This window comes from Gouania willdenowi, chromosome 10 (assembly GCF_900634775.1).
Source record: "Gouania willdenowi chromosome 10, fGouWil2.1, whole genome shotgun sequence".
Classification (NCBI taxonomy): domain Eukaryota; kingdom Metazoa; phylum Chordata; class Actinopteri; order Blenniiformes; family Gobiesocidae; genus Gouania; species Gouania willdenowi.
Window position 1 is genome coordinate 6,798,174 of NC_041053.1, and position 72,089 is coordinate 6,870,262.

The following is a 72,089-nucleotide window of genomic DNA, read 5'->3' on the forward strand; positions in this document are numbered from 1 at the left end:
TAACACAGGCTCAGTAATTGTGATTAATTGTATTGAACTTAAGTAATTGAGAATGTAATTGTAATTGACTTTCTGAGGATGCAAAATAATTGTAATTTATTTTTATTTGGGAAAAATGCTGGTCACTGTAATCATAAATGAATTGTAATTGAACATGGGTAATTGAAGATGTAATTGTAAAAAGAGTGTTTAAAAAGAGACAAAGGAAAAGGAGATATAGAGGAGGCCGGTGGGTGGGGTCCTCCTCAATTGTGGTGCAATTGAACACAGGTAAAATTGAAAACGTAATTGTAATAGAAAATTGTAATTCAACCCCAACCCTGACAGCTGCCTCCTTTGCTCATTGGATAATACACGAAAGGAGGGCGTGGCCTCTCAACTGTGTTTTTTTTCCTCAACACACCAAGCATTGCATTGAATATACTGGTCCATCATGGTTTATAACACCTGTCTGCTTCACATTAGCATAGCCTAACGTTAGCATGTCAGATATCTGACCAGTTCTTTAAGAGTCTCGTCAGGTGAAATTCAGCCCAATAAAGTAGAGCAGAAACACACGTGAGAACAAGTTTCAGTTCTAAAACTAACACATCCAGTGTTTCTCCTGCTGGTAGTAAAACCACCATCATCATCATCCTCATCACAGGGGGAGGAGCTCCTACTTGTCTTCTCCTTCGTTACTGATCTTGTACTTCCCCAGAAACTCAGCGTGTTTCTGCCGCAGGATTTCTGTCTGCTTCCTGAAGCCGTTGAGCCTGAGGAGGAGATGGAATCAGACTCGGCTTGTGTTGGTAAACAAATTCCCCATCAGTAGGAGAAGAAACACTCACCTGGCCCTTTCTTTGGCTTCGTTGTATATTTCTGTGATTGCTCGATCTTTTTCATCCATGAAGTTATTGTGAACCTCCTCCAGTTTCCTAAGACAGTGAAAGAAAATGCTGACTCAGGAAAAAAGAATCTCCCTGGTTAGTGGATGTGTCACTTTCAAACAAATTGAATGAAATATTAGTGATTGTTCTCTTTGATTGTGTTGAAACTTAATTATGTTTCTATTAATCATAATGCAACAACGTATCTTTATTAAATGGTAAATGGACTTGATTTTATATAGCGCTTTATCCCCACACTGAAACAGTCTCAAAGCGCTTTACATATCAGCTCATTCACCCAATCACTCTCACATTCACACACCAGTGGGACAGGACTGCCATGCAAGGCGCTAGTCGACCACTGGGAGCAACTTAGGGTTCAGTGTCTTGCCCAAGAACACTTCGACACAGTCAGGTACTGGGATCGAACCCCCAACCTCTCGATCAGAAGACGACCCACTACCACCTGAGTCACAGTCGCCCCAAATCATTCAAATGTGTTCATAAAAATAAAAATACTCCCATCTTGCAGTTTTTCTTTACTATAACAGACAATGGCCCTCATTTATCAACCGTTCATACGTTCAGATATGAGCGTATGACGTGCGTTCGACTATATTTACGCAAGATTCGGTATTTGTCAATTTTGACCAGAGCGTACGTTACGATCAGATCTTACGTCAGGTTTGAGTTCATGTAAATCTGAGTGTGTGGATTAGTGGTGCAGCAGCAAAACCTGACTGACACTGAAAATAGAGCTTTAAAGTTAATATCTGGAGTTTCTGAGAAATCTATGTTTATGTATGATTCTTTTGAAATTCATAAAAATACCTAGTCTTTTACTATGGTCTACTGCTGGTGGGCATTCATATACATGAATGTATATACATTCATGTATATGAATGACCTATAGACCCCTATACAAATGGAAGCGATCGGCGAGTGCGCCCAGCCAATAGGCTTTGACTTCCTGTTTATGAGACTGTCAATCAAAGTGAATGAGGAACTGTGCACGTAAACAAGGCCACGCATCACAACAGCAAACAGGTAAATATGATTATGGCTCTTACCTGACCCATAGACATATATCAATGTGACCCAATGAAACCTTGTTATGTTCCGCCATGCGCATGCAGAAAAGTAGAGGCGTGGCTTCTGGTAGATTGGCAGAGGCAGGGGGAGGAAGTGGACTGTTTAGGGCGGGACATCGAGACGTTTCTCAGAAACTCCAGATATCAGCTAAACAAGCCTCAGCTGTCATTTAAGCATAATAGACACACATTAAGAACAGATCTAATTGGATGATTAAAACAAATTAAACAAATAAAAATCAATTTATATAATTATTATTATTACATTTTTGGTTTTCCTTTTACGGAATATCGTATAACCTCGCTAATAATCATTTAGTCATTTTTAAGGCTTTTTTTCTGTTTCGATCATTTATTTCTTTTAATGTGATATTTATTGCCTAAAGTGTGCAGACTGAAGCTGATATAAACGGATTGTGTCTCTCCAGGAACTCTGTTGTGAATTTGGGCTTGCAGCAACCGAAGGGTTGGAGGTTCGAATCCCGCTCTATCCAAATCATTGTCGTTGTGTCCTTGGGCAAGGCCCTTTACCCACATTGCCTCGTATGAATGAGTATGAATTGTGCATGAATGTTGGTGGTGGTCAGAGGGGCCGTAGGAGCTAACTGGCAGCCACGCTTCTGTCAGTATGCCCCAAGGCAGCTGTAGCTACATTGTAGCTTACCACCGCTGGTATGACTGATGTGAGTGACTTGTGTGAATGAATAATGGTTTCTGTAACACGCTTTGAGTCTCCTCGAAAAAAGCGCTCTATAAATCCAAGCCATTATTATTATTATTATTATTATTATTATTATTATTATTATTATTATTATTTTTCCACAGAGAGTTTAAATTAGCTTCTTTAATTCTAGTTTTCACATGTTCAAAAAGCAAATATTTGTTTTGCTCCACCTCTGATGTGAGGATGCCGAAGTTCATCTTAAAATGTTTGTTTTCTTGTTTGACCTTAGTGGGCGGGGCCTCCGAAACAGGAGGGCTTGACATGTTAAAGATGGTCAAATTCAGCCGCCGCATTTATCAACACCCGATCATTTGTACACTGGGATTGGTCAGATACGATTGTCTCATGTTGGTCCTGTTTTTACTCCAGGTTGATAAATGAGGACCAATGAGAGTGAGAGACCCCAATGCCCGACACTGTTGAACCCATGTCAAATAGGATGTCTCTCACCTAAAGAATATAAAGTGCGCTCCAACGCTGAGCACCATGGCAACCACACAGTATGCCACCAGCCTGAAGTTCCTCCTGCTCCTCCTCTGCTGCTCCTCCAACGTCATCTCCTGAGACTGGGACTGCCTAAACTGCTCCCAGTAGCGGATGTGTTCCTGGGCTTCTTGGCTGTTGAGAGAAAGAACAACAATGGCGACGGACGATTACTGGAATCACAGTGATGGAAACAAATGAGCTCTGTGGGACAATCGGCCAGGGGTGGATGTTCATCTAAAGATAAGATGTGAAAGTCAGGCAGATATACGGTATACTGTAGTTACCAGTGATTCTCAACAGGACCCAAAAGTAGGTCTCGGACAGCTGGTAAAAAAATAAACAAATACTTAAAGAGTAACTAAACCCCTAACCCACTTTTCTACTGAATACATATGTATTTGGGTATTAAGTAGTGCTGTTTATTAATCCTAGTCCCCCAAGTACTTTATCAATGTAGAGTGACTGCCCTCTATGGGTTGAACACCGGCTATTATAACTGAATTTTGCTATTGGCTGAGAGAGATTAGGGTTAGGGTCACTAACTTTCACTGTTGGTCCCGCCTAAAAAAACTGAGAGGAGGGAGGAGGGTTTCCTCCAATCACAGTCCTCTGTGAGCACTGACAGCTCCAATGTGGAACTTTGTTCTTCAACGGTGATGTTTTTGACTCTGAAAAGAGCTGATTATGCACTAATCAGAGTGTTCATTAAGTGTTATGTGTGTATGTACAGACACATCATGTGTGCATTCCAATCTGTCTCTGTGTGTGCGCGGACGTGCATCTTATCGCTGTGTGCGTGCCATGAGGTGGTGGGAGAGCAGGGCTCTAGGGCTGTGTGTGAGCTTCACGTCGTGATTGTGTGTGCCTGTGATTGTAGTGACACATCGCAGCTGTGAACTCGCCGTGTGTGTGTGTGCGTGTGTGTACAGACACATCATGTGTGTATTCCCAGCTCTCTCTGCACTGACCGGCTTCCTGACTGGGCGTGTCTTACTGCTACAGCAGTAACGCCTATAACAGAGTTAATTTTTGGTACTCTATAAAATCTCTTTTACTTTTCTCGATTAGAACGACTGGAGCAGCCGTAAACTCCACAAAACATGGGCATTTTGATTATTTCAGACAGCAGATTCTCAAGTTTCCTGCTCTCCATCTGAATTTTTCGCCCTTGCTTTGTCGCGATGCAGTAATGTGAGTGACGTCACGTGAATCAACAGAGCAGGCCATAGATATATATACACATTCTATTGGCTGATCCTAACAACAGCTCTAGGGTGCGTTCATTAGCACAAATGTAAAACAATTACACCACGGTATATTATATCTATGGAGCAGACTCCCGTCCGCTGTCAGTGAATGGACACAGTCAGTTGCGATAGCCAATCAGATTTCTTTGATTAACAAAAAGCTCCCCCTGTATTGGGAAAAGTGTGTGTATATGTGGGGGGCACAGTAGGTCAGCTGTGGGGGGCACTGCCTGCAAGTGCCCCCCCATGACGCTGACACTGGCCCATAATCAAGGCATTTTTTGATTTTCCCCCTAGTGGCAGGTCAGCAGGGGTTTAGTTACTCTTAAATGTCTCATGTTGTACTTGTCTTTTATGTCGAAAGAAACTTTTCTTTTGACAGGCATGCTGTGAAATGCATGTTGCACAGGAAAATATATAGATTTACATATTAAAAAAAAAAATACTATACACTGTATGTGTGTTTTCAACAGCTACTTTTGAAAAACTAAATTTGTTGCTGGAATTCTTAAAAAAAGTGGGTCATGATTTAATGACAGTGGAACAATGTGAGTCCCAGGGTGAAACCAGCTCTGCTTTAGTTTCTGCAGTGGTGTAAATACCTCCACAGTAACTAAACACGACGGAGTGTGAACATGCTTTTATTGCAGGTAATATGTGTACAAATGTATTACTAAAACATGTGTGGGGGGCACACGGGGGTGTAGTGGTTAGCACGTCCTGGATGAAGGTCCTGGGTACAAGCCCTGTGGTGGACACTTCTGTCCTTTCTGTGTGGAGTTTGCATGTTCTCCCTGTGCTGCATGGGTTTTCTCCGGGTACTCCAGCTTCCGCCCACAATCCAAAAACATGACCACAGAGTAGACTAGATCTAGATTGTAGACGATCACCCAACTTATGAACTGCTACGTAGAAAGAATATTTCACCATTTAGTCTATTTATTTAATGCCATGGATATTCTAACTATTTTGCACTGTTCAGTTTCCACTTCTCTGGAATGTTCTGTACTAAGTGTTGTTTTTACTATAATACATAAAAACACATTTGTTTTAGATAGTTTACAAAAATCTAAGTTTATAATCATAATATTCTTTTTGTTGCACATTATGTTAGCACTGAGTGATGAAAATATCACTATTTTTCTTGTTGAAGCTAATTTAGTGTTTTCATTGATTCAGTTATATACAAAAATCCATTTAAATTGAAAAATGTTGCTTCTCATTCACAATTATTTGAGATTAATTAATTACACAGTATCTATATAATTATAGAGGTAGATTTGTGTCTTTATTGTTCAATCAAAAAAAGAGCTTCAAAACTTATTTGATTTCAATCAAACAATTTTTTGGGGCTTAATTTTTTCACTTTTTTCACGTTTCACGAAAATATTTTTTTGATTGAATTTTTTTCTTCAATTAAAATGTTTATTTTATGATTGAATAAAAAATACACAAATGTACTACCCACAATATGGCCCAAATACAAAAAGATGACTTCAATTAAAAAAAAAAAAAAAAAAAAAAAACCTTTTCAATAAAAAATTGCAATTATTTAGGCCTCAAACATGTTTTTGCAATTCAACACTTTTTTCTTTGATTGAAAATATTGATTTTTTATTGAAGTAAACTTGTTTTTGATTGAAATGTTTTTTGTTTGTTTGATTGAAGTGATTTTTTTTTTTTTGTATTTCATTGAAAAGTGTTTTTTGATTGAATTATAAAAACTCAAATGTACTACGGCCTAAATACTAAAAGATGACTTCAATCAAAAATAGAAATAAAAACATCAAAAATAAAAAATCTAATTTATTTATTATTCAATCAAAAAATTAAAAAAATAACGAAAAAATTATTCAAATGCAATTATTTGGGTCTCAAATATTTTTTTGCATTTGAACACTTTTTTTTTCTTTGATTGAAAATGTTTTTTTTTGACTGAACAATATAGACAAAAATGTACCTCCATAATTAATTACATTTTTAATTTTTTAATCGAGTCCCACCACTAGTTAAAACACACGTTTATTACTTGTGATGAGTGCCTTGAGCGCACTATGTTGCATCTGGTGCTATACAAGTAAAGTTGATGAAGTTGACGTGAATATCTCACCTGGGCTGGTACGTGCTGTGGCTGGAGGCAGACCTGTAGACCTGGCTCCCACTGTACGGATGGTGGATTTTGAAGTCATAAGCTTTCCTGCTCGGATCTTTGCTCAGAACTCTGTACGCCTCGTTCAGCTCCACAAACTGGCTGTGCAGTGTTGGGTTGGAAGGGTCACTGTCTGGGTGCAGCTGTAGGAAAGAGGTTCAGAGTCAGAGCTCAAAGTGCAGCGTGAGGCCACAGATGCTCGTGTTAGTGGTCAACATCTCCACAAACACGCATGTAACAATTATATTCATAAATAATGAATACCTTTTTAGATTTATCAAAAAAAGCATTTTTAATCTCGTCCAACGAGGCGTCTGACTTCACGCCCAGCAGGTCGTAGTAGTTCACAGCTTTTCTGTAATGACAAAGTAAAACTCACACGTCAACATCTACAAACCACAGACACACACTCACTGGCCCTCATTTATCATCCGTTCATACGTTCAGATCTGAGAGTGCAATGTGCGTTCTACCAAATTCACGCAAACGTCAGTATTTATCAACTGTGAGGTGAGCGTACGCTACGATCAGGTCTCACGTCAGGTCTGAGCTCGTGTAGGCAAACCTGTGAGACCGAAAATAAAGTATTAAACATAAGCAGACACACATTCAGAACAGATCAAAACAGATAATTAAAATGAAATAAAATGAATTTAAAAAGCCTGACAACTGCACTTTTTTGGTTTTTGTTGTATGGTGTGTATTAATCATTCATTCATTATTCTGCAAAAGAAATGCTTATTTAACCATTACAGCTATTCGCCTGTTCTGACATGTCACACCTGTTTACTGCTTTCTGTAAAGACACAGCTGCAAAGTAAATGTTGTTAAGTGATACCTAAAACAACACCTGTTTTCCACAGAAGGTGCTAAAACTATCACCTCGAGGTGTGAGCAGTCACACTTTAGGTGTAAGAAGTCACACTTTACTTAACAGGAAGACAAAGCCTTGTTATGTATCAAGTGTTAACCACGAACAACAACAACTAGTGTGGAAACCACCCTTTGTGAACACCTGTTACGCCAGCTGGGCCATGACATCTGTGTGAACCTTTGTCCTATTTTTCTATTCGCTTAGGTGGTCAGATCATGTATTATGACATATTATCACGCCATGCTTCAGACTATATATACCACTGATTATTGTGTTCGGGGGCTTCTCTTACACGGACATTCTAGCTGTTTATGAAACCCCCTTCTTTCTCTATCGGCAGATAGTTTAAGACTTTGATACTTTGAAACTTTTTTTTTTGGGTCCTAATATCAATCCCACAAAATTATAGCGAGACTACTCATAAACCAAAAATATGATAGACTTCCAATAGGAGGAAGTACACTTAGTCCTATTCTTTATTAGATAACAATAATAGAGAATAGGCAGCCAGCTTCGGAGACAAGGTAGAGGGGGAATTCTTGTTTGAGTAAGACAGTTTTAGATCCCCTGCCGTCATAAAGTCCCACGGGCTAAAGACAGTTTTCCATGTCATGCTATTGTTCACCATCTCCATTTGTTCTAAGAACCTTAAAAACATAGTATTTGAGGTTTATTTTCCCAAACTCGTCTGTTTTCCAGAGTTTTAGCCTCTGAAAAGTCTCTTTCTGAGCAACTCTACAAACAGGCCGATTTGCATCCTGCTTATGCATATTCATGAGTGGGCGTGTCTATAGGCGGGAGACTGACTTCCTCCTCTCCGCCCTCCTCCCACTCACTCAGTAGCCGCGCTCATGCTGCTGACAGAGCGTGGGGGCGAGGCGTTCACCGGTACATACATAGACTGTAGAAAATACATACACAGCACTGCGCGAAGGATGCTGAAATGCTCACCTTTGTGGGCGTGTCTGTTTACATGTTATAACAGCAGAGAGCTTCCTGGAGGCGTGGCTTCTCCAGCTCAGTGCCACATCAAATTCATCATCAAAGTGGGAACGCGTCATCAAATTGGAGCGAGGTGTTTGGGCTCACCCTGCAGTAAGAAAGGAGCAAATCACCCTCTGACTAATGATTGAAGGAATCAAGGTAAAAAACACTTTGGACATGTGTATGAAGCCCATATAACACTTTTATCATGTTTAAAGCACAGAAAAGTTGATTTAGCGTAACATGGGTCCTTTAATAAACCCACGGATCAGGGTTGGGGTCAATTACATTTTTCAGTTACAATTACGTCTTCATTTTTGTTCTTTGCCACATACAACACAAAGACAGAGACAATTACACTAAAAATGTCATTGACCAAAGTCAATATTTGCAAATCTGATACATTATAATACAGTAAGTGCGTGTCTGATAATATAACAATTATACTTTTGGTATTGTGCTATTAGAGGGTGAGGGGAGGAGACAATAACAAGTTAATAATAGTCAAATATGTGGGGGAAAGGAACAATATATAAATATTTATATATACTGTATATATATATATATATACACACATACATATACAGTACATACACACAAATACAAAATAAAATTGAGATAAGAGAGGGAAAAAGAAGAGGAAAAAAGAGAATTAAATGACAATAAAAAAAAGTTCACTCTAAGGAAGGAGGATGAATGATAGTTTTAACCTGGAGCGTGGCACCCAGGCAAACTGAGGGGGCCAGGCCAGAACCCAGCGGACATGGGGAGGGGCCTGAGGCGGACCCCACCCACCGGCCTCCTCTATATCTCCTTTTCCTTCATCTCTTTTTGAACACTTTTTACATTTACGTCTTCAATTATCCATGTTCAATTACAATTCACTTATGATTACAGTGACCAGCATTTTTTACAATTACAATTAAATGACAATTACATTTTATCCTCAGAAAGCCAATTACAATTACGTTCTCAATTACTAGTGTTCAATTACAATTAATCACAATTACTGAGCCTGAAATAAATAACCTAATAAAAGTTAACCTTCCTCTTGTGTTAGCTTTCTGTTATGATAACAGGTCCTAAATCAGCTGTAAAAAACATTAAAAACAAATATCTATCATCTAATGTATTTCCTATCTATTGGTTACATTGATAGGCTTCCTAATCAATGAAAATATAGGTTTAATGGTAAAATGTAGGAAAGCTTGATATGAAACATGTTTTAATAATAATTAACTACATATGTGTAGAAATGTACATAGAACTGTAACATGGTTCCCCAGTTTTGCATTAAATTATAATTGACAACTTTTATGGAATTTTCATAGCAATTACAATTACAAAATCAATTATCTAAACTCAATTACAATTTATTTACAATTACGACAGCAACAGATTTTGCGTGGGAACGCTGCTGTGTAACCCAGTGTGTGACATCATTTGAACCTGTTTTGCTCAACAATATGAAGGTGAATGAAGTGATGTTTCTGTGCAGCGCAATGAGCCAAAGCTGAACCAGTGCAGCTCAGCCTCCACTGAGGATTTTTAAGGAATGTCTTCATTTCTTTTAATGTGTTATTTATTGAGACTTCCAGCGTGCGGACCACTGAGGCCAATAAATGACATATTTTTGGGTGTCTCTTCAGGATCTCTGCCCTGATATGAGGTTTGATCACTGCGCAGGTGTGGGGTGGGCACGGGCTTGGGTTTGCCAGCATGACTTGTCTAAATGTAAAGAATTGTCCTGATCAAATAGCAGGGATTCACATATTTAGGCTGTTGAACATTTCATTTAAACCATCATTTTCAGTTATTGGTCATTTCATTCAAACCTCAGCCTGATTCAGTTCCAATATGGAAACCCTGTTCACTGCCTCCGTTATTCTCTTTTAAATGAGCTCCTTAAATTCCAGTTTCCACACTACTGAAAAGCACATCTTTGTTTTTCTTCACCTCAGCTGTGAGAATGCTAGTTTTCATCTCGGAAACGTTTATTTCCTTGCAATAGTTTGTTTGACCTCAGTAGGCGGGGCCTTCGGACCAGGAATATTTGAGGGAGAATCATGTTAATGGCCACGTTTACATGGAAACTTTAATTCCTCTTTAAAGTGGAATAAAAGTGAATTTCTCTTTAACCTGACCTTGTAAACACTTCATTCCTAATGCTCATTTATTTCCGAATTAAGCTTAATTCCGAATTAGGTGACTCGTTTCTTCTGTTTTTTAATTCTGAATTAAATAATTCCTCTTTGATGTAAACAGTTAACAACACTTAAAGCCGCTTTAAGTTAATTCCAGTTATTTTGCGCATGTGCGACTTGTGGCAATGACGCGCTGGGTGACGCTATAATCCAACATGGCGGCCTGGAATAGAGCCAACACTATTTAATAAGAGCCTTAAAAGACACGGATATAATGAAAAAGGGGATGGACGGAGGCATAAACATGCAGACATTAACACGGACACATGAACTTATCACACACATGGAGATCAGCAAACGGAAGAGCTTCATCGGACGGGTGAAGCCTGTTCACCCTAAGACGGAGTAAAGGCGTCCCCATACTGCTGCACAGGTTATAATATCACCAAGTCATTGTAACGGTTGTTAGAGCTACTATCTTTACCAGGGAGCAACTATTTATTCCTGGTTATTGTTTTCTGAAGTTTTACTGGGCTTTATTTACTGGTGATTAGCTCATATCTCTCTTCCGCTATGTGGACCAAAGTGTGTTATTGTTGAGCTACTGCTTCAAAACTACAATCAAAATAAAAGTAAAAACAGTTCTCATGTGTGGTGTTCTGTGATACAGCAAACAATAAAAGGTTTGTTGTGTGTTTCTCCAAATAGACGTGATACATCATGTTCGCCCCTTTCCAAACCCCCAGACCTAAAGTGGAATTAACTAAAGCTGAATAAAACGGTTTTACATGTAAACCTCAGTTCTGGAATTTCTACTTCCATGTAAACACAAAGCAGAACACTTTAATTCTGAATGATTTAATTTGGAATAACTAATTCCAAATGAAAAAACATCATGTAACCATGGCCAATGATGATCAAATTCAGCCGCTGCATCTATCAACACCTGATCATTGGTGAGCTGAGATTGGTCAGATACAAATGATTCATGTTGGTCCCGTCGTACAGCACAATGTGCACTCAGATTTACAACCGTTTTTACGCAAGGTTGAAAAATGAGGTCACTGAGCGTAAGCGGTGACGCACGCACGCACGCACGCACGCACGCACACACACACGCACACACACACGCACGCACGCACACACGCACACACGCACACACACACACACACACACTTCACCTGTGTGAGTAACTCTGGGAGAGCAGCCGTAGTCCATTCTTACAGCACCAAAAACAGCTCTGACAAAGACGCAGCTGAGCCTCCAGCTGCATTATGGGAGATTTCCTTGGGAAGACCTGATGACAGATGTTAACATCAGCTCATGTTCTTATCATGACAGAACGGCTTCACACACCAAAGAATAAAGGGTGAAACATTGCAACTAACAAAGAGAATGACTATATGTGCAGTGATGTGCGCACAAAGGTCACATGATCAAATAATTGTGATATTGGTGGTGAACCAGAGTCATCTCCAGCATTATCATTATCTCTAAATCAGCGATTTGCTACTTGTGGGTCGGGTCCCAAAAGTGGATCATGGACCTGTACTGGGTGGGTCACAGACAGCTGGTCAAAAATAAACTTAAAGTACTTTATATCGCTCCTGTTGGACTTGTCTTTTATTTTGAAAGAAACTTTTCTTTTGACAGGCATGGGGTGAAATGCATGTTACACAGGAAAATAAAGAGATTCATGTTTTTAAAAAGACTATATGTGTGTTTTCAACAGCTATTTTTGAAAAAATTGAGCATCGCCTTAGTTCAGGCAGGCACGAAAGTCAAGTTAGCCAGCCCTACCAGCTGACAGCATACATCCCCTAATTAGTTAATCATCCAGCTGATCATGTTCCATGCTTTCAATTGGTTAGAGTGAGTCACGCCACTGTATTTAAATCACCGCAAACACGCCTACTTTCGCAAGCTTCGTCCGCAAACGCCTCGCAACACCCCAGCGCTTCCTCTAATTAAACAGATGGCAACAGCTCAAATAATCCGGGACACTCTGATGTTCTAACACTCTATCCTGTTCTGTTCTCTTCCTTCTGTCCTGTGGATAAATGAGGTTTTCCTTGTTCTTACAAAACATTTTATATCTTTGATAGCGTGTCAAGATGAAATTGCGCTATATAACGTTGAATTGAAGATACTAACGCCTGTAATTCTGTTCCAGAGGGTCCTGCTGACCGCTCTCTCTGCTTATGCCTCTCCATGTAACTCATGGAAAAGTGAATCGGAGCTCCTTTCGCTTCGGGCTCTCCACGCAGCTGCTGGAAAGGGCAGAGAGGTCCCAGAACAGAGCCTTACCACCAAATCTAAAACTGCATGCTAAATAAAGCAATTTCACTAAAGCAAACCTGACTGGTTGATTGAAAAAAGTGGGTCACGACCAACCAAATTTAGTTTTTCAAAAATAACAGTTGAAAAAACACATCTTTTTTCTTTTTTTTTTTTTAAACATAAATCTATATTTTTTACTGTGCTACATCCATTTTACAGCATGCCTGTCAAAAGAAAAGTTTCTTTCAAATTAAAAGACAAGTCCAACATGAGGTTTCCCTACAGGAACATCACATCATAGATAGATGAACTAATGCAGGGGGCGGGTCAGTGTAATCAGTTAGTGTCTGACACTGTGATCACTTATTATTGATCACTATTGTGTCTCCTCATCATCATCATCATCATCATCATAGTGTGCGTATGAATCTTCCACAGCTGCAGGAAGGAACACACTGTTCTGCTGTCTGAGTTGCTAATGCTAACCTAGCATTGAACTGTTAAACTGCTCAACACGTTAAAAACACACTCCAGTAAAAGCATCAGTGTTAAGGTAAGTCGACGAAATATGACAAACATACTCCTGAAAATGAGAAGTGAAGAAACAGCGAGTAACAGCAGGAAAGGTGACATACCCGCTCTGCTCTGTTATAACACAGTCTGCGCCTGTAGTAAAGGGTCAGCACACCGGAAACAAGCGACTCCGGCTTCACAATAAAATACAGTAGTTGTGGTAGTAGTCATAATAATAATAATAATAATAATAATTAATGTCCTTTGGGATATTTAATCAAAGTAGAAATGCATTTATTTTTAGGATAACAGGATGATACTTGGCCTAACCAGTAGGGATGGGACGATACACAGCAAGAGTAACACTTTCCCCGAAGGTTTATACATAAAGCTGACATTACTCTGTCATTATTATGACATGACACGTGTCATTAGCATGAGTAGTGTCAGTTATGAAGGCTGTCATAAAGTGTTGTTCGTTACCCTAACCCCACTAGATTTCTCCACCTAATCAAAAAAATGCCAACATAGCTCCAAAGGTATCATCAGTTTGTCATTGCCCGATCCCGTTAGAGCTCGGAAGTAAAGCAGGTCTGTGCCTGGTCAGTAGTTGGATGGGAGAACGCTGAGAATTCCAGGTGCTACAGTGAGGTGGCAGTCACCTCAGTGGTATCTGTCATTGTGTCCCTGAGCAAGGCACTTCACCCACATTGCCTAGTATGAATGTAGTGTGTGAGTGAGTGTTGGTGATGGTCGGAGGGACCGATGGCGCACTTTGGCAGCCTTGTTTCCATCAGTCTGCCCTAGGGCAGCTGTGGCTACAACAGTAGCTTACCACCACTAAGTGTGGAGTGAAAGACTAACCCCTAATTCTGTAAAGTGACTTTGAATGTCCAAAAAAGCTCTATATAAAATTGATACCTTATTATTATTATTATTATTATTATTATTATTATTATTATTATTATTATTATTATTATTATTATTATTATTATTATTATTGTCATCATGCAAAGGACACTAAGACACTTAAACGTTGTCTAAGAGTGACTGGTAGAAATATCATAAATAACAAAGTAACATTACAACAGTGAATGGATCATCACATGTATCTAATCTGATAAGTATCATGCTATATGCCAGTGCTTCTCAAATGGGGGTACGTGTATCCCTAGGGGTACGTGATGGAAATACAGGGAGTACTTGAGAGAGAGAGAGAGAGAGAGAGAGAGAGGAAAATTGACAAATGAAAGCATTCAAAATATCTGGTTTTGTAATGTATAATTTTTTTTAGTTAAAAATGTTAATCACAAGAAGGTCCTGGGTTCCAGCCCTGGGGTGGACACTTGAGTCCTTTCTGTGTGGAGTTTGCATGTTCTCCCCGTGCTGTGTGGGTTTCCTCCGGCTTCCTCACACAATCCAAAAACATGACTGTTAGGTACGGAGTCCCAAGATTGCCCATAGGAGTGACTGTGAATGTGAGTAGTTGTCTGTGTGATGCTGTGCAATGGACTGGCGCCCTGTCCAGGGTGTTCCCCTGCCTAGCACCCAGTGTGAGCCGTAGATATGCACCGGCAGACCCCTGTGACCCTGAAAACAGGAACAAGCAGGTCTGAAAATGGATGGATGTTAATCACTGAATATTACCAGCAACTCACAAAACGACAACAAAAAACCACAAAATAAGTGAAAAATATACTGAATAATAAAAACGACAAGCAAACAACAACAAAATTACACCAAAAACACACACAATAAGAGAGAAAAATTCTTACTATAACCAGCAACACACAAAACGGCAACAAAGACACACTAAATGAGAGAAAAATACACAAGAACGAAATATACAAAAATAACAGAGAAACATACAAAATGACATAAGAAACAACCAAACAACACCAAACACACACACACACACACACACACACACACACACACACACACACACTCTCTCTGAGAGAGAATACCAACAACAAAAAAATACACAAAAACACACAAAATGATGATAGAAATGATCTTGATTAGAACATGAACTTAAAATACAAGGGTCACTGTTGGTCCCACATCAGGAAAACTATAGAAATAAATCTATTCAGGAAGCACTAAATACTGTTTCTTTCCATTTATTTACAAAGTGAGATTCTTTCAAATGTGTATCACTCATTAATTCCATCATTATGCCCGAGAGATGTTTTTTCATATTATTCTGGGCTGAATGTTGTAGTCAGACAAAGGGGTTTTTGGATTCAGAAATTAGAGAAAGGTTACTTAAGCTAAGAAAAAAATCAGTATAGCATAGAATTATTATTTAATCAAGTGTATTTAATCCTCAACCTGATTATATATATATATATATATATATATATATATATATATATATATATATATATATATATATATATATATAATTCACACCACAGCTTTCTTTACAGATTTTAATTTGCAGCAATTTGGGCAAAACCCCTTTTGTCTGGGAAAACATTTAAGACCCAAACATGACTTGACCTCACAGACACCTGACTGGTATTTCATCATCTCCTCCATATTTCATCCACAGCAGCTGCTCAAACACACCGTCACACTGCTGCACCAGTTCCAAAAACTTTGGGTCATATCAGTCTGAAAGAGTCACTGGTGGATCCAGTCGGATGTTCCTTAGGATGTAACTCTAACTGCACTGGGAATGTGTTACCTGTGAAAAAACAAAAACAAAAATGTTACATTTCATTCTGTGAATATGTGATACATATTTAATATTACTTATATTAAATTTAAATCATATTGATGCATTTGACTGCATATGTGCATACAATTAGCAAAACCTCTGAACCCATCTGGAACCACGCCTCATTATTCCATATGAAACTTAATAAAGTATTTCTTACTGTGTGAATGTATGTATACATATTAAGTAGTATTAACATTAATATGAAATTATATTGATACATTTCAATGCACGTGTGCATGCACTTAATAGAAAAAAACATGTGAATCCATCTGAAACCACGCATTAATTATTATGAAAGAAATATTAATAGAAAAAAATAATTCAACAAAAATAATAAGGCTAAAGCTGTGGTTCCCAAACAGGAGTACGTGTACCCCCAGGGGTACAGGAGCACATTGCAGGGGGTACTCAGAAATATTTAACAACTATTTTAAAAATAATCAGAAAATTTTTCTAGTTCTGTTTTAAGCTTTTATTTTTCTTTCTTTTATTTTTATTTTTTACTAATTCACCACAAATTAACAGTACAATTGCTCAATAAAATACTATATTTTCTTGTAATTTTTTTTTTTTAAAACAGGATTATTTTATGCTGTAGATGCTATTTTATCACACTTCTGACAATAGGAGACAATAATTAGCTATTTGCTTACTATTGAAGTAATCGCATAAAAGTTTCATGTTATATATACTGAATATATATATACAGTATATACAGCATATAAATCCAATTTAAATTACATTAATTGTTTTTAATTTTTAGATTAAGTATTAGAACCAATGATTGAGACACAGTTAGTGGTTTAGGAGAACCTGCTGTTCTACAAATGAAAAAAACATGTGATATTAATGGAGAGGGTACTTATGATATGAAGAGGGGGTACACATGATTTGACAAAAATGTAAAGGCTAAAGCATGGGCATTAGTGCTGAAATTAAAATATTCCATTAATTTTTGCATTTAAAACAGCCTGATTGACTTTGTCTTACACTAGATGAACTCCAGTAGCTGGGATTACACACTGCTGGAGTTTAAAATCAACCAAACCAGAAAGGCTGCGGTTCACTGAATGACCTATAGGGAGTGATAGTGCGTCCACTTTGCTAATTAATGTGAAGAAGAAGAGGTTCGCGTTGCCATGTTGGACAAACTTCCGCCACAGATAGGTGAATTAAAAAAATTAAAAATTAAAAATTAAAAATTAAAAATAATAATAATAATAATAATAATAATAATAATAATAATAATAATAATAATAATAATAATAATAATAATAAAGATGGGTAAAGAGCAATTGGACTGGTGTGAAAACAGTAACATCATTTTCAAACTTCAAATTTGCCTTTGCAAACTAAACTGGAACTATGAATGTGAATGTACACGTTAAGTTTATTATTTCATTTAAATGATCATCACTCTTTAATGTAAATTCTGGAAAAGATAACTACCTCATGTTTACTTCATCATCTTTTTGCACTACAATGATCTTATTTAGTCTTTTACATATTAGTCTTTAATCACTAGTTTATATTTTTAGTTGATTATTAATATTTATTGTTTATCTTGTACAGAGAGAGCACAGACAGTCTACCAAAGTTAAATTCCTTGTGTGTTAAAACACCTGAGGGGTATTCCATAAAGGAGGGTTAACAAACTCTGAGTCTATCCATAAACTCTGGGTCAACATACCCCGCGATGGAAAACTCTGGGTATCTGATTCCATTACAGCTGGTATGAAGTGAGTCAATCAACCCTGCCTTGGGTTGCTGACATGCACATGATAAAAAGACATCAAAGGATCAGAGATTACTCAAGCTGCCATGACAACAAAATGGAAAATAGTGATTTATTCACCTTGATGGTGAAATAAGCTGGTGTTTGAGGAATATGAGCCTGTTCTAAAGGTGTGTTCAGTCTTCAGTGACTATAGTGGCTTAAATCACCCGTAATTAGTCACACTTTTTGGTCGCTTCATCACTTTATTGCTTCAGTGACGTGACGAGCAGTAAATAATATGAATAAAATGTGTTTGAGGAGACGTGACAGCAGCATAGGATGTCTGCATAGAGAGTCCTCCTGTTACACTGGATATTAAGACAGTAACTGCCGCTTGATATCGAATCATTTATATTGATTTTTAATGTAATATTGTCACCAGAGTCATCTCGACATCCTAAAAAATGTCATAAAAAAACACTGAAGCGGGACGTGAACACGTGACCCATCGTTTCCAAGAGCAACATCACAAGTCACTGCGCCGTCATATCTTCAAAGACATGTGATCTACAGATTTAACTGTATAACAATATAAAACAACAATCATCTCCTTTATATTATCCACAGGTTTGTATTCAGGGAACTTTACTACAGATGTCAGTAGATGTTTTAATGCAGATCAACCTCTCAGTGACTTTCACTTAATGATCTGTATCCACAATGTTAGAAAGAAAACTAGTGTTTGCACAAAAAAAACAACATTAGTAATGATGTGAACACGTCTGTGGTGTGTGATGTCACTAATGTGTTTCAGAGAAAAGTGTTAAGGTTCATTAAAGTGTTCAGAAAATTACAGGCTGTTATAAATATTTTGATACTACAGTTAAAATGATTGTTTGATAGGATAAAGGTAAACAAAACAAAGTGCATTTTAACCCACTGTTTTCTGTTAATTGCAGATGTTTCCCCACAAATATTATCACTATAAGAAGTCTTTTATTTATTCCAGGGGGATATTACTTACATTACAGCCGCTCAAAACATATTACAAATAAAAAGAATAAACAAAGAAAGAAAGAGAAGAAAAAACGTACATAATTAAGTAAAAGTCACATTACAGTAGTAAAAAATAAAATGAGATAAATAATAATAATACAACAATCAAAGCTATGAGGTTCAATTCAATTCAGCTTTATTTATATAGCGCCAATGACAACAAAAGCCATCTCGATGTGCTTTCAAAATATAAAATTCGTAATAAAAAGGAAAAAAACCCAACAAATCCAAAGGTAACAGTGATAAATTGTATTAAGTCGGCCGTTTAAAAAAAAAAAAAAAAAAAGGAAAACTAGTGGAAGAGGGCAAAATAAGACATTTCACTAAACAACGACAAACCTGAGGGTGTAAGTGTGGGAAAATGACAAATTTCATAGAATTTAATGTCGGGAAAACATCCGCTGTATCTGGCAACTCAAACACTCGCTGAACGCTGCTTCCTGACTGCAGGTGAGGTTTTAGAACCCTGTTTATAAAACAAATGTTTTTAAACGGATCATTTAAAATAACTCACTGTTGTTAAAGGTTGTGTTGTAATAACTAAACACTGTTGACTTTATATCTGACTGTTTAGTTTAAATCAGCTGAAGCTTCCTCAACCAGTTAAACAACGTAGGACCAAACCATAGTTTATTAGAGTCAGTAGTGTGTGATATTTAATGTGTGTCAGATTAGCAGCGATGTCGGTGCTTTACTCCTATTTTTAATATGAGATTGGGATTATATGAGTTTAATTTAGTCTGTTAACCTGTTTCACACTGAGCAACTTTTACATAATGACCACATGTTCTATATCAGTTGTGTCAAACTCATGGCTCCTGGGCCAAATCCGGCCCTTTAGAGAAGTGTTTCTCAAATGGGGGTACGTGTACCCCTAGGCACTACGGGGGTACTTCAGAGAGAGAGAGGAAAATTAACAAATGAAAGCATTGGGGTTTTATAATGTTTATTTTTAGTTAAAAATGATAATCGTAAAAAATATTACCAGCAACTCACCAAACGACAACAAAAACACAAAATAAGATAAAAAAATATATATACTGAATAATAATAAGAACAAACAACAACAAAATACACAAAATGACACACACACACACACACACACTATGAGAGAAAAATACTTACCATTACCAGCAACACATAAAACTACAACAAAGTAAACTAAACTAAATGAGAGAAAAATACACAAGATCACCACGAAATACACAAAAATAACCGAGAAACAAACAAAACGACATAAGAAACAACCAAACGACACCAACAATACACACACTGAAAACACACAGAACAAACAACAGAATACACAAAATTACACAAAATGATTATGATTTTGATTAGAACTGGAACTGAAAATCCAAAGGTCAATGTTGGTTCCACATCAGGAGGGAGATGACTTGCTCTAAATACTGTTTCATTCCACTTATTTACAAAATCAGATTTTTTAAAATGTGTGTTATCACTCATTCATTCCATTATTATGCTCTATAGCTGTTTTTTCACAGTATTCTGAGAAAAATGTCGTCGAACAAAGGGGAGACTTGGATTCAGAAATAAGAGAAAGGTGGTACTTTAGCCAAAAAAAGTTAGAGCATCAAATTCAGCACCATTAAAGAAGTAAAAATGATCGGGAAAAAAACATGAAACGTTTTGTAAATGAGAAACTAATTCAGCTGTAGATATCTCAGCCCTTTATATACAAAAAATTAAAAAATAAAATCCACATTATTTGCAGAGCTCAGTTTTTCAGTTGTTATATTACATGACGACAGTAGTAAATAAAGGGATAAAGCGCTATTTAAATCAAGTTAATTTCAGTCAATATTTTTTCTCAAAAGGGTGATATAAATCTTGATATTTTTTTTTATTTCAATAAAGTCTAACTAGAAAACAATTCTTGGTTAAATTAGCTGATGCAATTATTAACAAAGAGCTGCACAATATGTGCCACTTTTGTCTTTTTCTAGTGTAAGGGACAGCACGTGTGAGTGAGTTTTGTAGTGTGGCTTGTTTAGGTCCAGGTTAGAACACACAGCTGTTCTGAGAACTCCTAAAATGCGTATTTTATGACTAAATAAGCTATAAAATAAAAATAAATCAATATCAATAATCAGTTTTCAATATTGCCAAAATGGAAAACTCAATATATTTTAAATATTGATATATTTCCCAGCCCCACTCAAGACAAACACATTTCTTTTTTTTTTTTTGTCTGCACATGCTGTCAAAGGTCAACACTACAAGAAGTGCAATCTTTTTTAGACAGCAATGCATTTTTAGTTTTTTTTTGTTTTGTTATTGCAATTAAATAAATTGCATTATTTTTCCTAAGGAAGGGTAAGAAACACTTTATTAAAGGGAGAATATAAAAAGAGAGAGCAGTGTTACACCTAGGTGAGGGGGGGGGGGGGGGGGGAGGTGGAGGGGGAAGAGAGCAGGGAGGAGCGATTCAAGGTAGAGAAATGGAAGCGTGGGGAAGAGTTGATTACTGTAAAGTGAGATGTGAAGTTGTCGACGTGAGGCTTAACTATAATGGTGGTGGTTGTGGGCAGAGGGAAGGAGTGAGTGGTAATAACTGAAACAGGTTTTTGGGATCAACGTGTCTAAAGTTAAGCCCACTACAAGTTTTATCCCACAGTCCAAGGCATGCTAGTGCATCGTAGACTGATGTATGTGCAAGAAACTGCCACTGTAAACCCAAGCGCTGCCCCGGACTCGAGGACGCAGCCAGAATAGCAGAAAGAGCGGGGGCCAGGGAGCCCAGGCAACCCCCCCCCCCCCGGCCGAGCAGCCCCCCAGACACCCCCTAGACACCAAGCCGAGAGGCTGCCACCGCCCCCTCATACACACCTGAGAAAGCACCCAGTAGCCGAGGAGCCAGCGCACTCCGCCACCGCCCCCAACCCCAAGGTCCCCCAACGACATCCATCCCACCACCCCAACCCCACCCCCGCACCCAATCCCCCAAGGGGAGGGCCCAGAGAGCCCACCGCCCGAGACCCCAGCAGAGGGGCCAAGGCCCACGCCCAGCAGACAGCCAGAGCCGTGACAAATGGGCAGCTGGCGGGCACCCGTCAGTGGGCCCAGAGCCAGCAGGGACCGGACCCCAGGCCAGAATGACCCGGAATAGAAGCAGCACCGGGAGCAGCACGACCGAGGACAACGACCACACCCCCGGCCGCCCTGGGCAACGAGGGGATGCTGCACGCCGCACCCCCAGCCCCCAGGCGCACCGACCCAGCCCCCCAGAGCGCCCCAGGTCACCCTTTTTTGACACCGCCAGCGCGATGCGCCTCAGTTATTACTAAAGTCCCCCCCGCCGCCCCACCCACCCCCAAGGGCCCAGGCAGACCGCCACACCAGCATGCGGGGCGCGTAAATCAGAGGCGGTTCTTTGGGTACCGCCCAAGCAGGGGCCACCCCACGCCGCACCCACTGGTATGCAGGAGCGCGGCCCGCACCACCCGCCCTGGAAGACCCCCGCCAGGACCGGCCAAGCCAGCGGCCAAACCTGCCGGTCCCCAAGAGCACCCCCCGAGATCGGGAACCCTCAAGGGCGAGACCCCGGGCGAAGCCCCCCGGGGAGAACCCCCTCCCAACCCAGCCCACGAACCGGCCACAGTCAAGCAGGACCGCACAGCCCCAGATGGCGCAAGGACAGTAGCCCAGGCCCCGCCGGCCACCGAACAGCGCAAACCAAAAGGCAATGCCACTCACCGGCGCGCGAGCGACCAGCGGCCGCCACCGCAGGAAGGAGGCATTCCAACGGCACCCACCCAGTGCGGAACAGCAGTCCCCAACTAAGGGCGCCCCGGACCCACCCACCGATCCGCAGATAGCAGGACAGACCTACCAGGCAGCCGACGGCAACCGCACCCACCGGAACAGCTAGCACCGCCCCCCCAGCAAACAGCATCATCTTGAAGCGCCAAGCAACCCCGCCCCAACCCTGCTACAGACCCCCAGCACCCCCTAGTGCGCCCACCCCCCACACCGGCAAGGCAGGCCGCCCCGGGCCCGCACACACCGAGGACAGCCCCCGACCAGGAGACGAGACAAGAACCAAGCCACACTCATAGGGAAGAGGCACCCGCACTCCCCGCCGGGCCGACACCGGCCGGAGAGACCCCACGAAGAGAACCCCCAGCAGCACCCCCCCCACGCCTCCCGAGACCCACCGCTCCACCGTGCCCGACCGCACTATCCTGATGTATTTGCATTCTACACGGTGGCCCAGCCATCAACAGAGGGATCAGGCCCCCACCCGACAGGCCCAAATATGTGATCCGAGACAAACACATTTCTATCCAAAGATGATTGAAACTCACCATACTGTGAGATTAATGTTATTGATTCATATTTCATGCCTTTTCTTTGGAAGTCCGTTTGTCTTTGGAAGCTTTGGAACCAGCCGACCTTGCATTGATAGCAGGATATTGAAATATGTTCGTCCTGTGCTTTGGTATTTCTGAGTTATGCTGATGCTGGTCTAGACTCTTTAACTCTACTTTTTGACAGTGTTTGCTTTGAAGAGTTTGTATCAATAGCTGTGAGATGAAACTAATATTTACTTTATCTGTGTGTGTGTTTGTTTTAGGGGTGCTGTTCTCAAATATGTTTGGCTTTGATCTATTTGTTAAGGGACACCAGAGCCTCAGCGGCCTCCATAGAGTGGAGCAGTGAAGGCTTCACCAATGGACCCTGAGGTGTCGGTGCTGCTGCACTGTGCTCAGTGGAAGGGGCTGCTGCAGACTCAGGTCCATGTGGAGCTTTCTGAGCGGTAGGAGCACAAAGCCTTAAAGGGTACCTGTAGTGAAAATGTACCAGTATATAACAAAAATATTTATTGTATTGCCAATAAACAAAATATGTGCATCTTTTTACTAAAAACACACATTGAAAGGACTTTGTAGAATGATTTTATACCTTCTCGCAGAAAATATGCAGAGTCGCCATTTTGGACAGGGTATGATGCACTTTTGTTGATTCCTGTTAGCTGTTGCTAGGCAACACTGTTCCGTTGGTCTACAGTTTCTGAACAATGGCAAAGTGTAAAGCTAACGGTTGCTAAAACAACAAGAGGAAAAAACCCACAGAAACATTTCCTTTGCGTTCTCTAAGCATAATAACAACACTAAGTCAGAGTTATCCAGATGTTGGCTCCATAACATCGGTACGGGATACACACTTAAAACGCTTCCGTTTGGATGACATTTGGTGATATGTGAGGACCACAAAGCCAAAGTTACGTCTGAAATCAGACCAGGTAGCGACAGAATTCCTTCACAGAAAGTCTCAATGTAGCTTGTAAACATACTTGTTCAGGGCACTGCTACATTTCTGTTTACAGGGGATATTATGGGCAGGTGTCATGGCACTAACCGTACCCCCACCAGATTGTTCCCTCCTACTTCCTGTTTACTGTTCATTAGGGCTCCGTCAGGTCCTGATCCTCTGCTCATCCTCCCATCAATGAACAGATATCCTTTCACGCAGCTTTCATCACAGTTGTTAACCATATTTGTGCACTTCCAACACCAAACTACACAGTCTCGTTTCCGCTGGTAACAGCTCTGTTCGTTAGGCTAATTGTGATGTTGAGTCGGCGCAGGGAGACATAGAAGAAGCAGGTAGTTGGTGAGAAAGGTGATATTTAATCCTCTCCTAATATACAACCTGTATGCTGCACTTTTATCACTGAGGGAGGGGATACACACGGCTGCTTAACACTGAGAGCTATCAGAAAAACTACATTTCCCACAATGTAAACAGACCTGTTATGCCTCTACCTCCCACAATGCACCAGTTATTTAAAGCAACAGGCTGTGCGGATCAACAAAAGCACATCTCATCTTGTCCAAAATGGCGACTCTCCATAGTTTATGCCAGAAAATATAAAATCCTTCTAAAAAGTTCTTTTAATGTGTTTTTTATATATACAGTATAAAAAGGTGCACATATCTAGTTTATTGATGATACATTAAACACGTTTTGCTATACACATTTTTCCTACAGGTACCTGTTAAAATACCAAACACAGTCACAACCTTTCTACAGCTTGAGCTTTTGTTCTCTCAGGTTCAACAGGCAGACAGATCCGGCTCTGGAGCGCCACATAGAGGAGGTTTGGACGGCGCGGCTAGCCAAGGAGCCGTGGCTTTTTAATGGCACCAAATTCCGGTTGCATTCCTTCAGCTTGATGCCTTCCAAACATCCACTCTGCCCTCACGAGGACCAGACCAGACAAACCCAGTGTGACAGTGACCTGTGTGCTGCTCAGAGCGAGACCAAGCTGACAAACTGCATGAATGACCTGCAGAGAGAAAGTAAAGGAGATGTTCCCTCCATTAGACCACTCCTCACACTCACACTGGGGCTCACATGCTACAAAGACTATCTGGGAACCAACTGGTCGAGTCAGGTGGAGGAGCTCCGTCAGCGTGGAGAGGTGGAGTATGGTGATCCTCTGGCACTGCTGGCCCAGCCTCTGGGAGTTGGTGCTGTGCTGTTCACGCACGATGGACATGTGGTGCTGATCAGGAGGAGCCAGAGGGTGGCGGAGGCTGGAGGGCAGCTGGACATTCCCGGTGGTCACCCAGAGCCCGAGGTAGGATGGATGATGGATGGATGCGGGGTCAGAGATGTGCTTAGTATGATATGTGTGTTGTTGTCTTGTTCAGGCAGTGAGTGAGTGTCCGGTGACCATGGCAACGCTGCAGCAAAGACCAGAGGCCGTCGTCTCAGAACTTTTCTCCTCCGTGTGTGCAGAGATCAGAGATGAGGTAGAAACTCAAGAGTTCCTTTGGACTTCAAACATGTCTTTCTATGCACTGGTACCGGAAAACAGTCTATGGGGCGGATTCACTAAAGGTTTTCATGTATTAAAACATGTGCAAACGTCATCGCATGCACTAGAGTTGGGTGATATATCAAGATTCAAAATATATCGTGTTGTCTATTTTGGCAATATCGAAAATTATAATATTGCCTAGATCGAGATATATATTTTATAGTTTATTTTGATTTAAAATACTTGTTTTAGGAGTCGCTGCTTTCACTACTTCTCAGAACGGCATAAAAAGCTCCGTTAGATGGATTTCTGAGTGCGTCGTAACCCAGACCTTCCCCTAAACAAGCCACACTACAGAACTCACTCACACGTGCTGTCCCTTAGAGGAGAAAAAGCCAAAAGTGACACCTATTGTGCAGCTGTTTGTTAATACAGCTGCACAATAGACAGACGCTAAATGTGTCTGTCATTTAGCGTCAGCAAATATAATTTAGAATTGTCTTTAAAATTAAAAATCTTGAGATTTATACTGTATGTATATTGCCATTTTAAGAAAGAATGTTAAGATATGAGTTTTTGTCCATTTCGCCCAGCCCTACCGCGCACTAATAAGGGGTAAAAACCCAAGGGAATTAGGACTGTGCGTGTTCTGTGCGTCTTATATCTTCATATCTTTCCTTGCTATACAGTATACCATTTATCTGCTCATCACACAGTGACAGTTGAACCTGCTGCTCCATTTCCAACAGCAGGTTCTCCTCCACTGGATGGCCACCGGTTTTATTTGCTGATGATTTATCAAAAGCAACTTCTTCCTTTATTTTGCGCTTTATATCCTGCCATCTTCGATGTACTTTAGCTGCTGTTCTCCTAGTTTTCCTGCAGCAGTAACTCTCTCACTGATTTCCTCCCATATTGTGTTTCTCCAGGTAACACTGAGATGTCTTTGCTGTAATTTAATCATGTGTTTATTTGCTTCTTCTAACAACACTTATAATTCTGCTGCTTCAAATTAAATGTTTTGCTTCCGCACACTCAGCTCTCCTTCCCATGCACGTTTGTAATAAGATGCACTAAATGCTCCTTTAAATAGGGCAGCCTCAACTACTTCTGTTCGCACGCAAATTATTGCTGCAATCTTAATGCATTTCTGGCAGCAGGTGAGGAAACTGCGTTACCGAAGGATTTAGGGACTAAGTGGATTACCAGCCTTTATTTCAGATATTAGTGAATCTGCCCTAAAGCCTTTGTACCTGTGCTGAACCTTTGTGTGCAGGTTAATGTTCCTTTGTGCTCTCTGACTGCTCCAATCCTGATGGGTGTGGCTCTGAATCACACCAGCGCTGGAAGGCCAAGTGCAGAATTTTATGTCAGGTACTCGTTTGTTTTTGTCTTTTGATCCAGACTGTGAGGGTTCTTTTTCAGTGGTTACTATAGTTTGGATGTTATTTTAACATCACACGTGTGTTACAGGCAGTTTGAGCTCGTTTGTAAAGCACAATAAGTTAACATGCAACATAACACCTTGCAGACCACAGAGGAGGAGCTCAGGGAGCACCGGAGCATTGCTGACCACACATTGGTTACTCAGTCATTATTGTCCACGACTCACTGTGAAGCTTATAGAATACAGAAGAAAAATACTTTGACGCAGACCATAGAGCTTGGCAATATATATATTTTGTTTTAAAATACTCATTTTAGGAGTCACTGCTTTCACTACTTCTCAGAAGAGCAATAAAATGTGTGTCTGTGCCTCAAATATCTCTGGTGTTCAGGGACAGACAGAGCTCATACTTGCTACACAGCTGCAGTTTGGTTCAAAGCCACGTGGGATTTGTTTGGACTGAAATAGTCCATTTAATGAATAATTTCATTAAAAAAATTGTTTTTGCCGGAGCCTTTAGTCACATGGCGCACTACAGCCAATCACTGCACACCGTAGTCACGGTGTAGTCACGTGTGTGCACTACAGCCTGGCGTGCACCCGAGCCAGCAAACACTGTTTGTGTGTGCATGCATCATTTTGGCTCCAAAAACACACAAAATAAGTCCAAAACACAAACATGACAGAGAAATACACCAAACGACAACAAAAAATATGAAAATGAGTAAAAAACAAAGAACTAAATATTGATACAAAATATACACAAAATGACATCAGAAATGCACAAAACTACAGCAAAAAAGCTACAAAAATAAGAAAAATAACTCCAGAATCACTACGATGGCAACAAAAAACAATAATTACACAAAAAGGGCACAAAAAGAAAACAGAAAGATACAAATATACACATAATGACTCCAAAAAACATACATTACAGAAAAATACACCAAACAAAAAAATAACAAAAATTAGTAAAAAAACAAACACATTTATCATGCACATGTCCCATAGAATTAAACCAGGGAAATCACCCACAAATAAACCCCTTTATAACACTACAGAGTATGTACACCTCTTTGTACATCCAACCTTCAAACACATACTCATTTGGCCATAATTGACAACTCTACTTAAGCTCCTCCCACTATATGAATACATACTTCTGACGAGCACTGTACTAGTAACACATAAAATTAAAAACTCAGTTCTAAGGTTTTGAACCTCAGGGATTCTAAATTTGATGCCTATTTGACAGTAACCTGGCATCACCATATTGGAAAATCCAATATGGCTACCTATGAATATAATTTAACATTGTCCATGTACAACTGAAAATGCCTTTATTTTACAACACAGAAGCCCGACATCTCAGATCAAGGTATCCTTAATCTACTGTTGGTAAATAAATGTGTCTGTGTGGAATTTTACATCAGCAAATTTAACTCTGAATAGTTTTTCTGCTCAGACGTAATATGAATTTAAATTATCGAGATTTATATCAAATATTGCCATTTTGAGAAAAAATATTGAGATATGAGTTTTGGTCCATTATTCCCAGTCTAGCAGAAAGTTTATTTGATGCTGTGGTCACATGAAATTTAGATTTAGTCTAAGTTTTAGTTTAATGAAAACATTTACATGTGGATTATATATGCCATTGTATTGAATAACCTGGTAAATGTACTGCCTGAACATTGGTTTGAGAGATCTGATTGGCTAAGTTTGAAAGATCCTTTTCATATTGTTTTCTACTCAGTTTGACAAATTAGCCAAGCCTGAGCTCGATTGAAAGCAGTAAAAAAAGGTCAAAATAAAGCATGACTGGCTTATAATAGTACCATGCAGATCTATGGCCAGAGAATCACTCAATGATTATCCTATTGATTGATGTGATAGTCAGCGTTGTACCTGATTGTGGTCATATTTCGGTCAAACATGAACTGAACGTCCTGTATATTGGTCTGATCAATGTTATTGTGAGTGCGTTCATATTGGTTGTTCACCTTTGTTCAGCACAGTGCCATATACAGTGGGGCAAAAAAGTATTTAGTCAGCCACCAATTGTGCAAGTTCTCCCACTTAAAAAGATGAGAGGCCTGTATTTTTCATCATAGGTATAACTCAACTATGAGAGACAAAATGAGAAAAAAAAATCCAGAAAATCCCATTGTAGGATTTTTTAAAGCATGAATTGGTAAATCCCTCTGTAAAACAAGTATTTGTTCACCTACAAACAAGCAAGATTTCTGTCTCTCACAGACCTGTAACTTCTTCTTTAAGAGGCTCCTCTGTCCTCCACTCATTACCTGTATTAATGGAACCTGTTTGAACTTGTTATCAGTATAAAAGACACCTGACCACAACCTCACACAGTCACACTCCAAACTCCACTATGGCCAAGACCAAAGAGCTGTCAAAGGACACCAGAAACAAAATTGTAGACCTGCACCAGGCTGGGTAGACTGAATCTGCAATAGGTAAGCAGCTCTGTGTGAAGAAATCAACTGTGGGAGCAATTATTAGAAAATGGAAGACATACAAGACCACTGATAATCTCCCTCCATCTGGGGCTCCACGCAAGATCTCACCCCGTGGGGTTAAAATGATCAGAAGAAAAAATCCCAGAACCACATGGGGGGACCTAGTGTATGACCTGCAGAGAGCTGGGACCATAGTAACAAAGGCTACCATCAGTAACACACTACGCCACCAGGGACTCAAATCCTGCAGTGCCAGTAGTGTCCTCCTGCTTAAACCAGTGCAGTCGTCGTGTTTGGAGGAGAAAGAACACATAGCTACTGTAAAGCATGGGGGTGGTAACATCATGCTTTGGGGCTGTTTCTCTACAAAGAGACCAGTATGACTGATCCGTGTAAAGGAAAAAATTATGGGGCCATGTATCATGAGATTTTGAGTGAAAACCTCCTTCCATCAGCAAGGGCATTGAAGATGAAACGTGGCTGGTCATTCAGCAATGATTCCAAACACACCGCCCGGGCAACAAAGGAGTGGCTTTGTAAGAAGCATTTCAAGGTCCTGGAGTGGCCTAGCCAGTCTCCAGATCCAAACCCCATAGAAAATCATTGGAGAGATTTGAAAGTCCATGTTGCCCAGCGAGAGCCCCAAAACATCACTGCTCTAGAGGAGATCTGCATGGAGGAATGGGCCAAAATACCAGCAAAGAAATGTGAAAACCTTGTGAAGACTTACAGAAAACGTTTGACCTCTGTCATTGCCAACAAAGGGTACATTACAAAGTATTGAGATTAACTTTTGTTCTTCACCAAATACTTATTTTCCAGCATAATTTGCAAATAAATTCATAAAAAATCCTACAATGTGATTTTCTGGATTTTATTGCTTCTCATTTTGTCTCTCATAGCTGAGGTATACCTATGATGAAAATTACAGGCCTCTCTCATCTTTTTAAGTTGGTGGCTGACTAAATACTTTTCCCCACTGTACATAAAGCCTTTAATGTGAAAACCAGGCTAAAACACATCGTAAACAGGCTTTAATATGCAGAGGGGAAAACACCAAATCTGGCAACACCAGGCAATGCAGAGTCATCTGCTGCATGCATCACCAAATGAAGGCTGCATGCTGCATTCAAGGTACCTTGGAATTCAGACATCAGAGCTGGGAACGACGTTACAGCCGAGTTATTAGCATTCCATCAGCAGCTCTATCTTAGATTCTGTCTCCTTAAACTTTATGAAAAGGTAACATCTACTGGACTTTGTTTTTAACAGTTTTAAATGATGAGGGTTTTACTATTTTAGGTTGTGATTTGTTTTTAGAACAGTATTGTTTTATTTAGTCCATTCAAGCAGCCAGTTTTTGAGAATATACTGTACTAGGGTGAAAGCTGCAGCTTCTACTACTGGGGACTGAATGGGTTCAACAATGGGGAAAGGCCAGGATTCAGAGGCAGATAAAAAACAAACTATGAACTAGTTCATTTGTTCAAAAATGTTCATTTTGAATTATGAACTGAACTTTGAAGTAGTTTGTGTTGAAAGTGAACTTTCCCAGCACTGGTGGTAGTTGTAGAAATCCACATATTCTTTCTGCATATTTTGTTTCTGCAGATGAACAAGCTGATTGAACATGATTGATGTTGTACGTTGACTAATTGGTGGAGTGTCTGTCCATCTCAGAGGTTGTTGTCACAGATTCAGACCTACCAGTGCAGCAGTAAGTGTGTGTTTGATTGCTAGCTATAGTTTATAATGATGTCATGTGATCCTACCCATGTGCCTTCAGCTGCTCACTGACGTCAGATGAAGTCAGATCTTTGTACTGGAAAGGAGGAGCGGAGGCCCATGAGTCCACAGACATCGTCTTCCTCAGCCGAACGGTCAGTGTGATGCAGTTATAACATGTGATCACACAGTAAATGTTCAACTCTAAACAGTAACTAAACTAAACTCTGCTGAAAACAAATGTATTTGGATATGAACTTAAGTTGTGTTGATTGATTCTTGTCCAAACCTTGACATTTTAGTCAAATTACTTAAATCTATCATATTTTGTTATTAAAATGTGAGAATGACTGCCCTCTATGGGTTGAAACATGGCTATTATAATTACATTTTGCTATTGGCTGAAAATCATACGTGTCAATTTTGGATTTGAAAATATGGGATATATTCTGTTGCCCGCTACAAGTCGTCCTACCACCCAACGAAGCTCCACTATCCCTTATAGTGTACAAGAAATCTAAAATACCCTGTGTCAACCACTTACTAAATACAATTAGGTAATTAGAATCTGGTAGACCTTTGTTGACTTTGAAATGCTTTGAACATTCCTACATTATAATACAGCCGAAATGAAAACATGTAAGGGTATATAAAGCATTTTTTTTAATGAATTATACTTACATTGTATATTTACTGTTAATTTCATGTTGCGTGTCTTTAATTTAGACATTAACATTTATTTTCATTACAAATTTTCTTTTAATTTCTCATGCTCACTCATGTGGTTCTCTGGTTTTCACTTATGAGACACATTTGTTGCAGACTTTACATTCTTTTTTTTTTTTTTTTCTATATTTGTGACGTTTGTGCTTGGTCGATTTTTCATGGTGACTTACGTGGTTCCTTCCCCCGTGATAGACACTAAAATCTCAGTTACTAATCTAAAAGAACATGTAGCTGTGTCCCATCCTGATGGTCTTTAGGAAGGTAAACTCTCCCATTTTTCAAGGTAGTTACACAAGTTATTATTTTTTCAACGGAACGTCCTCTTACATCCCTCTATCTCTCTTCTTAGTTGTATTCGTGTTTGGTGTTGCTGTCCTCACTAATCTAATCTCGTGAGAACTGCCACCCAGACAGAGGCTGAGGAATGTTTTTATTTATCTATCTTTTAATTATTACTACATTATAATCAGTGACGTGCCGTGACCACTAGGGTTGGGTAGGTACGTTGCAAATCGATACCACCAATGACAATTTCATATGTTTCTGCTGTCAAGTGTTAATTTAATTCAAATCAATTTTATTTGTATAAAGCAATTTCCAACAGTCATCTCAATGCACTTATCAAAATATAAAATTCATAATAAAGAAAAAACCCAACAAGATCCACATGAACAAGCATTTAGCCATCTAACAAAATCAACATCATAAACACCATTAAAGAAACATAAACAATTATTTAATATAGCCTCCATACTCTCCCAACAAGATATATCTCATGACACGACAGCACATCTGTTGTTGGAAACACAGAAACACAGAGACGCTCTCTACGCTGCCTTTGGACATAAATGGTTGTCATCTTGGGGAACTGACTGCGCATGCGCAAACACATAAAATCACGCAATGGGAACGGAGGCAGAGGAGCAACGTGCCTTTGGGAGGGGGCGTGGCCTCCTCCTGCCTTACAGCGGAGTGAAAAAAAAAAAAGACTGCAGTTGTTCCAGGAAGTAACGCTGTTTAGTAATTTGGGCTATGAAACGCACAAAATGCTGACACTTTCAAACTTATAGGTACTGTAGGCTGTTGGAAATGGAAAAGTAAATAATTTATAATTATATTATAATTAAAACAAATAATCAATTCACCCTTGGGTAGGCACTGCCTACCTTGCCTACCCTGACGGCACGTCACTGATTATAATACAGGACATTCATGGGAGAAAACTAATACAGGAGGATGGTGGGAAAGAGGGGTAAAATACGGGAGTTTTCAGGCCAAAACGGGGTGCTTGACATATATGAAAATGGTGATTTGTGGTGTTTTGGTGGCTGTTGTTTCCACCCCTCCTATAAAAACTACTACCTGTTGTGACTCTATAATCTGTAGCGAGTAGGTTTGATTGAGATGATTATGAATGGAGAGTTTTAGATAATATTGAGTAGATAGGAAGAGGTAAAATAACAAATGACATGTACTTGCATTTCTGTAATTAAGTACATTTTCTGTTTACTAGTATTTAAAAAAAAAATCACGACTTTTACTTTTTGGAAGTATTGTACATCGCTACATTTTAATTTGCATCCATAACTGAGTTAAATATTGGCCAAAAAAAGAGAAATGTGCATATTTCCAGACACTTAGCAGCCTGACACCCGTTGTCATTAGAGAACGTAATTGTTATTGACCTTCTGAGGATAAAAAAGAATTGCAATTTAATTGTAATTGGAAAAAATGCTGGCAACTGTAATTGTAAACTGTAATTGAACATGGGTAATTGAACACGTAATTGTAACTGAAAAATGTAATTGACCCCAACCCTGGTTGGAGCGATGATCTAAAGCTGTGGAATGTATTAACAGGAGCTTGAGCAGCTGCACAGGAGCAGCCCACTGTGGTCAGAGCTGTGTCCCTCAGCTAAAGGAGCTGTGATGCTCTACCAGAGGGTCAGACCTGATGGAGACCAGAGCATGCTGCACAAGGGCACCACTGCACACTGAAGAAGAATAAACACCACTGGTCAACACTGCTGGTATAAACAGTTGTTTTTTTAAATGAAGACATTGTACAGTAAAACAAACTTTACATTGAATAAACTATTTTGCATAGAAAAATCTGTGATAGTATTTCTTTCACAGCACTGATTTGATCACTCAGTCCATGTTTGTCTTTATAGTAGAAGCAGCTCTGATCCTACTCACCTGCACTCCACTGATATACGGTGTAAAGCAGAGGTTCCCAACCTTTTTCGGGTCATGACCCCATTTTGACATCACAAATTTCTGGCGACTCCATAGACTTGTTTTTTCTGGAATTTTTTTTTTTTATTACTACAAATATATATACATAATTTAAATTCTTTTTAAGAATTATGTGATTTTATTTTCTAAATATCTGTTGTGTTGAAAATGTCACACCCACAGTAAATATGGTATTCATTTTAAATGCAATTTATCCCATGCTCCGCCATGTTGAAATGACGTCATTGGTGATGTGATAAGCCCCTTTTAGTCCATTGAGTTCCATGGGAGGTGAAGCATTAAGGATTATTTAGCAGCTTTTTGAGTCAAAATGTCAACTTGTGCTGATTTGGGTTGATCTAGTGTTACGGTGAAATTTACGGTTACCTCGTCTTTGACTTCAAAACACACTCTGTGGTGATAAATGATGAAGACCAGACAGGAGAGATGATGAAGTAATAAAAAATGATTTAATCTAAACTAAATAAAAAAGTACAAAGCGGGATAGACAAAGCAGTGGTCTCCTCTGGCCAAAGGAGAGACGCGAAGCAGCACGAGAAGAAGAAAAACCCAAAATTTCCTTTCACACACATTTATACCCCACTGTCCCACCTTCCCCCTTCCACCGACAACAAAGAAGAGACCAGGGGGGGAAGGTCAGTCTGCCGGAGGGGACACCTTCGATGTCGGGGTGAAAGTGAGGTGTGTGTGTGTGTGTGTGTGTGTGTATGTGAGTGAGTGTGTGTGTATGTGTATATGATGTGCGTAATGGCTACCCCCAAGAAGAAGAAGAGAAAACAGGCACAGAGTTAAAAAACAAATTATCCCCTTAATCATACACACATGACAAATATAAATGTATCATTAAACATTATTAGATAATTTGCTACATCTAGCAATCAGTAAAACTTTTTTAAAAAGTCAATGTAAACCTTTTTTGTTTACTGAGAGATGATAAATAAAACCGTGACCCAAAAAAATCTGTGGACACAGGGTGCGACAGTTCCCACTCTGCTGTTTCGTATAGACGCCATTAAGGAGAGAAGAAGAGCTCCGAGTGCATTGATTCTAATGAGCAGCAGTGAATCATGGGAAGTTGTTTACACATTCCCTCAGCTGATGTGCAGCCCGTACACCAATCATTACTGCTCTTTCGACTTTGTCCTTTTGGAGTGATCCCGAAATATCTCACTCCCTTTCATCACTCACTGAGATGCACTGGATGCATCCGAATAGTCCCTTTTATCTCTTTTCCTATCCACTTTTCCATAACCCTGTGGATGACGTCACAGGCTTAAAGGTGCAGTTTGCAACGCTTATAAAAGTGACTTTTTGTCATATTTGCTAAAGCTGTCACTACAGTATGTAAGGACAGCTTTACATGAAGCTAGTAGTTTGTGTAAAAAAACAGGCTCATTGCGTTCCCCCTGCTGCTCCTGCAGCCTTTGGCAAAATGCACCGCGACCGAGCAAAAAGAACCAATCAGAGCCAGGATTGTGTTTGATCAGCTGTTTTGACAGCTGTTGCTCACAGTTCCTGCCCCTTTCCCGGGGCTGGAGCGCGTCAGTGTATGGTCTGGAAGAGTAGAAGATGGAATTGGTGACTTTCCTGCTTGAAAGGTAATTACTGCTGCTTGATTTACATTGTCTGATTTGTAATTGTTACAGTAGAACTCTGTAGTGCATGTGTGCATGTGTGCGCAGCAGCCTCCGTGTGGCTGCTGTAAGTGACATGTTGTTGCTGCTGCTGCTGTGGAGGTGTGTGGCACATAGAGAGAGAGAGAAGCGCTGCAGTAATATGCTTTTAACAGAGCATGTTATATTACAGTGATGTTGCTGTCAGACTAACATTAGCTTGTTAGCTTCTCCTAGAAGAAAAATGCCAAAAATGGCACATATTGTGTAGCTGTTTAGTAATAAATATGCCTGTGTGGCATTTTGCAGCAAATTTAACCTATAATGGTCTTTTTGGTAAGATTTTATTGAGTTGAAAAAAATCAAGATTTATATTGTCTCGTTATTTCGAGAAAAAAATATTGAGATACAAGTTCTGGTCCATATCGCCCAGCCCTAATGCCCATACATTTGGACCTACTGTATGGTTATTAATGGGAATAGTGTGTGAATGATCATGGTACCATGATCAGGATCATTGATACAGATAACTGACAAATATCTGACAAAGAGGATATTTAGGTCTTGGTGTAGGTTTTGCTCTTGTTTATCATTTATTCTGATCAGGCATATTTCCACCCAACATTGATGGAGTGCGACCAGTACAACAGGAAGTCAGGGCAACCGTGGCTCCGCCCCTTCTGCAGGTGTCACTGGTCACAATTTTATGACTGAATTGTTTTGTGTTAGCGTGTGTTTCAGTATTAGTTCTTAACAAAAATTTAAAGAGAATTTACAAACCTGCAAATCCAACTGCAGCGGTGGTGGAAGGCTGTTTTTGATTTAATCTAACAATAAGCAGTTAGATCAAATCTGAGTCAATCAGAACACCAAGGTTCTAGCGTTTTCCACCTGTTCTTTGATCACCTCCAGTTTAAGTCACTTATTATATAAAATTAAGAGGCTCTTAAACTACAACACAAACATGGAACAAGAACAAAAGAATAAATATTTACATGTTTATTTTTTTAATATATAAAATATATAAAATATATCTGTGAAAGTCCAAATGATCTAAAACCAACTATTGAACATATATGTTTTTACATGTATAAGGATTCACTTCTTAACAAAAAAAGTCTTGATTCTTTGGAAAAGCCTTCGAATCCTCTTCATCAAAGAACGTTTTTTTGCTCCACTTGAAGACTGATCCAGAACTTGATCATTTGTATGAGGAGTGGGAACAGAAACCAGGTCCACATCAGTTACAGGAGGGAGATCATGTGAAGCTTCTGCAACCAAGGCATCACAACTGATTGACGAGAGGGAAAGTTCTTCTTCTGGCAGAGTCACATAGAACAAATCCCAGGATGTAGCGGCCAAATTCAGTCTGTCACCATCGTTTGATTCTGTCACACAGGCTTGATCCAGAACAGACTCTTCACCAGATGCAGGGCAGGTTGTGTTATCAACCTGTGAGGAGGGTTGATAGTGTCTGCTGGTCTCCTGCTGGTTGAGGTGGGATGTGGTGAAGAAGTGGTGAACCTGAGCCTGACAGGGAGAGATCCTTTCATCTCCATCCAAGCGCAGGAGCTGCTTCAGCAGGTCGACAAAGGCTTTTCTGTCCTCAGCCTCACCACTTTCTTCTCCTGGATGAACCTGCATTTTAATACAAGACACTGGTTATTACACAAGCTCACACATCAGGCATATCAGTGAGTAGTTTATGGTCAGGATGTCTCACAAGCTTCATGGCAGTCAAGACTTAATAACAGGACAGTGAATAGATTTGGACACTGCATGAATTTACATCAGATCTTGTTTAAAGGAAATTTCTCATTCATCATGAATAGCATTTTCCAAATAAATGATCTAGAATATTTAAACAGTAATCTATGTCATCCATGTTTTAAGAGTTATTAAACTTAAAAACTTGCTTTTTTTAAATTGACAAAAAACAAATGTTTAAATAGAAAATGTTAATTCAAAACTTACATTAACCAGATCATCCAAAGAAGAGAACTCAACGAAACGTTGTTGCTCCTCAGGTACGATGTTGTTCGCAGCTTCATATTCCTCTGGTGTCTGGGAAAACAAGATGAGTGTCATGAAGTTCATTGTAAAGTTAAACTTTGGTGAACTCAGGTTTGCCGAAAAAAAAACTTCAGTTTTACCATCAATCGCCATTTTGGGCTTCCCTCAGCCTCACAAAAGAAGCTCCTGGTGTGAACCCCGGCCTGGAGCTGGTCGTCCTTTGGTAGACCAAGAAGCTCTGAAACACGCTTCATCATCTGATAATCGCAGGACACAGACAAGAGGTTTTCTCCAATGTAGAGGAATGTGAGCAAACAACCCAGGCCCCACACATCAATGGCCTCACTGAAGGGAAGGCCAATGGAGACTTCAGGAGCCCTGAGGAGCAAAGACACGAGTTAAGAGTGAGAATCTGTGACCAACAAATCAATACAATACAATACAGGTTTGTCATAACCACAGCTAAGCCATGTGAGGAGAAATCCTCCTACCTGTATCCTAGAGGCTGAATGTCAAGGCCAGGCTCCATGCTGGAAGTTGTAATAGCCAGACCAAAGTCGATTAGTTTGGCTTTCAATGGCTGGATCTTCCCACTGACCACCATGACATTGTCAGGTTTTATGTCAGTGTGAATGATTCCAAGGTCTTTCAGGGAATCTAAAGCCACCAGTAGCTGCAGAAACAAGATCAGAAGACACAGGATTAGAATAAACATTGTCTGTTTGCTGTATGAGCTTTACACCAATCTGATTGGCCTTTCCCCAACCAATAAGAAAGGGTTTGAAAATACATCATTTCCGCTACTTGACTTCCGTCATAGTCTAAGTAGAAGTAGAAGTAACCCTAACCCTAACCTAACCCTTTTGCTGCTGGTCAGATGAAATACCGATCAAGTTACAATTCAAAAATGAATGAGAAGAAGGGGGTGTATCTGCCTTTAAAGGGGGTGTACCCGCTTACAAACCAAAACGCCCCTTTTTGCTGCTGGTCGGATGATATTGCATTAATTTGTGGTTAAAAGGTCACACACACACACACACACACACACACACACACACACACACACACACACACACACACACAACAAATGTTATAAACCATACCTGCTCAGCAATAGAACAGATTTCAGTCAGACTCAGGTACTCCCACTCTCGGTTTTCCATTAGAGTGTAAAGGTCGACGTCCAGAATCTCAAATACCAGGCAGTTGTAGTTCATGTACACAAAATGCTCATAAAATTTGAGCAAATTTGTGTGGTCAGCATCAAGGACACTGATTAACTTCAGCATGGAAATCTGTAAAAAAAAAAAATAGAAAAAAGAAGAAGAATCCACAGTTTGATTTAAAATACATCATCTGGTTCCAACAGGTCTTTGATAATCTTATATTGTTATTTTGCAAATATCAAAAAAGTGCAAATGGTAACAAAGTTTGTTTTCAATGTTGGATTAGATATGAATAAATATATAAAGTAATAGGTACAAAAGCTATATAAATCAGCTTTACATTTACATGTATATTGATATGATATGTACATGGAATATTAGGTTATGAATAAATAAAAATAGATATGTTTATTCCCAAAATTGCATTGAAGAGAACAGAAGTCCTGAAATGTACATTGCTATGTTGAAGTAATTACACATTAATAACAAAAAATATTCTTCATAGAGTTTAGAAGTAGCAGAACCTGAGCCCTCAAATATGATAGAAGGTACAAACAAGTACCTCATGCTCAAGATCTTCTTCAAAGCCCTCCTTGATTATTTTTACAGCCACCGTCTCATTGTTGCTGAGGTTCTGGCACTTGACCACCTTCCCAAAGTTGCCTTCACCAACACACTCCAGGATGGAGTAATCCACAGTGCTGCTGTGGAGAACCTGAAGTTCAGCTGCTGCAGTAGAAAGAAAGAACAGAGGGTGAGTATAGACTAGTTCAGTCTGTGTATGTGTCTGTAGTGGACAACATATTTTCTCCATAATTGTATTGTGGTTTCCACAGTCAGTGATGGTTTGAGGTGCCATGTCATGTGCTGGTGTTGGTCTACTGTGTTTCCTTAGGTCCAAGATCAACGCAGCCGTCGACCAGGAAGTTTAGAGCACTTCATGCTTCCTGCTGCTGACCAACTTTATGAAGATGCAGATTTCATTTTCCAACAGGACTTGGTACCTGGAAGGGACTCAATGCAACTCATACAACAGTTAGTAATTTGATTGGAAAAGAGACGTCACATTCCATGAGTGCTGATCAGGGTTGGGGTCAATTCAAATTGTAATTGTGTAATTGATAATTAAGTACAATTTTGGTGTAATTATAATTGTAATCGCATTTGAAAAATTATGTTGCTGTTGTAAGAGTAATTAAACTGTAATTGAATTCAGAAAATTTAATTTTGTAATTGTAATTACCATGTAAATTCTATAAAAATTGTCAATTATAATTTGACACAAAAATTAAAGAACCATGTTACAGTTTTATGCACAGTTTTACACATATGTAGTTAACAATTATTAAAATATTTTTCAAATCCAGCTTTTCCACATTTTACCATTAAAAAATATAAAAATTGAGGGGTACACTGACACATAAAAGGCTCAGATGCCCACGACAAAAATATTACAACTTATATTTTCATTGATTAGGAAGCCTAACAATGTAACCAATGGATAGGAAATAAATTAGATGATAGAAATTAATTTTTAGTGTGTTTTAGCTGATTTAGGACCTGTTATCGTAAGAGATGCTAACAGAAAGCTAACACAAGAGGTAGGTTCAATGTTATTAGGTTATTTATTTCAAGCTCAGTAATTGTGATTGGACTTTAGTAATTGAAAACACAATTGTAATTGACTTTCTGAGGATAAAAAATAATTGTCATTTAATTGTGATTGGGAAAAAATACTGCTCACTGTTATCTTAATTTAATTGTAATTGAACATGGGTAATTGAAAACGTAATTGCTGCTATAGATCAACAACAGCACTGGGACTTTATACAGACATTAGTCAACGGTCAGTTAGGAAACGTTTATGTGTTGCCTGGCAACAGCTAATATCACACTTGAGGTGGTGCTGTTGGGTTAAATATCAGCACTGGTATGATTATCAGAATCAGAATCAGAATTCCTTCATTAATCCCAGGGGGAAATGACTTTTGTTACAGCCACTCAAGAAATAATCACAAATAAAAGAATAAACGTTAGAAAGAATAAACGTTAAATAAGTGTATACAGTAATTAAGTAAAAGACTGTTAAAATAAGGATTAGATAGATACAGATATTTACAACAATCAAATCTACACCAGTGCTGATATTTCAGCACACCAGCACTCCCTCTGGTGTGATATTGCTTAATTATCCATCTCAGGAATAAAATACAGGAACTATTTTTATGAGGAGACATAAATACTTGCTGCTACACCACTGTAATAACACACACTTTCCAGTCTAAAGGCCCTCTCTAAAGTATAAAAGCCCTGTTTGTCATTGAGTCTTTCTTACTTGCAGCAGCTGAAGTTCCAGAGAACAGAAATTGGGACATTTTCCACTCAGATGCTTTAAAAGTCACATAAACAGTTGTCTTCACAATGCTCACTAACTGCAACTGCTCTGTCTTCACTGACAGCTCGCTTTCATCTCATACCTGCTCCTGATTGGTTGAGGACGTAGTGCCCTCTGCAGCCAATCAGATACGACTTCTCATCGGTTAAAAAACACTAACGTTGTGATGGAGAAGCCCTATGCTAATGACCTAATGCCCCGTTCTGAAGTGCATACGATATAGTAGGTGTAATGTAGTGACATCTATCTGTGCTTATTTTCCGTTTATTCTCGTTCTAATTCAATAATCTAACCAAATACACATAGGCGAAGGCTTTAGTTCTTTTCTCCTCCAGTAGAGGGCAGTAGTGCAACCTCAGGTTAAATCAACCTCACAGAGAAACAGTAGAAGAAGAAAAAGGAGGCGGAGCTTGAGGTTTGAAATTCTCGGGTCTTGACAAACTGGAGTGAAAAGACTTAATAATATGGAGGATCAAACCTGAAAAAAGTATAAATAAATAATAGTATAAATAAATTTAAGACATTTAATTATTTATGTTCTATTTATTTAACAGTTTTTTTCGTTTTATTCACTTATTCACCCATTTATTTATTCATTATTGTATATATTTATTCCAATATTTATTTATACATTTATTTAAGTATTTACAATTTTGGCAGGTTTGGTCCTCCATAGAATAACTCAGACAATTAAAGTTATGATGTTGATGTTTAAAAAAATGTGTGATGTAAAGTTCATGCACTATTAAAAAAAAAAAAAAAAAATACAAATAATAATAATAATAATAATATAGGTATATGTATATATATACTGTATATATATATATATATTAGTGTTGTGGTGGTCAAGACCGGTCTTGGTCTCGAGACCAAATTTTAAAGGTCTTGGTCTCGTCTCGGACTCTGAAGCATTTTGATTCGGTCTTGTCTTGGACTCGGGATTTTCCGTCAAGACCGTTCTAGACCAGCACTAATTCCTGCTATTTTTAAACTTTTTTATAATGTGATAACACGGAGAAGAACTGGATAAAATAATCCTTTATTCATTATTTAATCCACCCCGTATAATGACCACAACCTTCCTTAATGTGACTGAGTGACACACTCATACGTGTGGCTACGGTGTCAGTTTGGACCGTGGAGCGCAAGGGAGATATGAACTAATCACCGGTAAAAATCTCAGTAAAACTCCAGAAAACAATCACCAGTAATAAATATTATCTCCCTGGTAAAGACAGTAGCTCTAACAACTGGTAAAATGATAAACTGATGATATTACAGCCTATGAATGCTGGATAGGGGACGCACTTACTCTGCTTCTGGGTCCTAGTGCCAGCCGAGCGGTGAAGCCTGTTCCGTTTACCGTGTTTACTGAGGTCTGTGTGTGTTTAATAAGTCTGTGTGTGTTTAATAAGTCTGTGTGTGTTTAATAAGTCCGTGTGTGTTTAATAAGTCTGTGTGTGTTTAATAAGTCTGTGTGTGTTTAATAAGTCTGTGTGTGTCCATGTGAAAGTCTGCATGTTTATGCATCTGTCCATCCACTCTTTTCATTATATCCATGTCTTTTAAGGCTTTATTACATAATGTCGGCTGTAGTCCGGGCCGCCGCCATCTTGGTTTATGTCGTCACCAGTTGCACTAGCCCAGAATGACTTAAATAACTGTAAAGAGGTCTTATATTAGTCTATTTTCTTTTTAAAGTGGTGTTTTTTGTGTGTATTTAGACTCCAATTACATTTATGTATATAATATGTTCCCCACAATATAAACAGGTTCACAATATAATTATTTTTTATAGTTTCTGTTTCCACTGTATCCAGAATAATAATAATAATTCTCAACAAGAACTATTGATTGATTTGTCACATGACTGTTCCAGGGTTTGAGTTTGTTTTATTTAGTTTCACATCTACCTGTAGCTCTATGTTTTTTAGACTGATGACAACTTGTTTGTAGATTTATTTCAGAAAGTTTCACTTTTACAGTTACAGTTGGAAACCTTTGTTAATTGAATATCCTAGTTATATTACAGCAACCAAATTAAACTATATCAACTAAGTGAATTAATAAAAAATGGCCTGTGTAAAGGCTTTTTCAAACTAAAAAATTATCTTGTGAACTCTGTGACCTGTTGACCTGCACAACTCAAAGAATCAGAATCAAGAATCATTATTTCTTGGCAGAAATGCTTTTAAACACTTGCTGTACATTCAGCTGACATAAAAATCTTGTTTTCAAATATGTAGAATAATTGTGAATTTATCAGTAGCAGTAGTAGTTTTAATATTTTAGTAAATTTTTTGCAGGCACCTTTTTTGTCCATCAAATGTATTTAAAATAAACTAAAATTAAAGAGAGAATGTTATTTAACTGTTGAATCTTGTCATAATTTTATTTATTTATATATTTTTTTAAATTGAAAAAAATGGTCTCGGTTTGTCTCGGTCTTGGTCTTGACTCGGTCTCGGCTCCCGAAAGTCTTGGTGTTGTCTTGGTCTCGGTGCATGCTGGTCTCGGGCAAGTCTTGGTCTCGGATAGTGCGGTCTTGAACACAACACTAACTACAACTTTATTTTTTAATTTTTTTAAACACAAACACAGAAAGCATTAATGTACACACATTTCACATGTGTTTTCTAAGTATATGAATATAATAAAAGCAAACAACAGTCAGCAGATATACTGTATGTTGCACAGGGTTCCAACGTTTTGCAAATATTCCTTTTTGAATCCTCAAGAAATGTTATTGGCTCCATTTGACAAAAATCCCAAACCTTCTGAATCCAAACATTGTACGATGGTGGGTGTGGTTTGAACCAGTTAATAGTGATGCATTTTTATGCAGCAGTGAGCAGTATGTTTAGCAGGTAATTTCACATCTAAAAAAGGCAAATTTTGTAGAGAATCTGCACACAAACTATTTTCTATGTCCAACCAACGAGTAAACGTGTCATTTCTGATCCAAACCAACAGAGGCCTCATCTGGGCTGCCAAAAGATATAATGTGAGGTTTGGAAGGTTAAGACCACTATCTGATTTGACTAATTGATGGGTTTTAAGTCTGATTCTGAGAATTTTCTTTTGCCATATATATGTCCTGATATCAATTTTTGAAGGTGGTCAAAGGTTTGTTTAGAAATTTCCACTGGTAACGTGAAATAAATAAAGAAGGCGGGGCAAGACATTCATTCGCACAGTTGGAGAGAGAACCATTGTTAAAAATTGCTGCCCATATTCTTAATTATCGTATTGTAATTTACTTTAAATAAATCGTTTAAGGATCAGGTTTGTAATAATGTGTTACAAATATAGAGTAGCCAGGATTAGTGACACCTCAGATATGTTTATACTGCATTTTATCTGAACTAGATTTATATTTGGGAGTTTAAGTATAGAATACAATTGTTTGATATTCATTGTTTGATGTGTTAATTTGAAAAAAGATTAAAAAAAAAGAAACGTTTTTTTTTTATATACAAATTGCTAGACATTTTGAGAGACCTCACATGGGGTCATGACCCCAAGGTTGAAAACCACTGGTGTAAAGGTTAGTCAAGGCCTGCTCAAAGCAGCTAAGAGACTGTACGTGCATTTTAAAGGCAATATGAAATGAATTTAGGAGTTTAAAATGTGGTGATCTACGTGAGCCTTAGCGTTATGAATGTGAGGTTTCTAGCCTGTATTAGCTGATAGATGTTCCTCAGACACTAGATTAAAAGATAGGTGAACAATATTTTAAACTGGGCTGATGTCTCCACCATTCTGTGTTGATTCTTTGGTTTTTCCATCCTGTAGAAGAAAAATCAACATAATTGTCAAAAAAGTTAATTTATTTATAAAGTGCTTTTTGCAGATAAAATCACAAAGTGCTGTATAGAGCAGTGGAGAAATTAATACAACAGCTGCAACATCATAAAAGAATAATAAAACATGGGTACATTTACATCATAGGAGCAGCATTATGAAAGAATAAAAAAGTAACATCTCCAGGTTAAATGAATTCACCTTCTCATTGAAATTCAATGGGAAGGTGTGTCCTGCCAGTGAACATCGTCTGCCATCACTGACCTTGAGACCCGGGCCACTGGTTCCTCCATGTGGGTGGAGGACCACGAGGGTGAGGTCTTTTCCCATAGACTCGAGGTTTCTTCTCCTGTTTGAAGACTGGAGGCAGCAGTCTGCGAGCCTTCTCCTTCAGCTCCTCCAGGAGAACGTGGGCCTCCTCCTGCTGCAGCTCCACATACAACAGCTCCTCCAGCAGCTCGGCCTGCAGCTCAGGAAGACTACAGCTCACTGCAGGAAGCAACAACAGAAGACAGTCAGAGTTTCCAGTACTGGCTACAGGATATCGATTTGAGGATGGAAAAATTATGTCAGGGGCGTCAAACTCATTTTAGTTCAAGGGCTAAATACAGAGCAGTTAATCTCAAGTGGGCCACAGATTTTAGGCAATAAATTAGTACTGTATTTATTATTGTGCTGTAGTTTGCACTTCCATGAATTAATAAATGATAAAATATGTACAGCACTGATAATATCAAAGCATTAAGTGACAGATATCAGTCCCTGCAGAATCTTCACTTTCATGTTATTTGATTTTTGTGACCCATTTTTACGTCATTTGGGGAAATTTTGAGCAACAATTTGAAGAAAATTTCAGAATTTTGGAAAAATTGAGAGTTCAACTCATTTTAGTTCAGGGACCAAATATGAACCGGTTTGAATCTCAAATGGGCCACAGAACATAGAAATAAAACAAGCAATTTTATCATCCTCCTTCCCTAGTTTGCACTTCCAAGTACAATAGTATTTAAAGTGTGTACGGCACTGACAATAAGTGCAGTCAATATATTAAAAATATTGTGCGATTAATTAATCAGGCTCTGTGATTAATGAATCTCTTTTTTAATCTCACCCAAAAAAGGCTGAGAAAACACCCTCAACTTGAGGTATATTACTGTGGCAGATTGAAATATTTATGTATAACAAAGTGGCTTAATAAAGTCATCTATTGTTTGTCTTTAACTGACTTGAACCATTTCCATTCCTCTGTATTGAGCCTAGACCGTCACCCAACAGCTGCTGAGACCTTTAGTTTAGACCATCAGGGGAATTATTGATGTGTGCTTTAGTCAATCTACAAATAATGAAAAATAGAAATGAAATAAAACATCAGATCCATATGTCGTGCTATATAACTCAGCACATCATAAACAGTAAGAACCACTTTCTGAACAATACAATTTATGAACACCAAACTTTTTGCTTTTTCTCTCCTTCAGAAAATATAAAATAAATAAAACAGACCCATCCATCACAGTGCTATAAATTAAACAAAATAAAGTACTGTAATAACATCAAGCAATCACTTCTAGTAGTAGTAGTAGCAGCCCCGCATACCTCCTCTACCACAGAGACTGTCCATTACAATCATCTATCCACTGACTTTGTTCATTTGTTTCTCATGGATTTATTCATTCTGGCTCTGAACCCTGTCATCTTGTCCAGTATGGATTGTATGGGCCACTCTGTCTGCTTGGTCTAGTGTAGTGTCCAAAGAGCCGCTGTCCATGCTAGCTGCTACATAGTTAGCATTGAGGTGGAAAAGCTCCGCTGGAGGCTAGACGATCTCTGGTGATCCACAAACTCTTTCTTGGACAATTTGCACAAAACTGGGCTTTAATTTTCCATCCGGTGTTTTTTTTAACTAAATGAATGCCCACAAAGACTTCTCCTCAGGTTCTACTGTTGTAGCCGGTGCCTCAGTATTATAGGCAAGGGCATAACGTTTGTTTGAATATTGGGGGGTGGAGAATTAATCCCCTCTGGGGGTCAAAAACTACAATATCGCAAATATTGATATATACAATATACACTACCAGTCAAAAGTTTTAGAACACCACACTTTTTCTAGTTTTATACTGAAAAATATTCAGTTTATTGTGTCATTGCACACTGAAATGAAAGCATAGAAGAAATAAGCAGTTTAAGTTGAAAAATAAATCTAAAGACAAAAATGTATTCTAAACTTTTGACTCATCAAAGTCGCCACCTTTGGCAGATATAACAGCTGAACACACTCGTGGCATTCATTTAATAAAGTTGGAACACCTGTAGGAATAGAGTAGCACCAGTTTATAAGGCTGATTCAACCTTCATTTCTGCAGAACAGCTTTAAATTTTTAACCCACCTTGTGTTCTCTGAAAAAGGCCTATTTGTATAATTCTGAAATGTACATTATTTTTCAGTTTTGGGAAACCAAACCTTTTTTTTTAACCTTTGCATCATTTCAAGCTATTCATTGGACTTGCACGACTTGAAATGCAGTAAATAACTGTTCTAAAACTTTTGACCAGTAGAGTGTGTGTGTGTATGTACTGTATTTATATATATATATATATATATATATATATATATATATATATATATATATATATATATATATATATATATATATATATATATATATATACCAATATCTGCAATATTGTAATTTTCTATATCCCCAAAATAGAAAACTCAATATATCTTAAATGTGTATATGAAGCACATGTGTTTATTTAACAGTTCATAAACGAGTCAACACATTGCATATTTAATTTCACATTGCGTTGTCTTTAAGTTAGACATTAACATTTTATTTTCATAAATATTTTCTTAGAATTTTTCATGCTGACTCATGTGGTTCTCTGGTATTCACTAATGACTTATTAGACACATTTGTTACAGACTTTACATTCTGTAACACTTTATAAAGCAGCGTATATTTGTGGAGCTTGTGATTGGCTGATTTTTCATAGTGACATACGTCGTTCCTTCCTCTGTGGTAGACGTTAAAATCTCAGTTATTAATCTAACAGAACGTGTAACTGTGTCCCATCCTGCTGCTCTTTAGGAAGATAAACTGTCATATTTTACAAGGTTTTTACACCAGTTCTTTGTTTTTTTTTTTCACAGGAACGTCTTCATTCATCATCTCTTGTTGTTTCCAGGTTTGTTCCCTAATCTAACTAATCTAATCTAGCGAGTGACAGCATTCAGTTTAGACATGCAGAGGGATGTTTTCTTTTTATTTTAATTATTACTACATTAAAATATGGGATATTTTTGGGAAAATACTAGTACGGTATGATGGCTGGAAAGAGGGGTAAAATACGGGAGTTTCCTGGCCAAAACTGGAGACTTGACAGGCAGGTATGACGATTAATGAGGATGAAAGGAGGAGGGGTGGGCGAACGCTTCGTATGTGGGGATGGAAGCTACCAAGTGTGCAGCTGGAAAGGAGTGTGTCATATAAATGTGTTACTTATTTTGTCATTAAGAGGTTGTAAAATACATCACACATCAACTGTTTTGGAATTTATGTCTGCACAAAAATATTGTGGGGGGGTTAAATTAGTCAGGTCTGAATATCAGGGGGGTTGTAACCCCTCTATCCCGCCCGCATTTTACACCTATGATTATGGGTATACCGTATACGCGTTCAATGAGAAAGGTTCCGTGCTTTTTGGGGTGCAAAAAAAAAGCAGCGATTAACGCAATTAATATTTTTAGTGCGTTATTTTTTTCCTGTAACTGATCAATCGCAATTAATGCGTTAAAGTGACAGCTCTATTGACAATATCTGAGCAATAAGTGACACATCCCTGCAGGATCTTTACTTAAATTTCCTTGATTTTGTGACCAACTTTTGGGGAATAATTTGAGGAAAATTGTAGGATTTTGTCAGAATTGAGAGTATTTACAATAATTTGAAAATACAAATGACTTCCATCATGTGAAGTGTGGGGGAAATGTGAGCCCTGCTAATATTGTGGAGTTTCATTGATTTAAAAAAAAATAATTTAGAGATTTCTACAAATGAATTAGTTGGTCATTTACACAATGATTCATGGTTTCTGACGTTTTTGCTTGCTGCTGTGGGCCGAATTAGATGCTATAAAGGGCCAGATTTGGCCCCCAGGCCTCGAGTTTGACACGAGTGCATTACGTGCACCAGGATTTAGAGGTAAAATAACAAGATGAATGATGACCCTTAATAAAGAAAACTGACAAAAACCAAGAAACCACTGAATTTTTTAGATAAATGAAGTTCTGATGTAAATTGTTCATTCCCTGCTAAGCACTTGAATGAATTTTTATGGCACTTAATGTGTCTAACTTTTAAATGTTACATTTTAAATGATTTGTGTATCGTCCAAAACGGTTCTCTCTTGAAAATGAGTCTTAATAATATTACCTGTATATTTCTACAGGTAATAAAAGGTTACAAAAAAGGCTATTAAGTTTGACCTTGTAGTTTAAGCAGGGCAATCTCAGGGATGTTCTCTCCATCACTGTTCTGGTGCTGCAGCAGACGTCGTTTCCACTCATGTAGTGAAGGGAAGATGACGACCACCCGCCGCCTGAACCCAGCAAACAGCTGAAGCTTGTGGTGGCGTGCAGAGAACAGGACGTTGCACTGGAAACAAGGAGATTTGAATACAATTCAGTTTAGTGAAAATATTGGCTTGGATTTATGTAGCGCTTCTCATGACACTCAAAACGCCTTACAGAAACCATTATTCCAGAAGTGTCGAACACATCTTAGTTTGAGGGCCACATACGACCCAGAGTGATCTCAGAATCAGAAAAACTTTCATCATCCCCGTAGGGCAATTAGAAGGCAAAGAGCGGCATCTAAAGAAAGAAAATTGAGGAAAAATAACAATAATGATTTCAATGAAAACAGCACTGCTAATAATAATAATAACAATGAAAATGATTAACAATGGTAATAATAACAATAATAATAACTAGAAAAGCACTATTTCATTTAAATGGTGCCACATTTAGTATTTTTAAGATTTGTCACAAACATAAAGAGTACAGCACGAGTACCGGTCGGGACATGCGCACAATGCACTTCCCTATCACTACTACATTACCCATAAGCCACCGCGCTTAAAGGAGCAGGCTCAGGCACATCTCACATCCACCCATATTGTAATTTCCACAAGTGGTATTTTCTCATTTTTGGTAATCCAGAACGTCACCAAAATGTTATCACCTGTTCCTTGTCCCGTTATCAACATTTCTTTAAATTGTATCCACATTGCACTGATTTTCCTGCATTTTTGCATTGTTTAGTCTGGACTTAAGCGCTTTTTTGCGTGCCTGCAGTTACGCACTTCTCTCCTACACATATTTCACCGGTATAGGCTGCTGACACGCCCACCACGCTTAAGGAGCCAAAAAGCGCGTATGTGTGAATGAAGGTGTCCTGAAGGAAAGGAGGTGGTGATGTCATTTTTTTTGGGCTGTCTAGAAATCACGGAACCTGGAGTTTTCCCAACGCTTGTAAATGTCATTTAAATACGTGAAAAAAGTTCACTTTTAATTTGAAACGCCTTCACTGATAAACAATATAACAGGTTGACTTGATAAGATTACTGATCAGATTATTGCAGTGTGACTGAGTCACAGTAAAATATCTCTCCTTCATCATCATCATCATCATCATTATCGTAAAGCTAAACCGAATTAGATATGAGGAAATATCGCGGCCGCAGAGCATCCTGCTTTACTACAGAGGGGTGTTTGCAGTGAAACAGAACTATTGGCTTCCATAATACGCAGTTTTAAATATAAATTGTTTAAAGCGACCTGAGCTAAACCTCATTAATATATGTGAGAACAGTTTGTGTTCATCCTCATCTGCATATGACAGTTTGTTTCACTCTGAAGTGGATCAAACTATGACTTTACGTTGGACATAGCATGAAAATAGTTGAATCACTGTGACCAACGTGGACAGAAGTTTGTGTCTGTCAATTTTAATTAATCGTGCAGCAGATTGCAGTGATCACAGCTGCTGCTGTGCAACGCACAAGTCTGTGTGGCTTCAAATGTAACTAAGTCCATATTTCTAGTGCAATATAATGTTTCACCTTATTGTGGCGCTGCATTTATTCCAGGGTTAGAATCGCTTAACAGGAAAAGGACTTACGCACACTGGAGAATGCGCGTTAAGCCATATTTGAATGGGAACGCCCACATTGCATAACGGGGATGAAGGCAGGTAGTGACTGACTTAAGTACAGGGGGAGATTAGCACACAGCCAAAAACAGCGCCGCTGCGTGTCTTTTTGGACTTACGCACATGGGAGAATAGATCCCTTTATGCACATTCTCATTTACTTTAGTTTTATGTTATTTCTGTAAACATAATGTTAGGCCCGAGCACCACGAGCTGGCAAAGGGCCTCTTGCTCTCATGGTAAGGGAAGCGGCAGAGCCTATGCGAACGCCACGTGCCCATCAGTGACCAGGGACCCTTGCCATGTCGTAGGCATGCCCCCGCGCTTTCCGAAAATGTATAATTCATAGGACTCAAAAAGGGGGAAACATTGTTGTTGGGCTGAATTATTATTCTTTCTTTCTTTCCAGGTGTTAGAACCAACTCACCTACTTTTCACTCACTGAATCATTATGTAGAGTCTCAAAAATTCAAACAAAAATCAATCGCACGCCTCTCTGATTTCTGGCTATTTCTGATTTTAAAAATGCAAAAATTTGACGTAGTACGCCAAAAATGCATTACGAGATAGGAATTGCCAAAAAACTAAATTCATTGTAGAATCATGAAAATTGACACAGAAGTATACCCTGACAAGACAAGTAAAAAATATTATTCAGACCACGCCAAAAAATACACAGGAAGTCCAGAATCTTGAATTGAAAATTGCAAAATTGCTATTTTCGCTCACGTTGTATTTTAACGCATTTGTCTGAGGGCGTATCACTGACGGGGTTCAAAAACGCTGGAGATCATCTAGAGAAGTGGGACACCAAAAGCTAACCATGGATTTTTGATAACTTTTACGGTGTTTCCAGGGTGGAGCCGTGAATTTTGGTAAAAAATGACACAATATAAATTTTTTGGAAAATGCTCCCATTTGCACATATGAACTCCGATTTGTGTCAAATAACAATCAGTTGTTAAACCCTGGCCCTAAACCAGCTTAATGTGGAAAAACGGACATTGGCGTGTTGGCGTCCCCCACAGAGTGAAGACAATGTAATATGAGACAAATGTCCTATTTTAGCACATTTTTCCTCGGGCGTTTCACCGACAGGGCTCAAAGTTGCTGGAGATCATCTAGAGAAATGGGACATCAAACATAAGCGAGGGATTTTTGATAGCTTTCATGATTTTTGCAGGGCGGAGCCATGAATCTTGGCCTAATTTTTTCTCTTTTTTTTTAAATGCTCCCATTTGCACATACGAAGTCGGCTTTGCCGTAAGTGGAGTTAGGTCTGTTTTAAGAATTTCTCCTCATATATTTTGGCCTCCATTTATTTGACAGTCTAAAAATTAAACCAACAGCAAATCAATACATTTAAATCAATTAATTAAATATAGTGATGCACCGAAATTCCAGCCACAAAAGATTTTTGTTTTTTGCCGAAACATTTTTCTCACCGGCTGTATTTAAACACATGTGCGCACTAAAGCATCTGAAGGAGAATGTAAGTGTGTTTATGTTTCTGTGTTACTTAGACACTACAGCTACTAGTGGTGTAACAATACATCGATCCACATTGATACATCTATTAATTAATTAACAATCCAATTACATCAATGCAGAATGAAAACATCGATAAACATCACATCTTTAAGATACGCTTTTATTTTGAAATTCATGGCATGCCGAAAGGGCCAAAAATTGCGTCTTCATGTAAAACACGCTCGTTTTGTCACAAAAGACGTGCGCGTAATACACGCGCAACGTTGGAGAACGCACGTAAATAACTTGTTTTTCTTATGGTAAACTATGGTAATAAATCCCACAAACTCCACCTTCCAAAAGCAGAGAATGATCACTGATCAGAATGATCACTGATCCACAGACACTCAACACTACAAAATATAGTGTAAAGCTTTTGCCAAATATTCTGCTTGATTAGCCAATTACAAGACGTTTACCAAATTATCTGTCCATTAAATATAATATTTAACTGCAGTTATAGTTCTATTTTATTATAACTCAACAAATATACAAGTCATTTATATATCTATGATAACACATCATCTAACTTATTCAACCAAGCAGCCAAGGTGTAATGGTCAGGGCAGACCACTGGCATGTGAAGCTGTTTTTCTTGAGGCTGGTTCGAATCCCAGCTATGCAATAAGAATATTTTACAAACTTTTACTTTCAAACTCTATTATCAAAGTAATGTTGTTTTCTTCTGAAAAACAACAGCTTTGTGTGTTTTATTTAAATAATAATTAATAGACTCCTCTGTGGTAATAAATGTAGGCTATGTGAACAATAGACTATATATTCATGTGACGTCATGTGCTGCCATCTAGTGACATGAATTGAAATGGCCTTTTATACATTTATTTTAATTTAAGATTTATAAAATCTCTTGTCATTACATACAAAGTAGCAATAAAAAATGTTTTCTTACTTTACCATGACTTTATAAACAGTCAGTGGTCATATGTTAAGTCAGATGAGATATATAACAGCATAGTTCTGGTTATGTTCTGGGAATGCTCTTGAGCACCGTATTAATATTTTGACAAATTACAACCGCTATCTATAGACATTTTTTCATTAATCTGCACATTTCTCCATAAGTTATCCTTGAGAAGTTCATCCACTCATTATCCATGTTTTTACAAAATAAAACTTCATATCCAAAACATCTAAATCTTAGAAAGTAATCTTATAAAGTATAAAACAAATAACAAAAGGCAAATCCAAGTGTTGTTTAATAACTATATATTTTGTTTATTCATTATTTGTTCAAATGAAAAGGTAATAAAAACAGGGATTCAATTATTTAACATTACTGTCCTTTTATTTTCCACTCTGAAACACTTCAAAGGCAAATAAACAAATTCATTATTGTCCGTCTATTTAATGAAAATGAATTTTAGTTTTTTACTTAAGTACATATAAAAGCATGTACTTCTAGAGAGAGTTGCAACTTATTTTTCGTGGTACTTCTGGGTCTCTTTTTTTTTTTTTATCTCTCAACAACCTGTGACGGATTATGTGCATGTGCGCAGCTGACGCAGAGGGAGAAGATGGAGGTAGCCACACACACACAGTATTTATAATTTAAAAAAAATACTTAATGAATAAAATAAAACAAAACACTAAACAATATTTATAGAAAAAGTACACAAAACTACAACAGAAATGCAAAAAAATATACAAAAAGGCTCCAAAAACACACAAAATGACTCCAGAATCACACTACAATGGCAACAAAAAACTATAATTATACAAAAATGCACAAAAACACAACAAAGATACAAAAGTACACATAATGACTCCAAAAGACATACATTACAAAAAAATACATCAAATGAAAAAAATATAAAAATTAGTAAAAAACATTTATCAGGTGCGCGTCCCATAGAATTAAACCAGGGAAATCACACACACTATTTTACTTTGCACCCGCAAATAAACCCCTTTACAACACTACAGAGTATTGATTTAAATCATTGCAATTTTGTTCTGCTCAGGTCATTATTAATGTAAATATTCATATTTTTACTAATGCACCAAGATAAAGCTGTAGTTTCTACTATTTGCAACATTAGTTTTAATGAGAATGTCTTTCATATCCAAGTCAAATTAATACTGGGTGATCCATAACTGAATCAAAAATCAATCAAAAGTAAATCGAATCAAAAATCATGAATCGAATCGGGCCCTTGTGAATCGAATCAAATCGATTTGGGAAATTCTAATCAATACCCAGCCCTAGTATGTACTGTATGCGCATAAGCAGGGCTCTAGGGCTCTACACTAACTTTTCCAGAGGTGCAACTTTTTCAGTTGATCGCACCAGCACATAATTTCTTTTATATAATTTTAAAAGACATAACAAAATGTTTTAAATAACAGTAAAGCAAAACAACAGGTTACATGTTTTATTTTGCAGAAATGCTGTCTTGAATTAATTTAACAGTAGCATAACTAACTTAGTATCTGCATTGCTTCACCCCATGGAATTAAATTCAGAGGCTCTTATAGTGGGGTCTCCTAACCCTCTTCCCCTGGTCAGGGGTCTGCAACCTTTACTCTACAAGGAAACATTTAACCTCATCTCACCTGGATTAAAGTCCTCCTGGAGCCAAAAAATACCTTCTCAATGAAGACAATACAGTGTATTAAATTATATACAGTTAAAATTAAATAGAATGTTTGATTTAATTTGATTAGATTTATATTGATCATGTAAATAACAACTTAAAAACAGTTTAAAATAAAATAAAATAAATTGACATCAGAAATAAAACAGTATCTTGCATCTTCAAATTCTTACGCATCTCAGTTTACAAGAACACAATGTTATATAAAGAAGTTTTGTATTTGAAAGACTACAAAAAGTAATTTGAATTTTATAACACATCATGTGATCAACACATGCTAATTACTCATTTCTTGCCACACATAAAACATACATATTTAACCTGCACATTGGTGGTTAAATGAATCCCACACAATTAAAATCTCTATTTTCTTCCAGAATAGTGTTTTTGTTGGTGTAGTTATCTTACCAGGGATTTAAAACTTAAGGTTAGTCACAGGAAAGTTGATGGCCTGTAGATGTTGCAGGAGGTGAAGTAGGAAGGTGCTGAGTCATTGCACAATGTGATTTATTTTAGGTTAAGAAATTGTTATATCATGATTTTATTTGTCATTAATCATTAATAGCCTCTAAATAAAATAACTCTTCATTTCAACAGTTTTTTAAAGCTATAGGGAGCCATTGCAAAAAAGTCAAAGAGCCACAGGTTGCAGACCCCTGCACTGATAAAACCACAGCTGAACATCTGGCCTGGCATCATAGTCCATCAGTTCTGGCCCCTCCATGCTGATTCTGATGAGGTCCTCCTCTTTGGTGTGGAGTCATGTGTACGCTCTCCACTCGGGGCCCCACATGCACTCCGTCACTATGCACGGTGAGCTCAGCAGAAGAAGTTTCCTCCTTTTGGATTTTCACTCGCACAGATCCGACCAGACTAAATATTCACTCGCACACACTGGAAAAATAGTCGCAGATGCAACCAATTTGGTCGCAGTCTCAAGCCCTGATAAGTTACGGTGGGTACCTCTCTTTTTGAGTGTGTGAATGTGAGTGAGTGCGGGTTAATGTGTGTGTGCATGCATATGTGAGTGTATGACTGTGTTATGTGTGGATGAATGAGTAATGCATTGTTTTGTATAATTTGTTCTTTGATTTTTGTTTCAGGTGTCTGCGTGTATGTAGGGTTTGTTCTATGCTTAAAAATAAATAAAAATATCTATCCAAAAAACACAAAAAATTAATTAAAAGGACAGTAATGTTAAATAGTTGATTCCCTGTTTTTATTACCTTTTCATTTGAACAAATAATGAATAAACAAAATATATAGTTATTAAACAACACTTGGATTTGCCTTTTGTTATTTGTTTTATACTTTATAAGATTACTTTCTAAGATTTAGATGTTTTAGATATGGAGTTTTATTTTGTAAAAACATGGATAATGAGTGGATGAACTTCTCAAGGATAACTTATGGAGAAATGTGAGGATGAATGAAAATTGTCTATAGATAGCGGTTGTAATTTGTCAAAATATTATTACGGTGCTCAAGAGCATTCCCAGAACATAACCAGAACTATGCTGTTATATATCTCATCTGACTTAACATATGACCACTGACTGTTTATAAAGTCATGGTAAAGTAAGAAAACATTTTTTATTGCTACTTTGTATGTAATGACAAGAGATTTGATATATCTTAAATTAAAATAAATGTATAAAAGGCCATTTCAATTCATGTCACTAGATGGCAGCACATGACGTCACATGAATATATAGTCTATTGTTCACATAGCCTACATTTATTACCACAGAGGAGTCTATTAATTACTATTTAAATAAAACACACAAAGCTGTTGTTTTTCAGAAGAAAACAACATTACTTTGATAATAGAGTTTGAAAGTAAAAGTTTGTAAAATATTCTTATTGCATAGCTGGGATTCGAACCAGCCTCAAGAAAAACAGCTTCATATGCCAGTGGTCTGCCCTAACCATTACACCTTGGCTGCTTGGTTGAATAAGTTAGATGATGTGTTATCATAGATATATAAATGACTTGTATATTTGTTGAGTTATAATAAAATAGAACTATAACTGCAGTTAAATATTATATTTAATGGACAGATAATTTGGTAAACGTCTTGTAATTGGCTAATCAAGCAGAATATTTGGCAAAAGCTTTACACTATATTTTGTAGTGTTGAGTGTCTGTGGATCAGTGATCATTCTGATCAGTGATCATTCTGATCAGTGATCATTCTCAATGGTCTGCTTTTGGAAGGTGGAGTTTGTGGGATTTATTACCATAGTTTACCATAAGAAAAACAAGTTATTTACGTGCGTTCTCCAACGTTGCGCTTGTATTACACGCATGTCTTTTGTGACAAGACTTCTGCAGAAAAAAAAAGTGGACAGCAGGGATAAAATATAATGAAATGTACCACATTTTGTTCCATCTAGAACTGCAAAATGTGAACATATTAGAAATGCTGATGGTCAATCCTGTGACAACGTGTCAGTGTCGCTATGGATAGATTCTTTCTGGGAGTCTCTTCTGCAATATAGTCCGTGTGGCTTAAATTGTAAATTTCCGGACTATAAGCCGCTACTTTGTAGTGACGTGGCTAAATTGTGGATTTTTTCCAGTTTTATGAGCTTCATGCCACCACAAAATCGAGCTCTGTCACATTAGACCAGGTGGAACAATGAAATTGTTAACATTAAATCGTTTTGGCTCGCACAGAATCATTCTGATCACTCATTTTGTCTTGATGCACACTGCCTCGTCATAGCAACGACACGGAGAGAGAGAGAGAGAGAAAGAGAGAGAGAGAGAGAGAGAGAGAGAGAGAGAGAAATGTCAGCCAGTTTGTAATAGAAGAATAAACAGCATAAAGTTGTTAAATCACCACATTAGCTTTGTTCAGTGCTCTGGACTCTGACTCTGAGGTTGATGGAGACGCTTCCGTAAGGAGGAAGAAGAGACAGAGCTCCGTCTCCAGTAAAAGTCAGCCAGTTTGGAATAGTAGCATAACAGCATGAAGTTACCAAATCACCACGTTGGATTTGTTCAGAAGCGATCGCGTCCGTATTCTGACTCAGAGTCCGACTCTCTGTGATCGCTCCGCGGTAGTTCACGGTAAGAAGAGCGGACGAAGTGGTGTATCAGTCTGGTTCCAGTAAAAAGTGACCATTAAAAGCTGTAAATGAACTGATTTGTAGAGGTGGGGCAGTGAGGAGGAGACTTCATGTAGTAAAGGAAACTTATCAGTTGAAACACGGACACTTCTGTGAAACCTAACTTGAGTATAGCAGCCCGCCTACCTGCCCGCTCTGATTGGCCGAGTTGACTGAAGGGCACCCTCATCAGCTTCTGTTAGGCTGCGGCATTTGTGTGGATTTTTCTTAAAAAATTGCTAAATTATTGTAATGCGGCCAATTAAACACTGCGTTTTATAGCCCGAAAATTACGGTAAGTCCATACTTCTAGTGCAATATAATGTTTCACGATACCGGGGCACTGCACTTATTCCAGGTTCAGAAGCACGTAAGAAGAAAAGAACTTAAGCAGACAGGAGAATGCGAAAAAGACCAGGTTTGAATGGGAACGCCCACATTTCAGGGCTGCTCCACCCAAAGTGCGTAACTGTGATGAAGGCGCGCAGCGACTAACTTAACTACAGGGGAAAACAGCGCCACTGTGCGGCTTTTTGGACTTACACGCATGGGAGAATAGAGCTCATTGTGTTTTAATGTGAGGACATGTTTAATTTTACTCTCTCCCAGCAGCTCGGTCTGTTAAAGGCAGAGGTGAATGTTATGGATTTTAAGTACTCGCGTTACTGTAATTGAGCTGCTTTTATAGGTACTTGTAATTTTGAGTATATTTCTAAATCAGTAATTTTACTTGTACTTAACTTTTAAAAGAAGTTAGGCAATTTGTTACATTTTTACACAACAATTACAGCGTAAATGTTTATTTATTGTTTTAAAATGATCAAAGGATATTGTGAAACTACAAAAAATGAAATGACCAGACAGCAATCAAGTGCATCACATCATAGTCGACCAATCAGATTAAATGTAATGCACCGCGCAAAAACAGGATTGAATGGAGGTTATTTTCTCCATTTTAGAGTTCATAAATGTAGTTACACTTAGAGCCTGATCACTTTATTTATTCTGAATTGAATTCATTGGCGTTATTTTAATTGAAAAAGAATCAAGTAACAGTACTTCTGCTTGAGTAGGATATATCAGTACTCTTTACACCTCTGGTTATAGGTCTGTACAATATTATTTATTGTATGAGTGGGGACAAGTTAATCTTATTTTATATTGTGCATTTTTGGAATGTCAGTGCTAAATAAGTATCATATTTTTAATTTATGCAATTGCAATGTTTTAGTGGTTAGTACAAAGTCAGAGCCATAAATGCAATAGGACTAATAATTTACATCATTTATTTCGGTGTTCCAATTTTCAGCTTTGGCTGGTACAAGCAGCACTGTCTATGATAAGTGCTGAAAACATAGAGCCGGAGAAGAAGTGATCAGCCCTCTGCAGACACATACTACTCCCTGGTCGTCACGTCACTGGAGCGATTAAGCGACCAAAAAGCGCAACAATGTTCAAGCGACTCATCACGGGCAATTTAAGTAACTGTAGTTGCTGAAGTCACGTTTGTTGTGAACCCATCTATACTCTTCATTTCACCTGTGTGGCAATAGTGCAACAGAACCTTAAATATTTGGAACATATTTTAGGAATGCACCGAAATGAAAATTTGTGGCCGAAGCCGAATAAAATATAAATGCTTGACCGAATACCAAATATCGAATGCGGTTGTTAAGTTTTTCACTATTTTTTTTAATAGTGCATAAATAGCCTAGAATACATTTTTAGACATGTTTTTTAAAGAAAGTAAATGTTTGTTGAATATTCTGACATTTTTTAAATATTCCAGTAGCCTTTGTTTTTCATAAAAGCACAACAAAGTTTTTCCTTTATAATGGTCCTTCAAATAAAACAAAACATGTATTAAAAAATACTAAATTAAAGTGTATAAACCCACAACAAATGAATTATTGTCCTTCTGGCACAAGTCTGCTTAGCCACAGTAGATAGGCTAATGATGTAAACCTAGGGCCCTATAAAATCTGTTTTATTTTCTCCCAAATTCCGTGTTTTCCACTTTATTTTTTAAAATTCCAATTATTTATTTTTATTAGAAATATTTATCTTTTATTTTTTAAAAGAAATGATTAGTTTTTAACTCCTGTGAGGAAAAAAAATAAATACTAATAAAAAAACAAACATAATAAAACAAAAATGTATGTCAAATATGAAGTAAGTTAACAATTAAAAAGTAGATATAAGTTGTAGTGACATGGATTATTCTGACTGCTCCTTTTTAATTATTTATATATCATATAAAGATGTATGAGAACAACATTAATGTCACCTGATTTCCTCTCAGGGATCAATAATTTACTGAATCTGATCAGGTTTATTGATTAAGTTTTGATCAACTTTGTTTAAATTAACCTAATTTAAATTTTCCTGATGACATCATTCCAGACCGTAATGATTAAAGAAAGAAGCAGTTGTTTCACCACTAGGGGTCAGAATATTTGACAGTATCAGAAGTCATCATTAAACTATGATGTTTCAGACTCTACAACCCCTGGTATTGATGGTCTCGTCCCATGGATCTTCTGTAGCTCTGATGAGATGTTGTTAGAATGCAACATTCTCATAATGTTGCTCCAACTGACTTTTATTTTGTAAACAGGAAGTTCCCACTGAAACGGTTGTACTTGAGGTAGCTTGCTGACTGTAAATGTGTACCTACAGGCACTGACAAAAGGCTGGAATAAAAAGAACTAAAGGACAACATGGACTGAGTTATTCTTTGTTAGCCAGGCACAACAGTTCAAACACTGAGCAGGGGAAGATGATTAAAGCTGATCACGTTCTCACGGAGCACCGCTGCACTACACAAAAGACGAACAGAGCTTTACAGGCACAGCAAAGTTAAACGGGCACTGGTGGCTCTATATTTAGGAGTCAGCGATGATTTGTTGTTTATTGCAGCCTGGACAGGGCAGTGCACCTACTAAGCGGTCCCCGGAAACATTTCCCCATAAAAAACGTTCTTTGGCGTTTCATGCCGATTCTGTCCATTTCCGTTTTAACCGTTTTCACTGGTCGATTCCGTCCGCGATTCCGTTAATGTGGATGTGCCAGTATGTCAAGCCCCAAATAAAATGCTTAAGAAATCTGTGCGTCGGACACCGCGTTACTGCACGTTGTTTGATTGCGTCACACGCTACTATTAGGCCTTGCTTTTAACTCACTCCACCGAAGGCCGAATGTTGCCTTTTTTGCTATATTCGGCCGAATATATTTGGTTACCAAATATTCGGTGCATCCCTAACTTTTTTTATAAAAATCATAATGATATGAGCTTTGTGTGAGGTCTTTGAATGTGGTAGTCAGCTAGTCGGTGTCTGTGCTGTCATATCTTACCTGGTCGAGAATGTAGTTTCCAAGAGTCTCTGCAGCCACTTTATTGAGCTCAGTGAGACACTGAGAAGCCTGCTGCAGCCTGCAGTCACTCTGTCCACCACTCTATACACACACACAACCAAAAATATCTCAATCAGAACTTAACTGGAACGTCTGTGAATGTGAAACATTGAATGAGAGTTGTGGAGGTCTGACTGACAATCATGCATGCGAGTAGCTCCTCTGTCCCCAGCAGCCTGAAGCCTTTCTCTGGGTGTTGTTTCATGTAAGTTTTGGCCCAGGAAGTCTTTCCAGAACCAGGAAGTCCTACCATTAGCACCACCTGAATGTCCACAGAGGTTACAATCAAACAAAGTGTTTTTCAGAAACACAGCTGAGAGAATTGAGCTGATGACCACATTGGGTCAGAAATGCTCCCAACTTGATTAAGGTGTTTCCTAAATCAAATTCAGAACAGTTGTATTATCTGACCTCACTTTGAGCTCTGGAAATTGGAGCTATTGTGACATGCACCCTCTGCTCAGGTGGGAGAGCTGCCAGTGCTGTGAACCCTGGAGGTCCTGGGTACCAGGGGGGAGCTGTGGTGTCTAGGAGAAGCCTGACCGAGCAGCTCTTACAGAAGACGTGAGGAAAAAGGGCCCGACCCTGCAGCACTGAGGGGTCCAAAGAGAAGCCGACACCCATGTCGCGACCATTCTTCTGAAAAGAGAGCTCCACTGCCCCATCTTTGGAGAAAGACTGCAGGTGCAATCATAAAAAAATACAAAGGCGATGAGATGAAACCATAATGCAGCCAAGAGGAAGACCTAGTAGGCTCAATATGGTGTTTCTAGTGATTTAAGCAGGATAGCTGGAGATTGCAAAGGCGAGAGACAATAGTGTTCAGAGTTAAAATCGGCAAAAATGTGTGTTTTTAGTATTCAAGTGAGTATTCACAGAGTGAGAACTACTGTACTGTGTCTTCACACTACTACAGTTTTCATTCATTTCCCATTGATGCTGCTGTACGAGCTGAGTGAATGTAGAAGATACGGTAGTCGTAAAAGCTCACAACACAACACAAAATGAAGAACCCCACAATTAGGGATGTGAATTTTTCGGTGTCTCACGATTCAATTCCGATTCTTAGGGTCACGATTTGATTCAAAATCGATTCTTGTTTAAACCAATTCTTGATTTAAACAATTCAAAAATTGATACAATGCATAGTGTGTTAAGGCAAATTATGGCCTCAAAACAATAGCTTGTAAAGGATAATTTTAAATAAAGTGAATCCAATGATTTAATCACACAAAGGCAAACTTAAGACACAAGGTAACATGCATTTGTGCTAAACAAATAAAAACTTACTTTTTTTCTCAACTCTAAGTGACTACAAGAGTAAGTGCAAGGTATACAAAAAAAAAAGTTGGTTTAAGAAAAGGAGTGGAGGGGGCCTGGGGGGAGGTGGGTACCATCGCCTTCTCATGTCTGCTGGGTGGAGCCTCTTAGGGCGCTGGGGCTGCTGGCTGAGTCAATGTTGAATTATTATTATTATTATTATTATTATTATATCTAACTTTGTTAAAGGGGCAATATCATTCTAAATCCACTTTTTTAGCCCTTAAATACATTTTGTTGTATATTTAGAGTGTTTATAAGTACAGAAAAGTTCAAATTAGTCTCTCGTCACAGTATTTGCAGCGGAACTGCCAAATTAGGTCATCGACTCCAGGTCCAACACTTCGAGCAATCCGCCATTTTTCTTTCTTGCCTTTATTTTGTAGTCCAAGCTCAAGGATGCCGAAGTTACGAGAGGATAAGTCAAAATGTTCGGTTGTTGGATGTAGTAACCCACACGCTTCATTACACCGTCTCCCAGCATCAGAACCTTTTCGAAGTGCCTGGTTGAGTTTTATTTTTCACGGAAATGTACCCACATCTGTGGGTAAGATCATTTTTGTTGGCGTGAAGCACTTCAAGGATGACTGCTTCATCAACCTCCACCAGTATAAAGAAGGATTTGCCGAAAGACTTTGTCTGATTGAGGGTTCAATTCCTTCTATCTTTGGAGACGACGAACAGAGCACTTCCGTAAGCTGTAAATAACGCTAAAAAGTGTGATGATAAGACGTCCCTGTCATTGTTTTGTTAGCATTAGCAGTTGCACCGTCTTCAGACTTCATATGTTAGCGCTGTGTGCTAGTTTTAGATCCTTGATGATATGGCCTACGTGATTTAATTTAAGTCTAAAGTTTTCATGTCATTTCATTTTGCCATTTTGTCTCTGAAAAGACTGTATTAAAATGCATTTTGTGATGTTAGCTTGGCGCTAGCGTTAGCTTGGCGCTAACGCTAGCGTTAGCTTGGCGTTGCGTTAGCTTGGCGCTAGCATTAGCTCACTTGTTAGGGTTCTGCAGGTTCATCATCTTCATTTTGATCTCACTCCGCTGGGTCAGACTCTGGCTCAAACATGTAAGGCTGAATGGATAAGTCTTCCGTTGTTGACATCTTGTAAATAACGTGTGAATAAACATTTTCTGCGCCGCTACATAATCGTATCTCTTCTATCAAACTACAAAAATGGCCGAACAGGGTGGAGTTGAACCGAGTGTCACCTCTGCAACCTGGAGAGGGGGCGGGGTATGAAGTGTCTCATTTGCATTTAAAGAGGCCGCACCAAAACGAGTTGCTCTCAGAAGCACATCAGAAAAGGTGCCTGTGGAGCTTCATATAGACCACAACTGTATGATTTATATGTAAAAATGGAAGGATTTAAATGCATATGTCTCCTTTAATATAAATTTTTCCTCTCTTCATCCCATTGTTCTCTGGGCGTTTGCTGTTGGGTTATCACAGTGTTATTTGTCCCTGTCTTTTGTGGCAAAGAAACCTCACAACATAACACGAAAGCAGTCCGGTATAAATCCACGAAGAAGAGTGACGGAAAGGATCAGGCCTGTGAATAGATCGGGTACTGACACCAACGTTGAAATCACTCTTCTTCGTGGATTTTTACTGGGCTGCTTTCGTTTTGTGTTGCGTTGTGTCGTTCATCATTTTGTGTTGTGTTCTAAGCTTTTACGGCCACTGTAAGAAGATAAGGAAGGATGACTGTAACCAGACTAAAAACACCCAGGTCTGTAGTCAGCATTTTAGGAAGACTGATTTTAATGTGACTGTGGGGGGCACGAGGAAGCCAAAGAATGAAGCCGTACCCGTTTATTTCACATGGAATTGGTACAAACTACCTGTGCGCAGACCGAGCCTGTGGGAACGACATCCACGGATTGAGAGTCCCAGTCCAGAACTACACTTGGACTCAGAGATCTAGAATGAAATGGCTTCAAATCATGAAGCCATTTCATGATCCGAACACAGACTGTGCTCTGTGTTTTCCCAGAACACAGTCAATAGTTACACGTGGTCAACAAAGGATTAACTTGTTGTGAAAGCTGAACTATTTTAGTGTTTCTGAGGACATCCTCTCTTGTTTTTACCATTTCTATATCAAAAGCCTTTTAACATTTTCCTTTATCTGCTGATTTAACAAATTGTCTGTAAAGGACAGAAACAATTTGAACCAGATTGTTAAAATTTTCTCCAAGATTATTGGAGAACAGTTGATGGACCTGAGGTCTCTTTGGAAAAAACAGGTTGTCCAGAAAGCCAGAGGGATTATCAAATAGCCTGACCACTCTGACTTTAGTCTCATGCCCTCTGGGCGGTGCTATTATACACCCTCAAGGAAAACTAACAGATTCTCAAACTCTTTAATCCCCTCAGCTATCACAATGCTAAATGCTGAGAATAACTTGAACTGGTTTTGGCTAATTTGGAGTCTTAGGGTGTTTTATTGCTATTTTTGCTTTTAATGTATCTTCCACATGGGTCCATTGCATTTCATCCTGCTGATCTGTGATACTGAAAGTTGACTGTAATTGGTTATCTACGTGCTGCCATTAATGGTACATTTGTCTTGTCATTTTAGTGGAAAAGGCAAAGTATGTCTGAACTGAATTGCCCTTGGGGGATCAATAAAGTTGTCTAAATCTGAATCTGATTACTGTGTGGTCCCTCAAAGAGGAGCAAGGGCAAGCAATTTGGTACATAAATAGAGCTGGGTATCATGGCCAGTTTCATGAATCGATTTGATTTTGATTAATACGATTTTTAATTGATTAATCGTGATTCGATTTCGATTCAGTATTGATCTTTCAAATTTATTTGGATATTGATAAGATGGTTCCAAACTTCTTACTTAAGTTGGGGCAGTTTACCTAGCAGAGCTTCGTCTGCCATGTTTGCACTGAACTGAATGCACTCTCGCATGGTACTTTGCCTACGCAAGACTACAGGTGTTAAAGTTAAAAAAAAAGCATTTGGAAGCACATTTTAACCTTGCAAAGCACTTTGAATTGCATTTTTTGGTACAAAAAGTGCTTGATAAAATAAAGTATTATTACCAATACTATATACTTAATATTATATACATATAATATAACTACACTGAACAAAAATATATACGCAACAAGTTTTTGCACCCATTTTTCATGAGCTGGGACCTGATTTATAAAACTGTGCCTCGGTAAGATCACTTCAGCTGGCGTACGTCAAAAATGAGGAAATGCATACGCAAAAAAACTGTCAGATTTATAAACGAGGGCGCAAGCTCGTCCCACGCCTCTTTCCGTTTATAAATGACAATTAACTCAAAAGTTGTTGCACGTAAGGAAACACCTTACTCCGCCCATACAGTGTCCATAAAAGGTCCGGCGAACACCCTTAATGAATGTTCACAAATACAAATTTCACTCAGTGCGAGGTGGAGGTATTAATTGTTGAGGTGGACACAAGCAAGAAAGTGTAATTTGGTGACACAGTGCGCTTTACGAATAATAGAAAGGCAGATGGCGTTGTGTTGCCTCAGAGCGTCAGACTGTGACTGAGGTGAAACAGAAATGGTTAGAAAATGTGTATCACTCTCCATTGGAAGAGCGTCTGTTCAACAGGTGGAGGAAAGAACGCACCGCAGCCTCACAGACAAAAAGCTGGAGGAAGATTGGGGAACCCCTCTGTTATAACGGAGTTTGAGGGGGACAGAGATGCACTATATGTGCCAGAAGCACGGGATTAAATTGTCTTTCCTTGTTTGAAATTATAAAAATGAACACGTAGTAAAACACGTTTGGAACTCTACGTAATACACAATATTTAATTTCAAGTAAAACCATATTTTTCAGTCAGTCCCAGGGTGTTTACTGGTCGGTGGTGCTGGGGTGAGTGAGGCCGGGAGCTCTGCAGCCTCGTCCTCATGAGGGGGTCCTGCCTATAGGTCTGGTTGGTCTGTGTAGATCCTCTCCCTCTGGAGTCTCCCATGTGCCTCGTCCTCCAGCAGTGCCAGATGAACTACTGTGTGTCTTTGAGCATTGCGAGTGTGTTCCTTTTTATAACAGCTACAGGTGTTGCAGACAATGGATCAGCAGTTTGGTGCAATGATCATGTGATTTTAATAACATTTATTATTATTAATATAAAACTGTATTTGTAGGTGCACGCACGTCACTCACTTGGGCGTCAGTATCATTTTTTCCTCTTTTGTTTTTGCAAATATACCCTTCATACTGTATTAGATGTGTATATGTGAAATGTGCAATGTTCGATTATTTCACGCAAATGTATCAATTTCACAGAACTGTCTTTAATGTAATTCTTCTCCTGTTGGGGGCAGAGTTTCCAGTTTCTCATTATTTCGTGCGTACGGCAGGATCAGAGCTGCTGTTGAGGTGCGCACATTATCTCGCCAGGTTTGTTTTTTAAAAGTCCCAAAAGTTGCTTATAAGTGGTGTACGCTTTCTTTTTTATACACGCAGCGTTTATAAATGAGGCTCCTGAACTCAAAGATCTAAAATATTGTCTATACACACAAAACAGCCATTTCTCACAAATATTGTTCACAGATTTGTCTAAATCTGTGTTAGTGAGCACTTCTCCATCCCACCTCACAGGTGTGGCATATCAAGATGCTGATTAGACAGCATGATTACAGTGTGGACATTGTAATCATACAGTGTGGACATTGTGGAGGATTACAAATACCTGGGAGTGGTGACTGATAATAAACTGGACAGGGGTGGAACACTGACTCCCTCTACAGGAAGGGCCAAAGCTGCCTCTATTTTCTGAGATGGCTGAGGTCCTTCAACATCTGCAGGAAAATGCTGAGGCTGTTTTATGAGTCTGTGGTGGAGAGTGCGATCCTCTACGCTGTTGTTTGCTGGGGGAGCAGACTGAGGGTCACAGACACCAACAGACTCATCCGCAGGGTCAGTGACGCTGTGGGGATTAAAATGGACTCTTTGACAGCGGTGACAGAGAGGTGGAGCCTGTCGAAGGTGAAGGCCATCTTGGTCAATGAGTCCCACCCACTCCATGACGTGCTGGTCAGTCACAGAATCACCTTCAGCACCAGGCTGATCCAACCACGGTGCTTCACAGAACGCCACAGGAAATCATTCCTGCCTGTGGCGATCAAACTGTATAATTCATCACTGTAACCTCACAGCTTGATTGTTGTAAATATCTGAATCATATTGGTATATATTATTATTATTATTATTATTATTATTATTATTATTATTATCTATCCTACTTTATTTTCTACTACTGTAATGTGTGTTTTTCTGATCCCTATTTTTAACAGTCTTTTACTTAATTACACACTTATTTATTGTTTATTCTTTCTTTTGTCTTTGTTAACATTTTTATTCTTTTATTTGTGATGTGTTCTGTGGCGTTAACAAAAGCAATTTCCCCCTGGGATTAATAAAGGAATTCTGATTCTGATTCTGATCATGCAGCACGATAATGCTGCATGATAATGCACAGCCCCATGTTGCAAGGATCTGTACACAATTCCTGGAAGCTGAAAACATCCCAGTTCTTGAATGTCCAGCATACTCACCAGACATGTCACCCATTGAGCATGTATGTGGTGCTCTGGATCAGTGTATATGTCAGCGTGTTCCAGTTCCTGCCAATATCCAGCAACTTCACACATCCATTGAAGAGGAGTGGACCAACATTCCACAGGCCACAATCAACAACCTGATCAACTCTATGAGAAGATGTGTTGCACTGCGTAAGGCAAATGGTGGTTATACTAGATACTGAAAGGTTTTCTGACCCCCCCCCAACCCCCACATCCCCCCAATAAAGCAAAACTGTACATTTCAGAGTGGCCTTTTATTGTGGCCACCCTGAGGCACACCTGTGCAATAATCATGCTGTCTAATCAGCATCTTGATATGCTACACCTTACTAACACAGATTTAGACAGATTTGTGAATAATATTTGTGAGAAATTAGTCTTTTGTGTTTATAGAAAATGTTTTAGCTCATAAAAAATGGGTAAAAAAACTACAATGTTGCATTTATATTTTTGTTCAGTGTATATGTACTACTATATATTAACTATAAAGTAGTTAACTATATTATTACTATAAACATGACATGTAGGCCTGATAACATCGGCATCTCACTTGCCTGGAAGTAAGCAACCGCACACTCAGGAAAGTGAAAATAGAAAGGCAGTGGAGTCGTTCATAAGCAAATAGGAAGTCGAACTCACAGCATAAGAACCGATGATGTCGCCTTCAGAGAAGGTTTCTCCAAACTCCTCTTTGATTCCAGAACACACTTTTATCCCCCGTCCATCAAAACAAAAGGAGAGTTCATCCTCACCTCCAGACAAAACCAAAACATCACATCAAAATGCTTCAACGAGAACAATTACAAGCAGTGATGCAGAACAGTTACCGAGCAGCAGAGAGGCGTCCGACGTAGACCAGCCAACTCTGACACCACAGAGCTCTGACGCTTTCTCGTCCTTCAGCTGTGCCCTCACCAGCCTCCTTTCTATTCTCATCTCAAAACCTACGTGGCCCTGCAGCACCCCATGGGTGAGCTTGCAGCCTGACCACAGCAAAGGAAACCGTTCCCAGAACCGCGGCTGACCACCTGATCCATCAGGATGTCCCTCAAAGTGAAGGTGACCACGACCTAAGGAACCATGAAGACAAGAAAAGTATTTAAAACTCAAACCATAAAGAATATTAGAATAACTCAAATGTACAAAGCCCAGTCATCACAGATCTGAAAGAGATTGTGAACTCACTTGTATCGAATCTCACTTTATCTTCATCCTGCTCTTCTGATTCTTGCTTTTCCACAGGCAGTGGTGATTTGGCTCTGGATGAAAAGGAACCAAGCCACAATGTTTACAGGTTTGAGCAAAGTAGAAACTGAGCAGATGTTTCTTCAAAAGTCAATATGTGTGTTGTACAAATGTTAGATTAGTGAAAAGTCTTAACCAAAAACTTACAGCTACTGCAACTTTAGTAAGGTTTGGAGTAGAGCTGGGCCATATGGACCAAAACTCATATCTCATTATACATTTTTAGTAGGTAATTACAAGGTAGTAACTGTTTTAAACAGGATAGGCTGCAAGTATCGTAATAGTTTTGTTTAACATGTTTTACATAACGTAAGTTGAAGCATTTTCTCATTTTGCATAAAGAATGATTACTTGCATCATTTTTAGTTTTGTTTAATGTCTGCAGAATAATTCTGTTTGTTAATTCTACTACAGAAACTAGATGATATCTTCAATTAGAGGTGTGGAGGGAAATATCAGTTATCAGCCTAATTTGTTGTGTCATGGCAAATTTTATATTCATCATCATATCCTCAAATGTATGTTCATGTGTACAATTTGTCATGTTTTAATACATGACGACTCCATTAATCTTTACACTTTTGAACAGCTGAATCATGATTAAACAGTACAGATCGTATTATTCTCAGTGCAGCACAGTCTCTGCCAAGGACATACACTGACGTACACACTTATCAAGACAGATAAAGACTGGAGCCAAACCTTCTCATAACATCTTCATCATCCTCCAACATTGCCACTATGGGCATCTGACTCCCTCCCTTTTGTCTCTCACTGTTGGGACCTTTTCTTATCTGTATAAAAAGCTTAAGCTTTGAAACTGTTGGGGCGGGGCGCGGCACTTCCTTTGGACGTCCGCCTGGACGGACGCTAATTTTGTTTCACTTTGTTCCACTTTGTATTCTTTTATTTAGTTTAGAATAAAATCATTTTTTATTAAATCATCAATGCTTCTCCTGGATTCTATCATTCAACCAGAGCAATGAATCATGTCTCAAATGAGGTCAACCGTAAATTCTGCCAAAACAGTTGTAAACTATTGTCATATTGGCCAAAAATCCAACATTGTGCATGTCTAGCAGTGGATGTTGTTTCATTTTGATAACAATACTAGCAAGTAAAAGGGTTTTTCCTCAGACTGAAAACACTTCTTTTTAACTTTTTTGAAGACTTTGGACAACTTTGCAAGCAAAAACTGGAATTATTGTAATCTGTAATGTTTACCGAGATTGACTTCACAAATGTTTTATTCTGGTGCAAATGCATTTAAAGTCTCTTTAAAAAACAGAGTTAAAAGTATTTTCTGAATTTTACTACGAAGTTAATATCGATTGCTGTGTTTGATTTGTCTCTGCCATTGGTCTGATCAGGATGTCCCAGCGCGGTCCTTGAGGGTCACAGTCCTGCATGTTTTAGAGGTCTTCTGGCTCAAACATAATCGTTTTAGGGATGTAACGATTAATCGTAAGGCAGTTAACAATCGATTCATAGGTATCACGAACATCGATACTTTGAAAATTGAATCGCGGTACTTTTTTTAAAATACAATATATATAATATTTTTAAATATTTATCCCTTCTCTTGTCCAGCAGTGTACGCGGCGGGCGGAATCTGATACTACTTTCTTTCTGGCCGCATTCTACTCTTAAACATGTTAATAAATGATTCCTTACCCCTTTAGCACCGAAAGAATATCTGTAATATTACGTGAATAACTGTAAAAGTCACGTTTTTCTATTAGCTCTGTCTGCTAGCATAGCATCACTTCTTCATTGCAAGAATTTCTGCATGCCAACCGACCACTGGGTTACCAGCGCCCTCTGCTGATC

The 72,089-nt window shown here is 38.6% G+C and overlaps 4 protein-coding genes across 7 annotated transcripts in view; 1 reads left to right on the top strand and 3 right to left on the bottom strand.

The window, feature by feature from the left end:
• Nucleotides 1-288: 288 nt before the first annotated feature.
• LOC114471642 (dnaJ homolog subfamily C member 4-like) lies at nt 289-13,542 on the bottom strand. 2 transcript variants are annotated; one of them, XM_028460503.1, is made up of 7 exons: nt 13,484-13,542; nt 11,750-11,865; nt 6,831-6,921; nt 6,528-6,709; nt 3,135-3,302; nt 831-917; nt 289-755 (listed from the first exon to the last, which is right to left on the bottom strand). In XM_028460503.1, exons 2-7 carry the CDS (start codon nt 11,839-11,841, stop codon nt 659-661), a joined length of 717 nt encoding a protein of 238 aa, XP_028316304.1. In that variant the 5' UTR covers nt 11,842-11,865; nt 13,484-13,542; the 3' UTR covers nt 289-658. The 2 variants fall into 2 exon arrangements, with proteins under 2 accessions (XP_028316304.1, XP_028316305.1); XM_028460504.1 differs by having other exon boundaries at nt 13,430-13,527.
• Nucleotides 13,543-19,276: 5,734 nt separating this feature from the next.
• Nucleotides 19,277-34,078, top strand: LOC114471135 (uridine diphosphate glucose pyrophosphatase-like). Of its 2 annotated transcripts, none has more exons than XM_028459737.1 (7): nt 19,277-19,312; nt 23,457-23,639; nt 24,938-25,466; nt 25,540-25,641; nt 26,926-27,023; nt 31,303-31,396; nt 33,827-34,078. In XM_028459737.1, exons 2-7 carry the CDS (start codon nt 23,554-23,556, stop codon nt 33,962-33,964), a joined length of 1,047 nt encoding a protein of 348 aa, XP_028315538.1. In that variant the 5' UTR covers nt 19,277-19,312; nt 23,457-23,553; the 3' UTR covers nt 33,965-34,078. The 2 variants fall into 2 exon arrangements, with proteins under 2 accessions (XP_028315538.1, XP_028315539.1); XM_028459738.1 differs by having other exon boundaries at nt 23,501-23,639.
• Nucleotides 34,079-36,936: 2,858 nt separating this feature from the next.
• On the bottom strand, nt 36,937-41,585 carry LOC114471551 (homeodomain-interacting protein kinase 1-like). The gene is made up of 7 exons (XM_028460397.1): nt 41,353-41,585; nt 39,580-39,746; nt 38,955-39,146; nt 38,343-38,524; nt 37,992-38,229; nt 37,813-37,902; nt 36,937-37,476 (listed from the first exon to the last, which is right to left on the bottom strand). Exons 1-7 carry the CDS (start codon nt 41,390-41,392, stop codon nt 36,937-36,939), a joined length of 1,449 nt encoding a protein of 482 aa, XP_028316198.1. The 5' UTR covers nt 41,393-41,585.
• Nucleotides 41,586-43,928: 2,343 nt separating this feature from the next.
• Nucleotides 43,929-72,089, bottom strand: part of LOC114471098 (heterogeneous nuclear ribonucleoprotein U-like protein 2) — a 30,181-nt gene continuing 2,020 nt past the window's right edge. Inside the window, exons 2-10 of one of the 2 annotated variants that reach the window (XR_003674943.1) lie at nt 70,200-70,273; nt 69,842-70,084; nt 69,654-69,766; nt 62,516-62,782; nt 62,244-62,366; nt 62,045-62,146; nt 49,706-49,874; nt 45,418-45,705; nt 43,929-45,201 (exon numbers count right to left, since the gene is read on the bottom strand). Coding sequence is in view for 1 of the 2 variants with exons in the window: in XM_028459680.1 (XP_028315481.1) it covers nt 45,125-45,201; nt 45,481-45,705; nt 49,706-49,874; nt 62,045-62,146; nt 62,244-62,366; nt 62,516-62,782; nt 69,654-69,766; nt 69,842-70,084; nt 70,200-70,273 (1,393 nt within the window). In the remaining variant the exon portion in view is untranslated. The remainder of the gene's footprint in view (nt 45,202-45,417; nt 45,706-49,705; nt 49,875-62,044; nt 62,147-62,243; nt 62,367-62,515; nt 62,783-69,653; nt 69,767-69,841; nt 70,085-70,199; nt 70,274-72,089) is intronic. The other variant, XM_028459680.1, reaches the window with a different exon arrangement.

Excerpts from the sequence above, each read along its gene's own strand:
- LOC114471642 (XM_028460503.1), bottom strand. The coding sequence starts at position 11,841 with ATGCAGCTGGAGGCTCAGCTGCGTCTTTGTCAGAGCTGTTTTTGGTGC. Across the intron at positions 6,710-6,830 it reads TTTTTGATAAATCTAAAAAG|CTGCACCCAGACAGTGACCC; the intron begins GTATTCATTATT and ends TCTTTCCTACAG. Across the intron at positions 3,303-6,527 it reads CACAGCACGTACCAGCCCAG|CCAAGAAGCCCAGGAACACA; the intron begins GTGAGATATTCA and ends TTCTCTCAACAG.
- LOC114471135 (XM_028459737.1), top strand. The coding sequence starts at position 23,554 with ATGGACCCTGAGGTGTCGGTGCTGCTGCACTGTGCTCAGTGGAAGGGG. Across the intron at positions 23,640-24,937 it reads CATGTGGAGCTTTCTGAGCG|GTTCAACAGGCAGACAGATC; the intron begins GTAGGAGCACAA and ends TTGTTCTCTCAG. Across the intron at positions 25,467-25,539 it reads GTGGTCACCCAGAGCCCGAG|GCAGTGAGTGAGTGTCCGGT; the intron begins GTAGGATGGATG and ends TGTCTTGTTCAG.
- LOC114471551 (XM_028460397.1), bottom strand. The coding sequence starts at position 41,392 with ATGTCCCAATTTCTGTTCTCTGGAACTTCAGCTGCTGCAA. Across the intron at positions 39,747-41,352 it reads TGGAACTTCAGCTGCTGCAA|CAGCTGAACTTCAGGTTCTC; the intron begins GTAAGAAAGACT and ends TTTCTACTGCAG. Across the intron at positions 39,147-39,579 it reads AAGAAGATCTTGAGCATGAG|ATTTCCATGCTGAAGTTAAT; the intron begins GTACTTGTTTGT and ends TTTTTTTTACAG.